Source organism: Oryctolagus cuniculus, chromosome 14 (genome assembly GCF_964237555.1).
Source record: "Oryctolagus cuniculus chromosome 14, mOryCun1.1, whole genome shotgun sequence".
Classification (NCBI taxonomy): domain Eukaryota; kingdom Metazoa; phylum Chordata; class Mammalia; order Lagomorpha; family Leporidae; genus Oryctolagus; species Oryctolagus cuniculus.
The window spans coordinates 9,998,282-10,070,370 of NC_091445.1; the positions used below are offsets into that span (position 1 = coordinate 9,998,282).

The following is a 72,089-nucleotide window of genomic DNA, read 5'->3' on the forward strand; positions in this document are numbered from 1 at the left end:
GAAATTCTACAACAGTATGATATGAACAGATTGTTGTGTTCCGGATTGCCCAGATAGAAAGAACCAGCGAGACTCACTGTAATGCAAAGAACAAAGGGACTTTATTTGTAGGTCCAGCATGCTGGGGCCCCAGCCTCCCATGCAACGCAATGCGGAGAGACCAAGACCCCCTTCTCTTTGTTCTCGGGGTTTTTATAGTTCCCAGGCAAACAAGTATTACCTCTGCATTCTTTCCTTCCCCTGGCCCTGCAGGACCAAGGACGGCCCACCTTATTGGTTGCCTCCACCTGGTCCTACGAACAGGACCAAGGACTACCTGATGTCAGGTTTCATCTTCTCATACCAGGCGCATCCTTAGTCTAGTCAGTTTTTTTTTGTCTTGTGAGAAGCCTGTCATGGCGTGGCTCTGGCCTCTCACAGGATCACCATGATTCCGGGGGGGTGTGTCAGGTGGCAGAAGTATATGAGGAAGGGCCTGGCACCCTGGCTCACTTGGTTAATCCTCTGCCTGCGGCGCCATCATCCCATATGGGCACCGGGTTCTAGTCCCGGCTGCTCCTCTTCCAGTCCAGCTCTCTGCTGTGGCCCCGGAAGTCAGTGGAGAATGGTCCAGGTGCTTGGGCCCCTGCATCTGCATGGGAGAACAGGAGGAAGCACCTGGCTCCTGGCTTCGGATCAGCACAGAGCCGGCCGTAGGAGCCATTTGGGGAGTGAACCAACGGAAAGAAGACCTCTCTCTTCCGTCTCTCTCTCTCTCACTATCTATAACTCTGTCAAATAAAAAAAAAAGTATATGAGGAAAAGGAGAGAAGGGAAGGGAGGCTTTGCTGGGTACACCTGCTTGTGTGTTTGTTTTCATTTTTGAAATGTTGCTGTGTTGCCTATCCAATGGATTGAATTTGCAAGTCCATTTATTTTAAATAACTAAAATCAGCAGTATTAATTTTTGTTTAAAAGGCAGAAGCGAAACAATAATGACAATCCCTTCAGTTCTGTTTCCCCCTGTTTGAGCATTTGCAAACCACTTTAGTGACTCAGTGGAGACGTCACACCCTTGGTTAAAGTTCTAGCAGGCTGCTGTTTTTAAGTGCAAGAACCAAGGAGGTTTTCGAAGATGTTTTAGGACTGGAATTATGCATTGAAAAATATTTTTCCTAAAGGAGATTGTGAAGGGCTGAAACAGTGTTTGGTTAACTGAAATGGTAAAGATAGTCCATGCAATATGAAAATGTCAGCTTCAGAATTAATCTGAAGATCATATACAAAGGGGAAGAACCGAGTTTACCATTAAATGATCAACCGACAACTTGAAGCAGAATATACTGAAATGCATAACATTTTATTATCACGTCTATTTTTTATAGTGCAGAAAAACCATAAAGCAGGCCTCCTAAATCTGTAATTTAATACATAGCATCATAACACATTTCTAAAGTAAGTTTCAAAATGAGCCAGCCTCGTAAGACTGAGTGACATTTTGTCACTGATTTAAAGGAAAATGCTATCTCGGTTAAGAAGTTATAATGTATATATATAATAAAGAAACACACAGTACAAGGTTAGACAAATTTGAGAGTTTTTGTTATCACCTTAACATCAGGGTGTTAATGCATTTGTAACCACAAATATTTGAACTATTCCTTTCATTAGATCAGATGACAAGAGAGGTGCCTGAAAATTGTCTTATTTGTTCAGGTAAATTAAATAATGTCAGATCAATGAGTGATGCGCTTATCATTATAGAATCTGGATATTCAGAGTACCATGGGCTACGCGACATTTGTGATGGTGTGAAAATGAATACTTCAACAGTAAAAGGATTTATTTCCCTGAAAGGATTGATTTTTATAGTTAATGCTTTTCCTATTAGACTAGCTAGCTCAGGGTCTCCTTTATGGAAAAAAGAACCTGAAAAGTAAGTGTCCCTTTAATTAAGTAGAGCCAAGGTCGAGAAAGGGAGACTGAGACGGGTTAGATGGGTGGGAATGGTGTCACAGGGAGTCCGTCTCAAGTGCATTATTCACCTGTGTTTTTAAGGCTTAGGCCTTGATCTGCTCCATAAAATTCCTGGATTGGAAGGTTCTCCAGCTCCATTCAGGGCTGGGAGGATAGATGCCAACATGGACAGAATGAAGGAAACAGGACCAGGAGTGGGGAAGGGGTGTGGTGACTCGCCATGCTGCTGTGGGACCACATTCTTCTTATTTGTCAAGAGAAGCCAAAACTGTATAGGACGCTAATTTGCTTTAAATATGACTAACAACAACCCTGACCCCAACTCGCCATGTATCAGAGGTTTTTCCAAGTAGACAACCTAAATAACCTCACTCATTCTCCTAGTAACCATTGGAGGGGAGACTGACTTTATCTGCAATGTGAAGATGAGTAACCCAAGGCACAGGAGGATGCATGGCTTGCTCAAGGTCACACAGCTGACAGAGGCAGGAGTAGGAATCGAACCTAGGAAATCTGCTCTAGAGTTTACCTCCTCAAAGACCAAGGTATAAGAAAATTCCCCTTATACAAATTTTAATTAATTTCTAACTTAATGGATTAATTTGGCTCATACATATTTTATTGTAGAACCAAATTATAGGCCCGCGCCATGGCTCAATAGGCTAATCCTCCTCCTGTGGCACTGGCACACTGGGTTCTAGTCCCAGTCGGGACGCTGGATTCTGTCCCACTTGCCCCTCTTCCAGGCCAGCTCTCTGCTGTGGCCTGGGAGTGCAGTGGAAGATGGCCCAAGTCTTTGGGCCCTGCACCGCATGGGAGACCAGGAGAAACACCTGGCTCCTGGCTTCGGATCAGCGCGATGCGCCGGCCACAGCGCGCTGGCCACGGCAGCCATTGGAGGGTGAACCAATGGAAAAAAGGAAGACCTTTCTGTCTCTCTCTCTCTCTTACTGTCCACTCTGCCTGTCAGAAAATGTAAAAAAAAAAAAAAAAAAAAAAAAAAAAAAAAAAAACTAAATTATTCACTATGACTACTAATATATTCCCTTATATACATTTTTCTAAAGCTTTTTTTAATTTTTGAATAATTCATGAGCCACCACTATTTCTAAAGGGCTCAGTTTGAAAGAGAGCCTATTGCAGAAAACTTAAGGCAGATTCCTTATTGGATATTATCTAAGAAAAAAACGTTTTTGAAAAATGTCTCGGGCTGGTGTTGTAGCGTAGTGGATAAAAACCACCACTTGCAACGTTGGCAATCCCATATGGGTGCTGGTTTCAATCCTGGCTGCTCCACATACAATCCAGCTCCTTGCTATTGTGACTAGGAAAGCAATGGAAGATGTCCCAAGTACTTGGGCCCCTGCACTCACATGGGAAACCCAGAAGAAGCTCCTGGCTCCTGGCATCTATCTGGCCCAGCCCTGGCCATTAAGCCATTTAGGGAGTGATCCAGCAGATGGAAGACCTCTCTCTTTCTCTCTCCACTCCCTGCCTCTGTCTCCCCTCCTCTCTCCCCCTCTCCCTCCCTCCATCTCTCCCTCTCTCTGTAACTGCCTTTAAAATACATTAAATAAATCTTTTTTAAAAAAGGAAAGAAAAATGTTTCATAAAACCAACAATACTTTGATACCAAAACCAAAGAAACAACGCAGAAAGGAAACTACTGACCCGTATCCTTAATGTCAGAGATGCAAAGATTCTCAACAAAATACTAGCAAATTGAATCTAAAACCACATCAAAAAGATCATACATCATGATCAACTGGGAGTTATGCCAGAAATGCCAAGGTGGTTCAGTATTCTCAAATTAATAAATGTCAGAAGTCACATCAATACAATGAAGAACAGAAACTACATGGTCATCTCAGTAGATGCAGAGAAAGCATTTGGTAAGATTTAATATCCCTTCATGATACAAACCCTCCACAATTAGGTATGGAAAGAAGACTCTTCAAAATTCTAAAGGCTATGTGTGACAAACCAACAGCCAGTATCATACTGAATGGGGGAAAACTGAAAGCATTTCCCCTCAGATCTGAAACAAGACAAGTATGTCCATTTTCACCACTGTTACTCAATATAGTACTGGAAGTTTTAGCAAGAGCAGTTAAGGAGGCAAAAGAAATAGAGTATCAATATTGGAAAAATGGAAGTCAAAGTTTCCATGTTTGCAGATGACATGATGTTGTACATCAAAAAAGCCTAAACAGTCCACCAAAAAGCTGTTAGAATTGATTAACCAATTCAGTAAATAAACATACAAAATAAACGTACAAAAAGCAGTTGCTAATGCTAATGATGAATTCACAGAAACAGAAATCAAGAAATCCCATTCACACTAGCCATAAATATAAAATATTTAGAAATAAATTTAACCAATGAAGTGAAAGATCTCTGCAATGAAAATTTTTAAACATTCATGAAAGAAATCATCAAGGACACAAAAACAGGAAAGACATTCCTTGCTCATGGATCAGAAGAGTCAGTATCATTAAAATATGTATACTACCTAAAGCAATAGACAGATCAGTGAAATCCCTTTTAAAATGCCAATGGCATTCTTACCGAGTTAGAAAAAACAATACTAAAAATCATGTGGAAATGCAAAAGACCCCGAATAGCCAAAGGAACCCGAACAAGAAAAACCAAGCTGGAGCCATCACAATACCTGATTTCAAAGCATACCACAAACCTATATAATATATAATACATTTAACCTATAGTTATAATACACAAGCCTATATAGTAAATATTTAATCTATAGCTATAATATACAATATAGCATATATTATATATACTAATATATAATATATTTAACCTATAGTTATAATACACAAACCTATATAATATATATTTAACCTATAGTTAAAAAAATAAATCAGTGAAACAGAATAGAGTCCAAGAAGTAATCCATGTATAGAACTGATTTTTGACACCAGTGTTCAGAGCAAACAGGTAAGATAATCTTGCCAATAAATAGTGCTGGCAAAACTGGATATATATATGTAGAAGAATGAAATGAGATTCATGCCTGTCACCCAGATGGACTCAGACAAATACTGCATGTTCTCCCTTATATGAACCAACAAATCAGCCTTGAATCATCCTAAGAATTTTACTGTTGGGGTAGCCATTCAGACTACCGATTAAGCCAACAATTAGGACACTCGTGTCCCACTACTGAGTACCTGGGTTCAAGTCTGACTCTGGTTATCAGTTCCAGCTTGCACACCTGGGGTGGGGGGGCGGGGGTGGTAGCAGGTAATGGCTCAAGTAGTTGGGTCTCTGCCACCCAAGTGGCAGACCTAGACTGGATTCCTCCTTCCCAGCTCCTGTCTCCCGGCTTCAGCCTGGCCCAGCCCAGTCCTGGCCATGACAGGTACTTGGGGAGTCAGTCAACAAATGAGAGCTCTACCTTTTTGTCAGTCTTTGTCTCTCTATCTTTTTCTCAATCTTCCTACCCCTCAAATTAAAAAAAAAAAAAAAGAATATACTATAAACATCTCTATTTCTGGAAATTTTCCCCTTCATCCCCAAATTGTTAAAATATAGAGATTATCTGAAAAGTATGTATTATAAAGCTTAGATAATGTAATAAAATACTATTTAATAATATATTGCCATAATCTAAGGCATTTTAATTAAGGAATAACCTGGGTATGTTAATTTTAGTGTGTAGTGGCCGTGATTCATCAAATAATAATAATTTCAGTTATTCAGATGACCTTATAGGGATCTCTAAGTGAATTCTGTCAGTCTTTATATTATACAGGTTGGTCTGTATATTTTACATTTTGTGTGCATTTGTGTAGGGTGATGCAGTATATGTAATATACTCCACCTTCTCTATCTCCATATATATAAGTACATCAAGACACATACATCATAGAAAAATGACCATGTTATAATGTTATGTGTGTCAAAGTAAGCTTATACTGAACATTTTTCCCATCATTTGTTTTCCAACCTATATTGCTTAAAATAGCCAAAAAGAAATATTAAGCCATCATCAGTGTGGTTGTTCCTTCAGTAGGTAAACATCTATACCTGTCTTAAAAGATGAAGATTCTTTTTATGTGAAATGGGTGAATTATTATACTAAAGGCAGCAACATTTCTTACCAGAAAAGCTTGATCACACAGTTAAATATATCATTAGCATTCATGGAAGATGAGCGTAAGCTCTCTACAGCGCCAAAAAAATACTCAGTCTTAAGTTGTCTTCCACAGAATAAATTCATGTTTTAGAAAGCCCCATTCCAGAGCCTCAATTTATGTCTGTGTTTGTGATGATCTTGGAAATTAGGCTACGCCCATCAGCAAAGGTGCGGGAAAGTGATTTTTCGTCCAGTTATGTTAGGAAAGCCATGCCCTGCCCAAAGATTAAGACTCACTTCACATTATATTTCCAGCGTTCTGGAAGGCATCACCAATGGCTGCAGCAGCAGTAATAGTTGCGGTGATCAGTTATTGCGCTTTCACCATGTGCTGCAAATATTATAGGCAATATGATTTAATGGGAGTGAGGCAGCATTTGTATAATGGGAGATAAGCACTGACTTTGTCACAGAGGTCTCTGTCACTTGCATTTCTAGGATGAAAGTGAGTCACTTCAGTCGTGTATGTTAGATGAGTGGAAAACACTGAAATTGTTGCAAAGATCAATGAATTAATTAACTGACCTCAACTCCCCCCCAGCCCCCGCCACCACCAGTTTAACCTCTGTGTCATTACAAAATATAGCTAAGGAATGATAGGTTACTACTAGGTACAGCACAGAATTTCTGGACTCAAGTCACCAGTAGAAAACCTGAGAGCAATCCACCTAAAGCTTACATTCAGTACACAAAAGCCGTGTGGTAACAGAGCACAAGACACCAGGCACACGTGTGGTTTCTTTCTTACCCTTGGGTGGTGTGCACAGTTTTCACAGCGTCAGCTATTCACCTAACATATGTAATCCTGTACCATCATAATTACTGGCATTATCCACGGCTCTTGAACTCATATCCCTACCTTTCAGAGATGTAAGGAAGAAACCTGACAAATCCCCCCCTGATAGAAAGGGCCAACCCTGTCAAAAGAAGCCTCTTATGGAATCCAGGCGTGGGTGGAAAGGAAGCAATTATATTGTGTACACAGAAGTATGATCTTCCATACTTCCTCCAGGAAGTGTACTCTTTCAGTGGTAAAGCGCCATCTGTTTCTGATACTGACTGCGGGCTCACCGCCACCATCTCCAAACACAGACTTCTCACTCGCTGCAGCTCCAGAATTCTGCTTAGAATACGCAGGAGTGATTCCCTGACGCACCACCTTGAAAGGATGTCAAGCCTTAGTGCTCAACACTTACCTAACCTTCCTGGGAGCGTTATCAAACCCTGCCCATGCAACAACTGGGCATTTTTAGTGTGAAAAATGCTGAAGATTGGAGTCCCCCCGACTGCCTTCTGCTAATGGCCTTGCTGATGCCAGCACTGAAGGGTGAGGACTCCGCTGAAGTCATTTGGCCCTCACAAGACGCCCAGAGCTCAGCTGATTTTCTTCTGGTTGAGCTGGGTCCATGGAGCCACAGTGCACTGCTCTGGACAGGAAACCAGGCTCAGCTAGGTAGCAGAGAGGCCCAGATAAAGCAAACAAACCAGGGCTTTGCGAGGTGACAAAAAGGAAATGAGCCAAGTCACACCCGAAGCCCATCCTCCAGGCCGTCCAGCGGGCAGGAAACGAAACCACAGATCAGTGGTCCCGGTGGTGAGAATATACCACACAGGTGGCCAGAGGAAGCTGAACTCGGGGTCTGGCCTTTTAACCCACTTTCGTGCATTCTAATCGCCTAGAGTTTTGCCCCCAAGAAAGCTAAGGAAGGATTGTCTTACGTTCAGGCTTATCATGAACGCAGCACATGCCTTTCAGACGCTGTTTTTAAAAATAACACAGATCTGGTGTAACAAAGTGTTTTCTTGTATGAACAAAGAAATCTGTAGGTTTATTTAGGGAACTGTAAAAATGAAAGATAGTCTTTTTTTATTTATTTATTTTTTTTTTTGACAGGCAGAGTGGACAGTGAGAGAGAGAGACAGAGAGAAAGGTCTTCCTTTGCCATTGGTTCACCCTCCAATGGCCGCCGCGCTGCAGCCGGCGCACCATGCTGATCCAAAGGCAGGAGCCTGGTGCTTCTCCTGGTCTCCCATGCGGGTGCAGGGCCCAAGCACTTGGGCCATCCTCCACTGCACTCCCGGGCCATAGCAGAGAGCTGGCCTGGAAGAGGGGCAACCGGGACAGAATCCGGCACCCCGACCGGGACTAGAACCCGGTATGCCAGCACCGCTAGGCGGAGAATTAGCCTAGTGAGCCGCAGCGCCAGCCAAAAGATAGTCTTAAGGATTTAAAATTCTACTCAGAATCTCTTTCTCCCTTGGCAAGGATAAATCCAAGCCTTCAGATGTTGAATATTTTTGCCTTACTCTGAAAATGCAGAGAGGCCCTGATTGGGCAATGGGGACCATGATGACATTTTGACCTGGAATACTTCCCACACACCCAGTAATGTCAAAACAGTCTGGAAATGATAACAAAACATCAAGGATGTTATAATCCAAGTGGTGAGGAAAGCAACCACAATTTAAAAAAAATACAAATTACAAAGAAGTTGGGATGTGGAATAAATATTTTTGCAGTGGGCATTTGGAAAAATAGTATGTATAGATACATTTGAAAAAGTTACTGGAAAATGCATATTGTTTAAAAACTTGGCTTGGATTTCAAAATTATTTTGCACCCAAATAATTTATTTATTTATTTATTTGAAAGTCAGAGTTACACAGAGAGGAGAGGAAGAGAGAGGGAGAGGGAGAGAGAGAGAGAGAGAGAGAGAGGTCTTCCATTGGATGGTTCACTCTCCATTGGCCACAATGGCCAGAGCTGCACCAATCCGAAGCCAGGAGCCAGGAGCTTCTTCCAGGTCTCTCACGCAGGTGCAGGGGCCCAAGGACTTGGGTCATCTTCTACTGCTTTCCCAGGCCATAGCAGAGAGCTGGATCGGAAGCGGAGCAGCCAGGTCTCCAACCGGCACCCATATGGGATGCCGGCACTTCAGGCCAGGGTGCTAACCCACTGCGCCACAGTGCCGGCCCACCCAAATAATCTTTTAACTCAATTTTTCCACAAACAGTTTGGAGTACCCTCATATATATGTCCACAGATATATATGTGAAGTATTGTCTGCATAATGTTTCAGAATACCACTGAAGCGTGAGGACAGGATGGTAGCAGATCTCCACAAACCCCAGAAACAATGCAGCCCAAGGAAGAGAAATGGGAACAGTTAACGTGGAGAGACAATGAACAAAATCGGTCTAGGCACAGTTGGCTGAGGACATTAGGAAGCAATATAAAATCAATCCCATATAGGGCAGCAGTCCCAGGCTTGTAAACCTGGCCAAAGGACTTGAAAATGACGGGTCAAGAGAATATTATGGCAATGTCAAAAAAATGAGTGACACAAACTATACAGGTCGGGTTTGGGGCAGGATGACCTAATTTATGCATAAGAGCCAAAAGGCCAAGTCCATGATTCAGAGTCATTGTCAGAAGGATCAGACCAGCAGTGGGACACTTGCAAGGATGAATTTGTGAAACACTGAAAAGGAGGAAATCCACGTCTGACAGAACAGATAGGGAAGAATAAGACAATTTATCAGCTATGCCTCCAGTTACTCTTTACAAATCAGGAGGCCTGCAGAATGCAGCTAGATAACCGCTCAAAGGAATGTAGAAGAAGAGAAATGGGTTCGTGGGTAGGGGTGCGGTGGGGCACTGGGCTTTATTTTTTGTATTTTCCGTATTCAAGGCAGTGACCGCTGTCACTCAACACTGCCCCTAACTGCCATCAGAATGAGAAAAGCTATGCTAGTTCTGAGGAGCTTTCAGTGTAATTTGTGAAAATTGCAATGAAGACTCTGATATGAAAGAAATGTAAATAAATTCAATGTGAAACTTAGCAGAGAATTCAGTGATACTGCCATCACTAATAGAACTGAAAATAGAGGCATACCACAGGAAGTGGGGGCAGCGGGTGAGGCGTAGGTAGAAGCAGGAGGCTGAATCTTGACTTACAGGCTGTGAGTTGAGAGACAGAGAAAGAGGAACCAGGGGGAGTCTGGCACAGTAGCTATGTGCTGAGCTGTCACAGTGGACAGGGGAGTGGCACAAGCGGAAGCCTGACTCGGTGACAAGCACTAGCAGTTGGGAAAACCTGCCTTACGGGAGGGTGTGCAGCGCACGAGCCTGGAATCACTCACTAGAGAGGGGAAGAGAGGCAGCCAGGCCGTACTGTGTCTCCTGCTTTCTAGTATGTACCCTGTCCTACATCAACAGCACACTTGCTCCAGGGCTCTTCTCTGCAGGGACAGAGACCTTGTCAGAACCTTCCTGTTTTTAAAAACAACAAGTATGATAAGCACTTCCAGAAAAAAATAGTTTAAAAAATGTTACTCGTCTGAGTTGCTATAGAAAGTTTCACACTTGGAAAACCTCTTAAATGTACCGTCAGCAGGTAAGATTCTGCTTTGTAATCCACACAGTTGTCTAAAGGGGGAGGGTAAAGTTGGTGGAGAACAAAGTAATGAAAACGAAAACTTAACCCTCTGTACAGACCAGTGCAGGAATCCCCTAGAAAGTAGAGGAAGTGAGTACAGGGTCCATCAATGAAGACAGAAGGTGCTGGCAAGCGTGGAGTAAAAATTCAGCACTCGTTACTTAAGTTGGACAAGAGCTAGTGACCACCTGCTCTCTGCCAGAGCGTGTGAGTTAACTTAGTACTGCAGAATGTGTCATATTCTTTAGGATAGAAAGTGCCGTGGTCCAAATCCTGGCTTCTTCACTCCTGACTTCAAAGACAAGAGAGTATTTAATTGTTTTATGTTCTCATTGGCTCATTTGTGAAATGGAGGGAATTCTAGTAACTACCTTGGCTCATTGTTGTTAGTATTGATTGAGATACTATTTGTGAATCGCCTAGCACATAGACAGGCCCATAGCTAGGACTTGGTGAGTGTGATAAAGTGATTGGGAGGACTTCCCACCTGCTTACATAAGGACTTGAAATGTACCCTTCCTCTCAATTAATATTTTTGAGACGTAGACAGTACGTGTGGCAAAGAGCCCATTGATGACCTTTGATGTTTTCACGTTCTTTTCAATTTTCTCTTTCATTCTCTTGGAAAGACATTTTAGACCTTAGAGACATTCAATATTTCCTTGAAACTCTGAGTTGTTTGACTATTAACGATTCCACTTAACCCAACACCTGCCCTGTTCCAAGAACTGAAGCAGTGTACTTATTCTTATATGATGGGATTCTGGTACAAGGTGGCAAACCAGTTCACTCCTTTGGAAAGAAATAAATTCAATTCTTTATTTGTTTTCTTATTTGAGAGGCAGAGAAACAGACAGAAAGAGAACTACCTTATGTGTCTTCACTTTCCAAATTATCCAGAATTCTGGGGCTGGGCAAGATTAAAGCCAGCACTTGGGAACCCTATACAGGTCTCCCATGTGGGTGGCAGGAACCTATTCACGTGAGTCATCACTGCTGTCTCCAAAGCTTTGCATTAGCAGGACTCCAATCCAGGTATTCCAATGTGGGACACAGATATTGTTTTAGGCAGTGTCTTAATCGCTAGGCCAAACACCAGTCTCCAAAAAGTCAACTTATGATGATGAAAACTATGAAAAAAAGAAACAAACCCTGCAGTACTATTAGTATGAAACTTTATATTATGTTAACTAGTATGTCTTCCATTATTTAAATACCAATTTGTCTATTTAGGTTTTTTAAATATAAGATATATGGATATTGAGTTGTAACATTATGGCACCAAAAATAGGTCACTCAGTTCATATCTGTCCAAAACAAGCAGTAATATTGTTTTGTGTTGAGGAATTTTGCTTGTGCAGAAACACGAACCCATGGCGCCATAATTTATGAAAGACTAAGTCATCAGGGTCTCCTTTCACCATTGCAACACCGTACTCTTGTGGACATGGAAAATTTCCACCCACTGACAATTGGAAAAGCCCTTCCAGTTGTTTCAAACAAAGAATCCAGTTACAGTAATAATGAAATGCAAAGAATGCCCAGTCCTTATTGCTTAGTAAGTTGTAGAAATGAGAAAACGTGGACATATGTGCTCCGTGCTGTATTTCCTTATTAATTCCTGTCACTCACATTCCCCGAGAATTTTCTCAAACTTAATCACAAAACATACCCTGACCTTTAACAGCTTGCGGGGCTGCTATGTTAACCTTCAACATTTTGCAAGATTCTTCTTTAAACACTTCCTCTGGAAAGCACACGGCTCAATGTGCTAAAATTGTCTCCTATAATAACCACAACAGGATCGTAACAAACCCGCATGTAAAAACCAAATAAAGCCTTCCGTGGGGGTGGTTCACCACTTCCCCTTTTTTTAACATGCAGGAACTAATTTAGCTGAGAAGATAAAAGCATGAACAGCCTACAGATGTACAAGGAAACTTGATCCTAGGACCTGAAATTCTTCAGTGGCAGGGTGGTCTGGACAATTTTGTGTGAAAAGAGCTTTCTCTGACTTGGGAGGTCACAGATAGAAAGCAAAGAGTCTGACACTTGTACAGGAGGTCTTCAAAACATTTGTAGAAAATGGAATTAGAAGTTAAGTTTATCCTGGTGCCAAAATATTTTATCATCCACTCATACAAAGTGTCTTCAAAAAGTTCCAGGAAAATGCATGTTATAAAAAAAAACTACATATTAATTTCAAAAATTTTTTACACCAAAATAAACTCTTCATTTCCTCTCTCCACAGAATTGTTTCAAGTATGCTCATGTCTTAGGGCCTATGGTTACTGTGAAATGACTCATCTCCTCCTTTCTTTAATAGAAAAAGTTCATGGAATAGCATCCCCTATAGATCCTCCCCTCTATCAGAAGGAGGGCCACTTGATCCCATCCCACGTGGTCCAGCCACGCTCGTGGGAAGTGGCCTCCTCACCAGACATTCTGCGGAGAGCACACTTCTTTTGTGCCTCACTGCTAACTTCCAGACTTCATTTCGTGTTGGTTCACTCTTGCTGTTTGCATGGCTGTCCATTGGTGGTTCACCGTGTGGGCTCTGGTTATACCCTGCAGCAGTGCCAGGCACAAGCCTCATGAACTTGTCTGTTTTATATGTTTTCCAGCGATGGCTTCACTTCATGAATGTTCTGTAGTTTGCAACATGACGACGAGTGGAGGGCGATGAAAACAGATAAACAGCAGTATCTCTGCCTGGGGAGTTTTATGAGCTATCTGTCAACAGAGTTTGTTTCATCAGTCTCTCTACAGACTTTTCCCTTTTTTCCTAGAATATTTGAGAGTCAAAAGCAGTAAATCCTAATCTCTAAAGAAAACACATGTTTTAAAAATGTGTCATTTCATTAGTGAAGCTTACATGTTTGAATGCAATTTGGCAGCATGTTTTATTCTTCTATTATTGCCACAAATTATCTGTGAAAGGTGAAATTTAAATACCAAATAAGAGAAAATACACATACAGTATTGGGTTCTCTGAGAGCACACAGGCACTAGGCAGAAAAATGAGGTAAATAATGTACATTGTTGGGGTTTTCCCCTTTCTTAAAACTCTTTCTTCAGACGCAGCTCCTGGGACTTCTTAGGACACCTTGATACAATATATTGTTTTATCTTCCTCCAGCTCCTTCATAAAGAATTTTCTCTACTAGATTTCATTTCATTAAAGTTTTTTTTTTTAACCAGTACATTTAATTTCTTTAATCTTCCTCTCTCTCGAAATAACATTTATCTTTTAATAGGTGTTGTAGGCATTTTTTGGGGGGTGGAGAGAATAATTTTTTTAAATGGGTGTTTTAATAGATAACTTTTGAACCCAAAGGGTTTCAGAATTGTTCAAACTGTGCCAACTTTCTGTGTTTCCAAAGTATCTGTTTGGCTCTAGATGTCAGTCTATGGCTTGATTAAATATTTTTAAGTACTATGTGGAAATGAAGGGAAAAAACCATGCTCATTGGTTGTTGTATGCATCTCAACAGTAACTTCAGCTGCCCCACACTGGTGGAGAGCCCTGCAGTTAATTTAAAGCATGACAAAAATCAGGCTGTTTTTTTTCTTTCCTTCACATTTTTACTCTCTTGGCCCCAGCGACATCAATGGCAACAAGAAAATTTGGTTAACTCGTCTCTTTCCTGCAACCTCATGCCTTTCCCACTGCTGGAGAGAGACTTGTGGAGAAGTAAAGAGCTGTCCACTTGGGCTCCCTCTGGGGCCAGAGAAGGGCCAAGTGGAGTCATCTGTGTGGAATGTGATCCCTTTCTTATTCTGAAAAGCTCTAAGCAGGGGCCAGCGCCGCAGCTCACTAGGCTAATCCTCCGCCTAGCGGCGCCAGCACACCGGGTTCTAGTCCCGGTCAGTCGGGGCGCCGGATTCTGTCCCAGTTGCCCCTCTTCCAGGCCAGCTCTCTGCTGTGGCCTGGGAGTGCAGTGGAGGATGGCCCAGGTGCTTGGACCCTGCACCCCATGGGAGACCAGGAAAAAGCACCTGGCTCCTGGCTCCTGGCTCCTGCCATCGGATCAGCGCGGTGCGCCGGCCGCAGCACGCCGGCCGCGGCGGCCATTGGAGGGTGAACCAACGGCAAAAGGAAGACCTTTCTCTCTGTCTCTCTCTCTCTCTCACTGTCCACTCTGCCTGTCAAAAAAAAAAAAAAAAAAAAGCTCTAAGCAGGAAAAAACAGTTTCCACTCTGCACAAAAATAGGTTTCACTGTTTTTTTTTTTAAATGAGTACACTTTCCTCCTCCTCCCCACACCATTGATAGTTGCATCACATAACTTTGTAGGTCCTCCCATCTGTGTGGAACCTAACATTTCACCCCTTGAATCCAGGTTGGTCAGAGGACTTGACTTATGTCATGTACCTTAGCAAGTGTGGCGCAACGAGAGCATTGACATGCTTGGCTCTGTGGCACTTGGTTCCCTGTTGCTCTGGGAACCACTCAGCTGGCCCCTGAATAAGCCCTGCTGAGTAAATGGGCTGGATGCTGTGGGCGGGACTTCGGGATGAAGAGAGACAGGTAGTCCAGAACGTCCTGTCACTACAGCCAGCCACCTGATACGTGAGTCAGGCTGGCATGACCTGTGCCCCAGGTGAACTACAACAGAAAGCTGACACAGGGGTGACACTCAATAAACTGCCATTGGGAGCAAAATGATTGGAAACTCCCAGCCCAGATCACCAACATGTAGACGCATGAGCTAAGAATCAATTATGTAAAGCCACTAAGTTTGCTATGATTTATAGCTACATGAAAGCCTACAGATACACTGACTCCTTGGGAAGACAAATGAGACTTTAACTAAAGAAACATTTCATTTTTTAAATTTAAGTCTGGACTTTGCTATTTCTGAAAATTTAGATTTGTTTTGAAGAGAGGGGTATATGTTTTCCCTTTGAGTATTGTAGCTCAATAAATGCGGCTGCAACTCACATTAGCTCACTTGTCCAAAAGGAAATTCAGTGTGACAAACACATCTGCCTTGGACCAAAGCATAAGAAAACTAGACAACAGCTGTGTCTCTGACCATCCAGAGGAATCCAGAGCCCTTCTGCAAATGGATGCCTCAGGCTGGACACAGAGAAGGAGCACCCATGCTACTGGGGTGGCAACTCATGAGATGATCACAGAGAGAACTCAAGAAGAAGATGCTAGAGAAAGAAGCTTCAAGGAAGGAGAATCAGCTAACACTTGGGAAAAGCTCAGATGGTCAACTTGTGAAAAGCCTAAATTCCTTAGGTACCTTCTCTCTGGTGCTCTGGAAAAAGTCCTATTTATCAAATGTTTAAATATGTCCTTGTCAACCTTATATTTTCTTTTGGAAACTGTGACAAATGTACAATAAAACAAATGGTATAGATTGCCCCAGCCTGGTGCCGAAACTTTGGGAAAACTGCTAAGAAGGCTGGAGAAGACCAAGAGAGGACAAGGACAAGTGGACTGACGGTTCTTCCTCTCCACCCCTCTTCTTCCATGTGATAGAGGACGCTGACCTCTGAGAAAGGTGGTGGGATGTCTGAGCTTCCATACCTAGAAACAGACGAAGAAGTCTGAGGTTAAGAATTACTCAGAGGGCCAGTATTGTGTGGCACAGTGGGTTGTGCTGCCACCCGTGATGCCACATCCCATATGAGCACCAGTTGGAGTCCTAGCTGTTCCTCTTCGGATCCAGCTCCCTGTTGATGTGCCTGGGAAAGCAGCAGAAGGTGGCCCAAGTGCTTGGGCTCCTGCCATCCATGTAGGAGAATCAGATAGAACTCTAATCTCCTGTCTTCAGCCTGACTCAGTGCAGGCCATTTTGGCCATTTGGGGAGTGAACCAGTGGGTTGAAGATTTTTCTGGCTCTCTCTTTGTCTCTCCCTCTGTATCTGTAATTCTGCCTTTCAAATAAATCAATATTTTTAAAAAATTATTCAGAAGATACTTGATAAATGGGTTCTGGTTGTACATCTTTTTCTCCTGAAATAATCTGCTTAAAATGATTCTTGTTTACAAGGTGAAGAGGTTAACTGAACCAAAATACTAAGCCAGTATGTAAATATTTTTATCTTATTTTTGAACTACCTTAAATAATGGTCCTATTTTATCCTGGAGGGCTGTTTCTTTCTATCATTGTAATTATTTCTGAACTCATGTTACATCATCTGGTAGACTACAAAAAAAAATTCAAAGGAAAGATTGTACTAGCCGTTAATGAACACCCCAAGCACCCAGAACTATATATTGCTTTGAGCACTTGTTCAACACTCTTTTGATTTATTTTAATGAAGTGATGATTAAATAAATTCCTGGATGTTTATATAATCAACAAATACCTAAATGAGATGAATTAAATTAATAAGATGATTTTACTTCATGAGTGAAGAGAACTCTCAAGAGGTTTTTTATATATAGTGGATAAAACCTATGGGGAAAATGAGGTTAAGGAGTGGCTTGTTAAAATAAGTTTCAAACAATACCTTCAGTTAAGGTTCCATTCATTCAGGAAAGAATCACACGGACAATCAGACTTGTAGCTTACAGGCTCATGAACTTTGCTCACTTTAGTGGGAAAAAAGGTCTCCCTTTAAAATGGTAACTCGGGTGGGCATTGTGGCATAGTGAGCTAAGCTATCACTTGAGACACTCGCATTCCACACTGGAGTGCCGGTTTGAGTCCTCATTGCTCTGTTCCATTCTAGTTTTTGCTAATTCACATCCTTGAAGATAGTAGAAGTTGGCCCAAGTACTTGGGTCCCCTGCCACCTGTGTGGGAAAGTCAAATGGGGTTCCTGGCCCCCGATTTCAGTCTGGCCCTGCCCCTGCTGTTGAGAACACTTGAAGAGTGAACCAGAAGATGAAAGGTTCTTTCTCACTCACTCTCCCTCTCTCTCTCTCTCTTTCTCACTTCCCTTTCTTGTCACTCCCCCTCCCTCTCTTTCTCTCTGTTACTCTACCTTTCAACTAAGCAAACAATTAAAAAATTAAGTAAATTTAATCTTAAAACTTATCTCTGATGGTAAAGGCATTTATATACATTTAATTTCTGTACTCAGTATAATCTTTCCAAGACAAAGCAGAAGCAGGAGTCATGAGTTATAAAACTGATGCAGTTCTAGACTGTATTTAAAGAATAGGAAAATTATAGCTGCCACATAGATGCCAATGTAGCTCACTTGATCCAAACGTGGTATTGAATTCTCACCATTCTCATCCTTGGACATTCTTGCTCCATCCATCTTGTGTTTGGGGAAGAATTGAAACGGATCACAAGATTATTAGGAAGGGTTATGAAAATCCATCCCTCTGAATGAGAGAGGGAGAGAATCAGTATTAATTACAATCTTCTTTCTGAAACAGTGAAGTCATTTAAAAATACACACATGGCAGTCAGTATCAATAGCAAGAACAGCTAGGTTATCTGTTTCACACAAGTCACAAGCAACAGAAAGAAATTGGTTGATGCTTTTCCCTCTCTCTGAAGTTACAACCTCCAAACTTTCTGATTTTGTTCCAGTAGGATAAATCCAAAGATTTAGTCTCTTGCCTTTGGTATTAATTTGGGGGATGATTCAGACATCTCCTCAAATATATATACCACTCTAAAATGGCACAAAACAGATTTAAATGGGTACAATTTCAAAGCTTAGCCAAAAAGATTAAATGTTCAAACTACAGATTGAACATCTGAAGAGAGTTTAGGGTAAGTTCCCTTTGAAAATTTCTGTCCCTGAGAGATAGTTCCTTTTTCATAACACATTTAGATTTTTCATTTCATTTTTTGCTTCTTTCCACTTCTGGCTGCACTTTAACACCAGATCTAACAGCAGAAATCACTTTTTCCCCTTATCTTAACCATAAGTGCAATCGGAATGCATTAATTGTATTTCTTTCCTGTTGTGGAAGTTTGGTCCAAATGTCTACAAACAGATTTTCCAGTTATCTCTCCTATATTTAGATTTGAAGAGTTCATCTGTCACAAACACAGGTTTAAAAATTATGTCCACAAATCCTTTAAATCCTGTCTATTACATTTCATTTTGAATGACTGTAATATATTGGAACAGCATGCAATAAAACTGTGCATATTTGCATATACACTGAAGATTTTATTTTACCAGCAATTTAGTAACACATTATACCACATCACTAATACAACAACTACAAATATGTAGCCTTTAATAAAATGCTGATCTTTTTTGAAATAATGTTTTTAGATAATAGCTTAGAAGTTTTGAGTAAGACCAGCCATAGTAGAGCCCTTTATTATAGCAGTAAAGACCACAATTTCTCCCAAAAAATGGCTTTAATGAAGTGAGTTGAAGCTGCAGTTTGACAGGGAAGAGAAGAAAGTAAGGAAAGGAGCAAAGGAATAGAGAGAGGAATAAAGAATCCTTTCCTGACTAAATGATGCAAGAACAAAAATTCTGCCTGAATTTCTAAGTGACTCTTCCTTGGAGTTTATATAGAACAATGATTCAAAAATATGTTATGTGCAAACATTTTTTCTGTAGATGCTATGAGATGACAAGAAGTGGCCAGATCACAGAAACTGTGCACAGCGTGTTTTGCCTCTATGAGAAAACACTGAGCATACCATAAACTTGGAACTGTCTTTTTGTTTTGTTTTTTCCCAAATAGACCATTTATTTTGTGAGTACAAATCTCATAACTACAGCTTTAGGAATATAGTGATTCTTCCAATCATACCCGCCCCCCACCCCACTCCTACCTCCTCCTCCCCCTCCCATTCCCAGTCCCATTCTCCTTTAAGAAAGAAAAAAAAAAAACTGTTCCTCGACAGTCAACACGAGGGCTGTTCAAGTCATTGCTTCCCAAAGTGTCAATTTCACTTGTAAAGATTTCCTCTTAGGTACTCTATTAGTTATCACAGATCAGGGAGAACATATGGTATTTGTCCCTTTGGGACTGGCTTATTTCACGAAGTATGATGTTTTCCAGATTCCTCCATTTTGCTGCAAATGACTGAATTTCATTTTTTAACCACTGTGTAGTATTCCATAGAGTATTTATCCCATAATTTCTTTATCTAGTCTACTGTTGATGGGCATTTAGGTGGATTCCATGTCTTAGCTATTGTGAATTGAGCTGCAATAAACATGGAGGTGCAGATCACTCTTTTACTTACTGATATCATTTCCCTTGGGTAAATTCCCAATAGTGGGATAGCTGAGTCATATGGTAGGTCTATATTCAGACTTCTGAGGTATCTCCTAACTGATTTCCATAGTGGTTTTACCAGTTTACATTTCCACCAACAGTGGATTAGGGTACCTTTTTTCCCCACATCCTTGCTAGCATTTGTTGTTTGTTGATTTCTGTAAGAAAACCATTCTAAGTGGGGTGAGATGAAACCTCACCATGGTTTTGATTTACATTTCCCTGACAGCTAGTGATCCTGAGCATTTTTTGATGTGTCTATTGTCCATTTGGATTTCCTCTTTTGAAAAATGTGTTTCCTCTTTTGAAAAAAGTCCTTGGCCCATTTCTTAACTGGGTTGTTTGTTTTATTCTTGTTGAGCTTCTTGATCTCTTTGTATATTCTGATGATTAATCCTTTATCAGTTGCATTGTCTGCAAATAATTTCTCCCATTCTGTCCGTTGCCTCTTCACTTTCCTGACTGTTTCTTTTGCAATACAGAAGCTTCTCAATTTGATGTAATCACATCTGTTAATTTTGGCTTTGATTGCCTGTGCCTCTGGGGTTTTTTCCAAGGACTCTTTGCCTGTGCCAGTGTCTTACAGGGTTTTCCCAATGTTCTCTAGTAATTTGATGATATCAGGTCATAGATTTAGGTCCTTAATCAATTTTTGAATGAATTTTCCTGTAAAGTGTAAGATAGGGGTCCTGCTTGATTCATACTCCTGCATGTGGAAATTCAGTTTTCCCAGCACCATTTGTTGAAGAGACTATCCTTGCTGCAAGGATTGGTATAAGCTCCTTGATCAAATATAAGTTGGTTGTAAATGCTTGGATTAATTTCTGGCATTTCTGTTATGTTCCACTGGTCTATCCATCTGTTTTTGTACCAGTACTAGGCTGTTTTGATTATAACTGCCTTGTAGTATGTCTTGAAATCTGGTATTGTGTTGCTTACAGCTTTGTTCTGTTGTATAAGATGGCTTTAGCTATCCAAGGTCTCCTGTGCCTCCATATGAATTTCAGCATCATTTTTTCTAGATCTGAGAAGAATGTCTCCGGTATTTTGATTGGTATCACATTGAATCTATAGATTGCTTTTGAAAGAATGGACATTTTGATGATATTGACTCCTCCAATTCATGAGCATGAAATATTTTTCCTTTTTTGTATCTTATTTTATTTATTTCTTTAATCTTTTTTAATTCAAATTGTAGAGATCTTTGACATCCTTGGTCAAATTTATTTCAAGATATTTGATATTGTTTGTAGCTACTATAAACGGGATTGATCTTAGAAGTTCTTAGCCATGGCATTGTTTGTGTGTACAAAGGCTGTTGATTTTTGTGCATTGATTTTAGATCTTGCTACTTTATCAAACTCTTCTATGAATTCCAATAGTCTCCTGGCAGAGTCTTTCGGATCCCCTCTATATAGAATCATGTCATCTGCAAATAGGGATAGTTTGACTTCTTCCTTCCCAGTTTGTATCCCTTTGATTTCTTTTTCTTGCCTAATGGCTCTGGCTAAAACTTCCAAGACTATATTGAATAGTGGGTATCCTTGTCTGTTTCTGGATCTCAGTGGGAAGGCTTCCAACTTTTCCCTATCCAATAGGTTGCTGGACATGGGTTTGTCATAAATTGCCTTGATTGTGTTGAGGAATGTTTCTTCTATACCCAATTTGCTTAGAGTTTTCATCATGAAAGGTGTTTTATGTTATCAAATGCTTTCTCTGCATCTATTGAGATAATCATATGGTTTTCGTTTTTCAGTTTGTTAATATGTATCACATTGATTTGTGAATGTTGAACCAGCCTTGCATACCAGGGGTAAATCCCACTTGGTCCGCATGAATGATCTTTCTGATGCGTAGCTGGATTCAATTAACTAGAATTTTTGATGATTTTTGCGTCTATGTTCATCATGGTAATTGGTCTGTAGTTCTTCTTCTCTGTTGTATCTTTTTCAAGTTTAGGAATTAAGGTCATGCTGGCTTCACAGAATTTGGGAGGATTCCTTCCCTTTCAATGGTTTTGAATAACTTGAGAAGAAGTGGAGTTAGTTCTTTTTTAAATGTCTGGTAGAATTCAGCAGTGAATCCATTTGGCCCTGGGCTTGTCTTTGTTGGGAGGTCCTTTTTACTGATTCAATTTCTGTCTTGGTAATGAGTCTGCTTATATTTTCTATGTCTTTATGGTTCAATTTAGGAAGTTGTATGTGTCCAGGAATCCATTTCTTCTAGATTTTCCAGTTTGTTGGCATACAGCTCTTTGTAGTAATTTCTGATTTCTTTTATTTCTATGGTATCTGTTTTTACATTTCCTTTTTCATCTCTAATTTTGTTGATTTGGGTCTTCTCTCCACTTTTTTTAGTTAGTTGGGCCAATAGTGTGTCAATTTTGTTTATTTTTCAAAAAACCAGCTCTCTTTTTGCTGATATTTTGTGGTTTTTTTGTTTCAATTTTGTTGATTTCTTCTCTAATATTAATTATTTCTTTTCTCTTACTAGTTTTGGGTTGGGTTTGCTGTTGATTTTCTAGATCTTTGAGATGCATTCATGGGCCGGCGCCGCGGTTCACTAGGCTAATCCTCTGCCTTGCAGCGCCGGCACACCAGGTTCTATTCCCGGTCAGGGTGCCAGATTCTGTCCCGGTTGCCCCTCTTCCAGGCCAGCTCTCTGCTGTGGCCAGGGAGTGCAGTGGAGGATGGTTCAAGTGCTTGGGCCCTGCACCCCATGGGAGACCAGGATAAGCACCTGGCTCTTGCCATCGGATCAGCGCGGTGCGCCGGTCGCAGCGCGCCAGCCACAGCGGCTATTGGAGGGTGAACCAACGGCAAAGGAAGACCTTTTTCTCTGTCTCTCTCTCTCACTGTCCACTCTGCCTGTCAAAAAAAAAAGAGAGAGAGAGAGAGAGATGCATTCATGGCTCATTTTTTTGGTTCCTTTCCAATTTCTTGGTGTAGACACCAATTGCTATAAACTTTCCTCTTAACACACTGCTTTTTCTATATCCCGTAGCTTTGTTATGTTGTGTTATCATCTTCATTTGTTTCCAGAATTTTTTTAAATTTCTCTTTTGATTTCTTCTATGACTCACCGTTCATTCAGGAGCATGTTGTTCAGTCTCCAAGTATTTGCATATGTTCTAGAGATTCCTGAGTTCCTGACTTCCAGATTCATTGCATTGTGGTCCAAGAAGATGCATGGTATGATTTTTATTTTTTTGAATTTGCTGAGACTTGTTTTATGGCCTAGAATATGGTCAATCCTAAAGAAGGTTCCATGCACTGGTGAGAATACATATTCTTAACTGTAGGATGAAAAGTTCTGTAGATATCTGTTAGGTCCAGTTGGTCTATAGTGTTGATTAACTCTGCAGTTTCCTTGCTAATTTTCTGTCTGGTTGATCTGTCCATTGCTAAAGTGGGGTATTTAAATCCCCTATTACTATTGTGTTTTGAGTCTACATCTCTTTTTTAAGGTTTATTTGTTTATTTGAAAGTCAGCATTGCACAGAGAGAGAAGGAGAGGCACAGAGAGAGAGAGAGGTCTTCCATCTGCTGGTTCACTCCCCAAATGGCCACAAAGGCAGGAGCTACACTGATCTGAAGCCAGGAGCTTCTTTTGGGTCTCCCACATGGATGCAGGAACCCAAGGACTTCAGTCATCTACTACTGCTTTCCCAGGCCATAGCAGAGAACTGGATCAGAATTGGAGCAGCCAGGACTTGAACTGGCACCTCTATAGGATGCTGGAACTGCAGGTGGCAGCTTTACCTGCTATGCCACAGCACCAGCCCCCTCCTTTTAAATCTCTTAACATTTCTTTTAAAAGCCACCTGCCCTATAATGAGGTGCCTGTACATTTATAATAGTCACATCTTCTTGTTGAATTGATCCCTTAATCATTACCTAGTGTACTTCTTTGTCTCTTTTAACAGTTTTTATTTTAAAGTCTTTTTTGTCTGATATTGGGATGGCTACACCAGCTCTTTTTGTTTGTTTGTTTGTTTCTTTTAGCACAAAGTATCTTTTTACATCCTTTCACTTTTAGTCTGTGTGCATCTTTGTTGGCGAAATTTGTTTCTTATATGCAGCAAATAGATGGGTTTTGTTTTTTAATCAATTCAGCCAGTCTGTGTCTTTTAACTGGAGAGTTAAGGCTATTTACATTCAAGGTGACTATTGATAAGTAACAATTTTGTCCTGCCATTTTTCCAGAAATATTTCTATTTTTTACTTTGGATATCCTTTGTTATTTTACTAGGAGCTTTCCTTCTTTTACCTTCTTCCATAGTGATAACTATGTTTTCTGTGTACATCCTTATGTATCTTCTGCAGGGCTAGATGTGTGGTGACAAATTCTTTCAGTTTCTGTTTGTCATGGAAGGTCTTTATTTCACCTTCATTCATATATTAGAGCTTTGCAGAGTATAGTATTCTTGGTTGACAGTTTTTTCTCTTAAGACTTATACTATATCTCCCCATTCTCTCCTAGCCTATAAGGTTTCTGATGAGATGTCAGCTTGGAGTCTAATTGGAGATCCTCTGAAAGTAATCTGGTATTTCTCTCATGCACATTTTATAATCTTTTCTTTATGTTTTACTGTGAAGAGTTTGATTACAATGTGTTGTGGTGAAGATCTTTTCTTTCTTCTGCTTCACTGATTTTGTTGTTAAGACTCTCCACTGTATTTTTAATTTGTTCTATCGAATTCTTCATTTCCAAGATTCCATTTTGATTTCTCTTTAAGATCTCTCTTTTTTTTTTCTCTTTAAGATCTCTTAAGATCTCGAATTTGTGGGAGCAATTTTCTTTCATGTCATGTATGGATTTCATTAGTTCGTGCATTTGCTTCTGATTGCTTCTAAGTAATCCTATGATCAATTTTTTAATTTCATTTCTGGCATTTTTTCAGTCTCATCATCTTCACAATCGAGTATTGAGGTGTTGTGTTCTTTTCGGGGTATCATGTTGTCTTCCTTATTCTTGTTTCTTGCATTGGTGCATTTGACATTCAGCATTTGTGGAAATACTCGTTGGTTTCTTCTTTGTTTTTTCTCTGTGGTGGCTTTTATCTTCAGACTACATCTGATTGGATTAATGGAGTGTCTGCTTTCAGGGAATTCCTAGAGGCATGTGGTGGGAGTGACCAGGGAGCTCTGTTCAGTGCTCCAGCATAAAGGGCATCCAGGTTTGGCATGGCAAATCTGCTCTTTTGCTTTTTTTTAATCAAAGGGGAGTTTTATTCTTGTCTGTTGGCAAAGACTCAGCTGAGTTCCTCTCCTCGAAGGAGACCAGTGCCTGGGTGTAGCCCCAGTGAGTATATTATTCATCTGCTCTGCCACAAGGACCACAAAGGATCTGTGCAGTCCTCAGTGTAAGCTCAGATTCCCCAGCAATGTCCCTCACCAGGTAACCAGGGAGCCCTGAGCATGTGGAGTGTCCCACAGTGACTGCCCAGAGTCACAGCCACAGCCCGAGTCCTTCCACATAGCCTCAGCATTTTCACAGTCCCGGCACTCAAGCCTTACACAGCCACAAGCTCCTAGCCCCCTGTCTGTTCTCCCCACCAGACTCAGGATTCTCGCTTGACTGATTGCTGGGCATGGACATGAGCTGGTGCAGCTGTTACGTATGTCCAAAATGGCGCCTGCTCTCTGTCAGCTTGTTACAGGATGCCTTTGCAACACGATCAGGGAGAGAGAAATGTGCCCCCCTTGTTTTTCCTCCTCTAGTTTGGCAGGTATACTCTCCCCCTTGGGGCTCCAAGCCAGATTCCCTCTAGATTCTTTCTGCAGCTTTTTGGCCAGTGGCTTGGGCTACTGCAGGGTGGTCACACCTTGCTTTCCAACGCTGGTGCAGAGGCTCGCGGCTGATGGAGTACTAAGTTGTGTGCAACTTCACCCTCCACGTAGGTCCCCTGTGTTTTTTCCCTTGGAATTATCTAAAGAGATGCCTGGGAAGGAGAGCAGCATATCAGGATGATTTGCAATAAACAAATTCCAGTGAGCTAATATGTATTATTTTGCATCAGAAAATCAAATAGAGAAGCTGTGGCATTAAGAATCAGCAATGTCCTGTACAAAAAAAGTCACTCAGATAAGATTTTAAGATTTATGCTCTTGTGGTCTGTGAGGTGGGAAAGAAAAGGACTTAAATTTTCTGTAAGAAATATTTTTTATTGATAGCATTTATAGTAGCTTGAAACATGGCCGAAAGAACTAGCATTTGTGTTGAGCTCCCTGAAGGGTGTTTAGTTCACTGACTCCTCTTCATACAAGACCTTCAAACCCATTTTTAGCCATGGAACCAGTTGTTCAAAACGAAATAGAGATGAGCTCTGATCCTTAGAGCTGCCCTAGTATTAGATAGCTTCCCAGTTTCAGACTTTGTGCAACCTTAAAACAAAATCCCTCATTAAATACTCACCAGAAGAGTGGAAGAGGAGGAGGACTCCAGGGAAGGGACTGGGATGTTCTGGGCGTCTTGCTGTTGTCTTGCCGATGATATTTACCGCAGGTGATCCTCAGTGTCTCTGAGGAAAATCCCTCCCACCCCTATCCACCTGTTTCTACCCAGCTTTTGTTACTTCCTGGAATAGCAAAATCTTGGAACTTGTTGTCTCTGTGGTCTTCTGCCTCTGGCCATAGCATTCTTTCCTGATGGTTCAGTCATTCCCCTCACTCTGGTGGCCCTGCCTGATGGATTCAGGGACTTCCTCTTGTCTCTGCTTCGTTAAGGCATCACCGTGATCCCTAACCTGCACAGATATCATAAATCTCTTACAGCTGCTTCCCGACCACTGTCATCACAAAAAAAGACACTTTTGATGTTGTAATTGATTTCAACGTTGTATTTTAGTATGTTTAAAGGCTCAAAGCAGGAACCTGATTGCTCTGGCTTCTCTGGCCATGCTCAGAGCATCAGCCACGTGTTTTTTTTTAAGATTTATTTGTTTATTTATCCAAGAGGCAGAGTGACAAGGAAAAACAGAAAGAGAAAGAACTTCCATGTGCTGGTTCACTCCCCAGCTGGCTGCAACAACCATGGCAGGGCTGGGTCAATACTGGGAGCTTAGAACTCCTTCCAGGTTTCCCTGGGTTGCAGGGGCCCAAGCTCTTGGGCCCTGTTTCTCTGCTTTCCCAGTGCATTAGCAGGGAGCTGGATCAGAAGCAGAGTAGCTGGGACTTGAGCTGGCACAACAGCTTAACCTATTGCACCATAACTGCAGGCCCCTGGCCAAGTTTTGAGGAGCAAAAAAAGTCTCAGAGGCTCTGGCTTAAGCCATTGTTTGTTAAGATGCTCAAATCACCAGCATCCTATTCTCCCAGGAAACCTCCCCCCAAAGCTCTAGAGCAACAAACTGAACTATGGACTTCATCCACTTTGAACCTGGGTTCTTAAGCACTTTGGGAGAAAAATCACATGGTAAGCAGGACTAGTACCAAACGTCGAATCTGTTTTTCTTTTTTTCATTATTTATTTGAGAGGCAGAGACATACAGAGAGCAAGAGAGGGCTCCCATTTGCTGGTTCACTTCCCAAGCACCTGCAATAGCCAGGACTGGGACAGGCTGTAGACAAGTGGTGGGAACTCAATCCAGGTCTCCCGTGTGGGTTGCAGGGACTCAACCACTTGAGCCATCAGCTGCTCCCTCCCAGGAAACATTAGCAGAAAGCTGGAGTCAGGAGCTGCAGCTGGGATTTGGACCCAGGCACTCTGCCATCAGGTGCAGGGCATCTTCCCCTGCATCTCTGCCCCTAGGCCTACCCCCTGCCCCTCGGTGGGATCTCGGCGTCACCTTGAGGTCCTCCCTGGCCTCCCAGGCAACTCTGCAGTTCCTCCAACAACACTTCAAGCTTTCACTTTTCTCTTGAAAATCTCAGTCCTAATCCTTAAGCCACTGGGCCCTCTTCTCTGAGAATCAGAAGCTGTTCCATGGGAGCTCCCTCAGCTCCTCGCTCTCTCACAGACGTACTGGCACCCAAGTCCAGGAACGCCATCCTCTCGGGGTCCAGGGGAGCAGACCCCCAGCTGCAGCCCAGCGCCTCCCTCCCTCTGGATCCCCTGTCAGTTACACACATCCTCCCTATCGGCTCTTGCCTTACCCGGTGTTGATTAAAACACCTTTCTTCAGTCCATGTACATCCATTTTTCTCCTTCTCGCCATAGCCAGGTTTCATAAAAGTAACAGGCACTTTCATTATTTCTTCTTCATTTCCCATTTACTCCTCAACAGGAGACATTTCTGCCTCTCATCAGTGCCTAGAATCTGCCCCAGAGAGACAAAGAATAATCTCCTAGTTCCATAACCCAGAAGGGACCTGTCTGTCCTGAGCCTCTTGGCTCACTTCATAGTGCTCCCACCTGGTGTTTCTGGGACACCGTCTTCTCTGATTTCCTGTCTGTTTTCTCAGGAGCTGCTTTTCAAGCTCTGTCCTGAGTCTCTCTGAAAGTTAGCCCGAGAGGAAGACTGTATGCCTGGTCTCCTCGCATTCCATGCTTCCTGTACAGCTGTCATCTATACATGCCACCTACATGCATGCGAAACCTTTGCTCGTCTGGCCAGTGTTGTGGCACAGCGGGTTAAGCTGCCGCCTGCAACGCTTGCATCCCCTAAGAGCACAGGCTGGAGTCCCTGCTGCTCCCCTTCCCATCCAGCTCCCTGCTCCTGCACCAGGGAGGGCAGAGAAGATGACCCAAGTACCTGGACCCCTGCCACCCACGTGGGAGACCTGGATAAAGTGCCAGGCTCCTGGCTCAGCACTAGCCATTGCAGCCAGTGAAAGAAAACCTCTCTTCCCCTTGCCCCGCCCCTGTAATTCTGCCTTTTAAATCAATCATTCTTAAGAAAAAGAGCAAACCTTTGCATCTCTGCCCATCACTCAAATACAAACATATTGAAGGTAGGAATTTGTTTTCTTATTCCTCATTGTGTTTCCAGGAAGAACCTAGCACATGGTATATAATAAATAAATATCCTGGGATGAGTAAAAGGGATTGCACACCTGTATTCTCACCTCAGCCCTTACTTTTAAGCACCAGCATGGTCTCTATTACTCTCCCCCACTCTCCACTGTCATTCAGAGGGTGCAGATGCCTGAAGCACCGTTGTGCCCTGACTTCACCACACTAGGACTTGTTCTCTGGTGTTCAGATGACACTCACTTGGCTGGAGAGCGAGTCACAGTGGCCACAGAGCATCCACATTCTGCATAGCTTTGTGGTTATAGGCTCTAAGAGTTAGGAGTTTCAAACGCAAGTTACATGCAAGAATGATATTTCAGAATGTAGTGATTCATACAAATGTAAGCCTTAAAGATATTGCCAGGGTTTATTGAGCTTGTACCTTGAATATAGCATAAATTTACACCATCCTGTAGTTGGACATCTTCTTTTATGTATGAGTGTATATATTTGAGAGGCAGAGCTACAGAGAAAGGGAGAGAGAGACAGACAGAGCTCTCATTTTTTGGTTCACTCCCCAAATGCCTACAACAACTGGGGCTGGAACAAGCCTGAAGAAAATAATCATGAATCCATCCAGTCTCCCACATGGGTGGCAGGAACCCAATTACTTGAGCCATCACCATTGCCTCAAGAGTCTCAATGGCAGGGATCTGGAGTCAGGAACCAGGACTGGGAACCCAACCCAAGCACCCCCACTTGGGACATGAGCATCTTAGTGGTGAGGCTAAGTGCCTACACCACAAACATCAGCTTTTTAACCTGTTTGGAGCCACTGTCATGTCATCCTTCTTGGCTTTTGTCCTCCGCTGCCCAGACTGGAGGGGTCCACATGCTACCTGCCCAAAGGCTCCAAGGCTTGCCTTGCTCATCGAGTGTTTCCCCTACTGTTAGAATTATCTGTTGATTTTCTCCACCATGCAATAAGCTACCAGGGCACAAAAAGGTCATCCTGCTCTCGTGTTGTCTCTTCTGTCCACATAGACAAGCACGTTGCCTGGTATACAGGAAGAACTTAATCTATAAACACGTGTTAATAATACTGGTGGGGCCGGTGTTGTGGCATAGTGGGTAAAGCTGCCATCTGCAGTGCCGGCATCCCATATGGGTGCTGGTTTGTGTCCCAGCTGCTCCACTTCCAATCCAGCTCTCTGCTATGGCCTGGGAAAGCAGTAGAAGATGGCCCAAGTCCTTGGGCATCTGTACCCATGTGGGAGACCCAGAAGAAGCTCCTGGCTTTTGGCTTCTACCAGGCCCAGCTCTGGCCAGCATCCCATATCAGAGTGCCTCTTCAAGTCCTGGCTACTCCACTTCCAATCCAGCTCCCTGCTAATGTACCTGGGAAGGCAGGAGAAGATGGTGCAAACATTTGGGCCCTGGCCACCCTTGTGGCAAGCCAGGATGGAGTTCCTGGCTCCTGACTGGCCCCAGACCTGGCTGTCACAACCATCTGGGGCGTGAATCAGCAGATGGAAGCTCTCCCTCTCTGTGTCACCCTCTCTGTGTCACTCAGCCTTTCAAATAAATAAATCGGTTTTTAATTATAAAAAAAGGCAGCGGTGGGGGGAGCCCAAAGGGATGACAGAGTCTTCTGCATTGCATTTTTAAACCACAGAACCGGCAACTACTTATGTGTATATCTCTCAATACAAGACAAAAAGAAGCGCTCATGTGTTTAAATGACTTGACTAATAATCAGGCTACGTACACTAGTCACTACGTACACTATTCCTAACTGATGGAATAGCCAACTTCGTGACATTATTCAGAAAGCCTTGAGACATCTCTGTTGTCTACATTCCTACCTCCTTTAACATCTCCTTAACACACACACACACACACACACACACCCTATTCATGAATTGGCCAGAGCCTGAAATTCCACTATTTGATACTCATTTCCTTAATGTAACCCTCTCTTTCAAAATACGGATGATCCTCAAAGTAGTAGCACTCAAACTTCAGACATCCATCCCTTCAACAACCTGTTTTAGCTTGTTTATCTTGCTGACTGGCACTCTGCTAAGTCATCTTTAGGTAAATAGGACACAGTCACTGTCTGAAGGAACTATACTCCAATAATGTAGTCATTCTCAAAAACTAACTTTAAAATAGGGGCTAGATGCTTGGAAAGAAGTATGGGATTTTGTTACCGAAGCAGAAGGAACATAAACCAGGTTCTTTTAGGGGGGTAAGAAAGGTTTTCCCAGAACAGTGCCTGCTCCAGTTAAATAACCAGAGGGGTTTTTATAGGTGTCAGGTAGGGGCTGCAGGGAGGGATGGATAAGAGGGAAGAAATCAGCAGGGGGCAAATTCGAGGCCCTTAGAGTCTGGAAAACAAAAAATAGTTCAGCTGCATCTACCCATAGGGTATTGTAGGAAAGAAAATGAGGGGTCTTGCATACAAATTTTTGACTTTGGTCATTATACTGAAAGTTAAAGAAAGCCATTGAAGAATTTGCATGCGTGTTATAATTTGATTAGACTTGTCTTTTTGAGCGATTGTATTTTTCAGTAATGCCTAGAAAGAAGTACAGGGAAATAAGGCAGAAAGCAAGGAGCCCAAAGGAGGTTGTCTCAGAAATCCTAATAAAATGTGATCAAGGCTGAGGGTGGGAGGAAGACTACGGTAGTAGGGAGGAGGTGATTATTGGGATCCACTTATGCGATGGGAAAGGCAGGGCTCTGTAACCACTCAGATCTCAAAGGTGTATGGCAGAGGAATTGGGAATGCTGCCTACACTCCTCACTTGAGCAATCATCATGTTTATAACTGGCCATAGTAAAGTTCTACTAGATGCCAAACAAGTAGAAAAGTCAAAATGTGAAGGGGCTGGCACTGTGGTGCAGCAGGTTCAAGTGCCGCTTACAATGCCAGCATCCCACATAGGAGCCCAGCTGCTCTGCTTCCAGTCCAGCTCCCTGCTTGTGCTCCTAGGAAAGTAGCAGAAGTTGGCTCAAACACTTCAGCCCCTGACACCCATGTGGGAGACCCAGATGGAGTTCCAGGCTCCTGGCTTTGGCTTGGACCAGCCCTGGTCATTGTGGCCATTTGGGGAGTGAACTAAACTAGCAGATGGAAGATTCCTTTTTCTTTCTGTCTCAGTCACTCTCTCACTCTCTTTCTCTCTTTCACCTTGTCTTTCAAATAAATATTTCTTTTAAAAAATGATTTGAACCTAAGCCTCTCTGACCTCAAAGCCTGATAAACTAGAACTACCTCCCAACACCAGGCCACAGCACTGTCATTCCCCAAAATTAGGAGAAAACATTTTAGTAGTGGATAACAGAATAGATTCACTGTGATTTTTTTTTTCATCTTTGCGTATTCGGTGTAAGATAGATCTTAATACAACTTAACACTGCTTTTCCAGGATCTTGAATGAAAATACTTCCTGATGGAGATATTACAAATAGGATAGAGGCCAGATCAATGGTATGTATGGAATCCTGTCACAGGGAATCAGATGTGTCTGAATGGGATTAAATACAAGTGAGGGCTTCAAGAGGCCCCTCTGGAAAACACAGATAGGCTGGTGCCGGAGCCTGTTCCCTGTGTTCGCCCTCTCCCACCCCTCCCCTCAGTGAGTCTGGATTCCCAGTCATTAGTCACCAGGGAAGGTGGGACTCCCTCAAATAAACTCTCAGCCTGACGCCATCACAGTGTCACTTTTCCACCGCTGAGAAAATCGGAGGCCCACGTAGCAGCCAGCAGGCGAGACGTGCAAACAGTCTGCCAGGCTCCGTGATTAGGGTTGTTTGTCTGAAACGTCCTGAGGTCAGCTGGCAGGATGCTATGCCTCTGACCTCTTCCCATTCTGGTTTTTGCTTTTTGCTGTTGGCTGACTTCTCACAGGATGTGAATTTGACTGCCATGTCATAGAACCATGAAGAACTTGGGAGAATTAGTCAAGGCCAAACAGCACGGCCCGCATGTGTCACTCATCCTTAGTTCTCGAAAGAAGGATGTTGTGCTGTTACCAAAGATCCCTATGTTTATTGTGGATTCCTTATTCCTCCAAAGATGACTTCTGGTCACAGAAACATGTCTGGATCCTTTTTTTTCTGGGGTTTTCCTCACAGTTGCCCTTCTCATAAGAACAAAGCAGGTGGTCCAGGCCAAGAAGAGTAGAGAGAATCTGTGACTGTCTATATTGGCTCACCTCAAACATCAGATGCTAGAAATGTCCGGTTGATCAGCCATCCGTCACCCCCACGCAGACTGAAACCACCGACACTGGGCTCTGTGAGCCTGCACTACTTTCTAATGCAGACTTTGTTCACCAGGCTGATAATGAGTTCTTTCTAAAGGTATCACTGATTCAGCCCCAAGTCGCTGGCTGTCAAAAACATGCCACATTACTCTTCTGATCAAGTGACATGGTATGAAATACATCTCTGAACATAGGCTGCTATTTAAATTGTAGTGCTCACACCTAAGGAAGCAATATCATTAATTGGAAAATGTCTGAAGAAAGATCACAATATGTGGCAATGATACGGTATCCAGCCATGTTTTTTGGACGAAAGGAATAAAAGACAACAATGTTAATTTTCTATTCAGTTCCAAGAAAGCATTAACAATTTTTTCAATATTCTGATTTTTTTTTCCTCATTAGGATAGAGCAGACATGCTGCCACTCTGACACTTTCTCCTAACAGGTTTTTAAATAAAGTTCTCTTGTTTGGGTACTAACATGCTATTGTAATCCTGTATTCAATGACTTCAAGAAAATGGTCATCTTGCTCCCAAAATTGCCTCAAGGTCAGCACTATTTGGAAGGAGGATGGGGTTTGATTTCCGGTGGGCAGGAGAGGGTGGCTTTCCCCGTGGCTGGACACACCAGCCTGCAGTTCCTCTGAGGCTCTGGCTGTGAGTCTGCACCCGGGCTCTTCCACCATGTTTCTTGCTTAGGTTTTTCGTCAGTCCCAGGAGAAGAGCACTGGTATCTTATCCTCAAAGTCAGGTATCAGAGAAGCAAAGAGAAGGGAGGAGGGAGATAGCCCCTACCTCTGCGGCCAGACCCGCCGGGTGCATCCTGTGAACAGTGAAAGGCTGGTGTTGTACACAGTAGTGACTTACATGTCTCCCTGTGTCATCATTCCCGCATGCAAGGCTTTGGGACTTACCAGTTCATTTGAAAGCAACCTTATCTTCCTGCCAAAGAAAGCCGGACATGTAGATGTATCTAACTGGAGAACTATTTTGGGTGAGGATTGCTAAATAGCACATAGTTTGTATATTTATCGTAGTGGCAATGTTGCTAAAGATCCACACACATAAATTGAAATATAAGCATTTTCAGGTTAAAAAAAAAAGAACCACAGATATTAAATGTGTCCTAATTAGAACAGTTTCTAGGCTTTGGCATTGTTACCTGACCCTTCCAGAATCCTTGCATCCTTGCTAAAGACAAAAGGCCCTCAGGGAATGCCTTTCCAATGCTTCCCTAGGGAATGAAATTGAACCTGAGCAGAACTACATTCCCATCTCCTGAGTGGCACCTTGTGGTGAAACCTGGCCAACAGCAAGCCTTCTTTCTCTGCTCGCTCCCCTTCCAGTGCCTGCTGCCCACGCAGGGACTCAGTTCAAGGTGTCCAAGTTCAGAGAAAGGGGAGCTTAGAAAATACATTCAGAACCAACAGTGATATATCACGCTATGTGCTTGCTAATGGAGCCAATCCTTCCAGTGCATGTTGATGAGCCCAACAGGAAGGTCCAGTGTCAGATCCTGGAGGCTGAGAGGTGGTAATCATGAATATGCATATCCATGAATATGCATGTAGGCATTGGGTTTAGCAGGGAGATACCCAAGTATGCCAATAGCTGCAATAAGAAGATTATCAATGTTAACTTTTTCAGAAAAGCCCATTCTTCGCTACATCTAAATAGGCCTCCATTGTTAGCCATTCTCTCAACGTAAGAGGGGACTTCAAAATGTTTCTGGAAAAATGAAATTTAGAAGTAAGCTTATTTTGGTGCAGAAACATGTTGAAATCCAAGTAAACTTTTTTATAAGACACGCTTTCCAGGAACTTTTTGAAGACTACGCTTTTGCATGGATTTAGAAACTTTTTTGCAACAGAATAGGCTTTTTTAAATTCCATTTTTCATGAAGTTTTCAAAGCTTAGGTGTACTTCTGTCTTCCTTCATGACACTTGCTATGATACTCAATTATGTATTTGTTTCCCACGGATTCCCTTCCTCCATCTCCTACACTTTTACATATTCTAAGAAGGCAGGAAAAATTTTCCCCTTTCTCCCATTGTTATTCAGAACTTCACTGTGAAAAGAAAAAAAGAAAGAATGTAAGGAAAATGCAATTGATTGATTGGGGAGGCTTGGGAAGGTTTCACAGAGGCAGGGAAATAGACATAATTAGGATTCCAGTATTTGAAATGAGGGGAAAAGAAAGCATCCCCACTCACAGAAGAAAATCCTGAGCAAGACAGAGAAAGGCACAAATGCAAAGCATATTTCAAGAGTAGTGGGGGGGCGGGGCCAGCGCCGTGGCTCACTTGGTTAATCCTCTTCCTGTGGCACCAACATCCCATATGGGCGCCGGTTCTAGTCCGGGTTGCTCCTCTTCCAGTCCAGCTCTCTGCTGTGGCCTGGGAAGGCAGTGGATGATGGCCCAAGTGCTTGGGCCCCTGCACCCACATGGGAGACCAGGAAGAGGCACCTGGCTCCTGGTTTTGGATCGGCGCAGCACCGGCCGTGGCAGCCATTTGGGGAGTGAACCAACGGAAAGGAAGACCTTTCTCTGTGTGTGTGTGTCTCTCACTGTCTATAACTCTACCTGTCAAAAAAAAAAAAAAAAAAGATACAGTTCACTAATAAGGAAGTGAAAAATAAGAAGAGAGGAGAGAAACCGTGGTGGCTGTGGCTGACATACTAAGAATTCTGGCACTTGGTTTTATAATGTTTAGTCATAAAGTTTTTTGATGCTATCTATATGCAGCTCTATTTCCTCATAATAAAAATAGAAACAGCAACACAAAAAAAATCAAATTTAACAAGCTGAATTGAGGAATTATATAAATGAAGACTTTCTTCTATTTAAAGTGCAGTCACAATTCTTGGTGTTGTGCACAAGCTCAAACCTGTGTGTAAAGTTAAAAGGATGAAGGGCGGGACTCAGTGCGAGGTTTGTGCTCTTCCTTCCTTGTCACCTTGCCTTCACCTGATGGTTTATGGACTCTGGACGGTGATGTAGCGTTGTACACCGAGAGCTGAACCGCTCTGCCCCCGGCCCCCGTGCTCGAGTTTAACTATTACCTGTACTCTAATCAGCATCTGAGACGTCGTTGTTTCCTTTGGTGAGAATTGGTCCCACAGGGGCAGGATCTGCCCTCCTTTGCTCTTTAATTAGCATTGCACAGCCCAAGAGGCCTAAAGCTGAGACAAGCTCCTGTGCCAGGAAGAAGCAGATGAAAAATCTCTCCTTTCAACATCATGGCGACCAAGCTTTTCTCATTCCCAGTAATTAGATTGTGTCACCCTGCGCGTCTGCCTCTGCTGCTGTCTTTGCCTAATGCTTTCCAATCTTGACTTTGAATTTGCTCTTTATAACATTACTTTTTTGTTCCTGACCTTCAAATTCAGCATATGCTTGGAACTGTTGCTTTATTAACTATGTCTTTGACCTGATAATAACCATAATTGCATAAGGGTCTCTTGTCACTGAACACTTGTTATCTGCCAACTGCTGTGTCCACATCGATGCATTCTTGAAATAATCCTTCTAGGTGTGTACCGCTATTCCTGTTTCATTGACAAGAAACTGGAGTCTCCAAACTGAAAGATAACTTGTCGAGGTCACATAATTGATGGAGATCAGAGACAGAATTTGTGCCATTTTCTTTCCTACACTGGTACACTGATCACGAAAACTCCTGCTTGTTAACTTTGGGGTAACTTAGCTCTTCATTTGCTGACTTGCAGGCCACACATACATTCTGCCTTTACCCAATCTTCGCTGATTCATGGAACTGGGGAAGTCAAATCAAGCTGTACTTTTAACTTGTTTATTGGAACAACACCAACTCTGGGGTCAGGGACGTTGATCTCAGTTCAGGTTCTGGCATTTTATATGCACTGCAAACCTTTGGGACAGCTACTAAGCCATTCTGAACCAGATGCTTCCCCTATTATTTTGCTAGCTGATCCGCAGCTGTCACGTCAGGCCTGTCCTCACCCCCATCCATGTTAGGACAATGCCAGGCTCTGTCCACCCAATTCTCCTACCCCATTGTGCTCGTACTTGGAATCAAACCCACATTTCCCCCATGCTTTCTTAACCAGGCAAGGTCTGTCATTCCTCTTTATAGAAACAAATAGCACCCCTTAGGGAGAACGCACTGGAAAAGGCCTAGCTTCTCTTGAGTCACTTTTCATGCAATCCCTAAAGACATCAGGTGCTTTCTGTGTCTTGGTTGCCAGAAAGCTCGCAACCAACCACTGGCACTCCTCTGGGAACTATTCAGAATCTTGCAGCCTTCTTCTTGTGTATTGAATGCATATCCAACTTCCCTTATTGCGAGTTAATTTGTATCTGTCCTAATTGTCACAAGTATTCATTCTCTTCATCCCATGTATGATATATACTGCTCTAAGCACCTAACACTATTTTTTAATTGGAGTATGGGCAGAAATTTTACTAATGAACATATGCTTATGACTAGGTAGATGAATGGGTGGATAGAGTCATAAATAAACATTATATGCCAGGAGTTACTTTTCTACAATTGCTTAGCAAATAGTAGTGTTTAATCTTAATATACTTAGGCTTTGATTTTTCCACAAAAACTATGCAAAAGTGTAAAAGCAGCATTGCCTTAAGAAAAGAGAGCACTTCTTCAATAGTCTAATCATTAAAAAATGATGCCATGCCTCAGAATCAGCCCTAAAGTCATTCGGATCCGGCTGAAAAGCCCATGAGAGTATTTCAGGCATGGAAAGCCAAGACACTCTGGCAGAAAAAAAAAAAAAAAAAAAAAAAAAAAAAAAAAAAAAAAAAAAAAAAAACACCTAAATGAAAGATCTCTATGAGTGAGATCCCATTGGAAAGAACAGGTCTTCAAAGAAGGAGGTACCTTTCTCTGAAGGGAGGAGAGAACTTCCACTTTGACTATGACCTTGTCTAAATAAGATAAGAGTCGGAGAACTCAAAAGGCTTCCATACCCTTGGCAACTCATGACTGGAGCATAGGGAGATTACTGATGCCATACACAGGAGTGTCAATTTGTAAAGTCAACAACAGGAGTCACTGTGCACTTACTCCTCATGTAGGATCTCTGTCCTTAATGTGCTGTACATTGAGATTTAATGCTATAACGAGTACTCAAACAGTATTTTTCACTTTGTGTTTCTATGTGGGTGCAAACTGTTGAAATCTTTACTTAATGTATACTAAACTGATCTTCTGTATATACAGAAAATTGAAAATGAATCTTGATATGAATGGAAGGGGAGAGAGAGCGGGAAAGGGGAGGGTTGTGGGTGGGAGGGAAGTCTTGCGGGGGGGGGAGCCAATGTAGTCCATAAGCTGTACTTTGGAAATCTATATTCATTAAATAAAAGTTTAAAAAAAAGAATGAGAAAAAAAATAAAGAAATGCTACGTGTTTGCAAAAATAAAAAAAATGATGCCATGAACAGAAAAAAATTGGGGTGATATTCACTAGGACATCATAGGTAGAAAGTTCTCTGTGTTTTTGTTGACACCAGCCAAATTTAAGGAAATAACAACATTGTCAAATTAATCTAACATTTGTGCCTTATTAGGATTATGAGTCAAAAGTGCATGCATGCTAATGAATCAAAGAGTGTTTTGTTAAGAATGGGGACACCAGAGCCTTATAGGAATAATTCAACTGGATTTCTAAAACTCTTGATCTGGCTTAGAACTCTGAATCTCGGTATCAAGCATCTTAGATGCTTTTTCTCACCCTCCTCTAAAACAAATTAAAACAGCCTATTTGGATTAGGAAAAAAACAAAAATAATGGCCTTTTCACTAGGCTCAGTGTTAAGGGAACTAATTAGTATGAGAACACTCTTGTGTGTGCCAGTACTGGTGTTGTGTTTGCAACCTACAGAAGTCCACGCAGGCTTTCCCAGAAAATATTTGCTGAGAAAGTGCTATGTACCAGATGTGACATATGGAGCGATTCTGGGGATAGAGTGGTGAAGAAGGCACGGTGTCTGTGCTGTTGGAGTGTCCATTCTACAAAGGTAAACCAGAGGCAGTACGGTGCGGTACACATAACCACAAGAAAAACTCCAGATACCTGTAAGAATCCCAAAGAGAATAAAGCAGAGGAATAAGATGACTTCATACAGGTTCAATCAAGGAAATCCTGTAAGTATTTCAAACAATGATGGTGAATTAGTGGCCAGGGCAGAGTCAGATAGGACATGAGATTTCCAGAGATCAGCAGGAGTGGGATGCCGTTACCACCCCCAGGTTGAAGGGACAGAGGAAGGAGCTCCTGCTTCCTAGGACTGGGGTCTTCTGGAAGAAGCCAGACCCTAGTGCACCTGAGAGAGGGAGCTAGAACCAGAGAGAAAGCACAGGCACTCCTGGAGACAGCACTCCAGAGAAGTGGGGCGGGAACCTTAAGGTCCCTGCATCAGTGCCACTATTGGCCCCAAGTAGCAGGAAGCCCGCTGGCACACAGCCCAGCGGAGACGGGCAAGGATGAGAGCAAAAATGTATTTAAATCTATTAATAATTACAGGTAGCATTTTTTCTTTTTCTTTTTTTTTTTTTTTTATTTGACAGGTAGAGTTATAGACAGAGAGACAGAGAGAAAGGTCTTCCTTCTGTTGGTTCACTCCTCAAATGGCCGCCACGGCTGGCGCTGTGCTGATCCGAAGCCAGGAGCCAGGTGCTTCTTCCTGGTCTCCCATGTGGGTGCAGGGGCCCAAGCACTTGGGCCATCATCCACTGCCTTCCCAGGCCACAGAAGAGAGCTGGACTGGAAGAGAAGCAACCCGGACTAGAACCGGTGCCCATATGGGATGCTGGAGCCGCAGGCGGAGGATTAACCAAGTGAGCCATGGTGCCGGCCGCTCATTTTTTCTTTAAACTTATGGAGGGGGAAGCTACTTGACTTAATGACGAAGACAACACTTGGGACACCAGCATCCCCTATCAGAGTCCTCGGGTTTGAGTCCTGGCTCTGCTTCCAATTCCAGCTTCCTGCTAATGTGCACACTAGGAGTTACCAGGTGATGGCTCAGGTCATTGGGCTCCTGCCACACATGTGACAGACCACAATGGAGTTCCTGGCTCCTGGCTTTGGCCTGGCCCAGCCCTGGCTATTGTGGACATTTGAGGAGTGAACCAGTTGATGGAAGATCTCTCGCTCTCTGTCTCTCTGTATATATCTTATCTGTGTCTCTCTGCCTTTCAGATAAATAAATTTTTTTAAAAAAATTATGGAAAAAGCAATACAGATGACAAAAAACTGTTTAATCAAACTTGTTAACAGGCCACTAATTGATCATTTACTGAGGCAGTCCAGATGGTTATGAGCTCAGTCGTGGTACATGCCTGCCACATGCCAAGCATGGTGGCAAGTACTAAGGGTCAACTGGGACGTGTCACCCTCCTGGACATGAGCGAGCTATGACCACATCTTTGTCATCCCTGCAGCAGCTGCAACAGGGCCAAATAACCGTCCCATGAACACACAAGGGATTCCATTTCATATATTAACTTCACCAAAATGAATCCATTTCTTCAACAGTTAACTTCCAGTAGCCAGAAGAGTACACACTGAAATACCAAGCAAGTGAGTTTAAACAGAAAGCCAACTTGATTCAGTTAAAGTCCAGCTGCTAAAGGGACTGAAATGGAATGTGGAAAAATGTGCATCATTGAGAAAAAGGCAGAGAAACAGCCTGACCTGACTTCCCACTTAACGTGAAGGTTGATCAGTCCCTGAGGGAAACAGGACAACAGATAATCCAATAATCCGGAGTTTGTTAAAGCCTCTATTTAAATAGTGTCCTTTTAAACTGTGTGATTTAGTGTGGAAGCAAATTAGCAAGCATAGTCCATTAATTAGAAAGAATAATGTCAGTTCTTCCCAATATTTCTCTCAAAAAGTAGACCCAAAGTTCACTTGAGAATACGTAAAATTTGTAAATTTATGAAGACTCAATGTTTTTTGCAGAATAATACAATTTTTCTCAGCCCACTATCGTGGCTTTCCATACATGTAAATATTGTCAAGCTCCAGTTATTGATGGGCAGAGACCAAGCGAAAATCTCTCATTGTCTATTGTCTGATCAATAAAGTAACTAACCTAACAGGAGTGCCTACCATAGTAAAGCTCAATGTCTTGAAACCTGAAATCCCCTGAATATTTGGTGACTAAAATATTAAAACATTGTGCCTTCTGAAGAACCAAGCCAGGATCAATGAAAGAATAACTTAATGTTTGGGTCTATAATCCAGCCTTGTGCCAGATATGGGAGAATATTATAAATAATAACTAAAGAGAAAATGATGAATAATTCAGTTTCTGTCATTTCACTTTGCTAAAATACAAGCTGAAATCATTTTTTTAACTCACTGGAAGAAATATTCTGCCAAATATGCCCAAAGATCTGTTTATTTAAGGGAATAAAAGGAGTTCATTGTATCCAGATTTGGGATAAATCTGTTACTACAAGCAGAGGCATCTGTTCTTACTGACTGTGAGTGTGTGAGTGTGTGTGAGTGAATATGAATTTTACTGTCATAGGCAGCTTTTTCATCTGTTTTCCAAATTCAAAAGTTCTGGTGAGATTCAAGGGGAAATAGACCTCAAACTCTATACAGACTGTAGGATTTATCTGGACTGGGTCGGAGCGTGAAGGCTGAGACGTGCTTGCGTGCGTGTTCAATCCAGTACATGTGGGAACTAAGAAGACAGCACAGTAGTCTGGCGTGTGTGAGAAAGTGAAGCCCACAACCGTCCTTTGAGGGCAGGAATGCAGCGAGGAATGGGGGAGCATTTGCAGGACTAGCAGGATGGGCCAGCATCAGGAGTTGGAATAACCCCAAATGAGGTGAGCAGAAACCCAGAGGGCGTGGCTGTTGCGAGGATGGTGATCCCCCTGGGCAAGCAAATCACCTCTGCAACCTCTGTCCGCTGGACTGGCCTCGCTCCATCTCTGGGAAAGACCTCTCTGATGAATAAACCCAGGAAGGATGCTGTTCCCACTCAGCTCCAAGGAGCAAGCCTGTCTCAGAAACCACAGAGAACAGGCACTGCCCTGCCCTGCCCTGTGTGAGCCATTCCTAGAGGTCAGGATGACTTGCACAGCCATATCTTCTAACCTTGCCTCTATGTTTTTTAAATATGTATTTATTTGAGAGGCAGAATTAAAGACAGAGAGAGGGAGAGACAGAGAGCGAGGGATCTTCCCTCCGCTGGTTCACCCTCCAGTTGGCCACAATAGCCAGAGCTGGGCTGATCCAAAGCCAGGAGCTGGGAGCTTCTTCTGGGTCTCCCACGTGGGTGCAGGGGCCCAAGTACTTGAACCATCTTCCACTGCTCTCCCAGCCATTGCAGAGAGCTGGATCAGAAGAGGAGCTGCTGGGCTACATGGGTTGCCAGCGCTGCAGGCAGAGGCTTAACCTGCTACACCACAAGCCCCTAACCTGGCCTCTATTTTTTTTTTTTTTTTGACAGGCAGAGTGGACAGTGAGAGAGACAGAGAGAAAGGTCTTCCTTTTTCCATTGGTTCACCACCCAGTGGCCGCTGTGGCTGGCGCACCACGCTGATCCGAAGCCAGGAGCCAGGTGCTTTTCCTGGTCTCCCATGCGGGTGCAGGGCCCAGGGACTTGGGCCATCCTCTGCTGCACTCCTGTGGCCTCTATTAATAACCAGATGATACCCCTCTGTTTCTCTTTGTTTAATGCATTCCAGAGGCAGCCATTGTTGCCAGTTGAGGAGTGAACCATTGGATGGAAGACTCTCTCTCTCTCTCTCTCTCTCTCTCTCTCTGTGTGTAATTCTGACTTTCAAATAAATAAATAAAAATTTTAAAAAACAGCATCTTTAACAACATAAGAAGTTAGAATCATTTAAAGAAATTAACAAATGATTTCCTTTTGAAATTTTGGGATGCTTTATTACATTGTCTTCTTGTCATGCATCTGTGTTTCTAAAGATTCCGCTCCCTGTTAGACCAAACTTAGATTGTTTGTTTTTATTTTATTTTTTTAAAGATTTGTGTATTTTCTTGAGAGGCAGAATTACAGAGAGAGAGAAGAGAAGACAGAGAGTGCGATCTTTCATCCACTGGTTCACTCCTCCAATGGCCGCAACGACTGGCTGAGCCAGGCAGAAGCCAGGAGCCAAGAGCTTCATTTGGGTCTCTTACGTGGGTACAGGGGCCCAAGGACTTGGGCCTTCCTCTGCTGCTTTCCAAGCATACCAGCAGGGAACTGGATTGGAAGTGGAGCAGTCAGGACTTGAACCGGCACCCTTATGGGATGTCAGTGCTGCTGGCCATGGCTTTACCCCTCTGAGACATCGCGCCAGTCCTAAGATTACTTTTATATAAAAAGTATATTAATGTAACTTATTTTCTACAAGCCTGTTCCTTGTTTTTTAAATTAGCCAGTAGCTATATGTAAAATGGGATCATGTATTTTATCTTCCTAACACCAATAAAGGTGACTAGATTGGTTTTATAGCTATTACTTCTGAGTCTAACATTAGACCCCCAAAATCAATTGCCACAAATGAGGACAGGTTTGTATGATGTTCATTGTAGGTCAGTAAGAGCCTTGTAGGAGTTTTGATTAAATCATAAAACTGAAAATTTTCCGTTGCATTATTTGTTTCAAACAATTCCTTCTATATTATCAAAATTCTAATTTGTATTCACTTTTCCCCCTTCTTGCAATGTTTTCTGCGTATTTGACCATTTGAATTCTAATTTATAAAAGTCCATCAGTAATGACTCATTGGTATAATTTTACATTCATCTGTGGATTCAACTGTCTGGCAGTTGGCAATGTCAACCCACTTGATATAGTTCCCATAATATCACAAAAATAATTACCTTTAAATAACTCTCTTCCATCTGTCTTAGACAACAATGGTGAAGAGACTTCAAATTAATTGTGATAGTTGCAGTTAAGAATGTTAACGAACTTGTTTATATCATATTTGTCTCCAAAACATGAATGTAGAAACAGTATAATTATTCTTGAGAATCTACCCCATGCCTCATATAATTTTTGCACCTGTCCTAGATCTTTCTTTGGAAATTTATCATCAGCTAGCAACATGAGACAGCTACCTCTGTTGGCATCAGAGTACCAATGGGCCATTCCATGGTTCCTGTGGTTTGCACACAATTCTTTCTTCTTGAAAGTACTAAAACAAGCAAGCAAATCAGATAAAATGTATCATTTGCATACAATTCCCATTGACTTATATAACAGCCATTCACTGTCTACAAAGTCGGTAATGAAATAGGTGCTGGGGATTATGAATGAGAAGTTCTCTCCAGACCTCAAACAGCTTACAGTACAAAATTTAGAAAACATATGTCACAACACAATCCATTTCTTTGCACACCAATTTTAAGCAAGACCTTACACAGGAAATGAATGAAATGAACGTGAAAACTGCCTTCGAGGAATCCATGGTGAAATAGGAGAGAAGAAAGAAGGAAAATAAAGCTGAACATGACAAGTAGCACTAAGGGTTGAGAGGAGGAAATCCGAGCCCAATGTCACTTTAATAAATAATCACTGTAGAATGTTATCAGGGAATTTTATGAGGCTTCGTGTAGAAAGAAAATACCCTAAGAAGTATAATAAGACCATTTTCCAATGTGTATCGAGTAACAGAATTCAGTGTGTTTGATGCTTTGTGCTAAATAGAAACACATTTGCATGGCATCTGATCTGCAGCTTTTTACACTGCTTTTGTTGGAAGTTGACGGGAACCTTCCAGGTGTCAGGTTTTCCCTGGAAAGACATTCTCAATTCCCATATCTCCACACATGGCAAGCATGGCATTAGATGCTAAAAGGCCACTGTCACAGTTGAGTTTAAAAGGGATCTGCATGAATCTGCCAAATGCTTTTTTTAAACTCAAGATATAACTCCCATCACCAAATGTAACACAAGCAATAAAAGCAACTGGTTTCTAGGGCCCGTGTGTTGAAATTTTGCAAAAATTGATTTTTCTGACGGTAAAACCTGGACATGGCACTCTGAAATATTCAGTGTGCTGCCTCTCTAAAGGACAGGATTCGGGTAATGATCCAATCACCATGTGAACAGGGGGGTGGTAAAACTCAGTGCTCAAATGCAACTCATGTTTCACATCTAGCAGGTTTTGGCCTCCTATACGCAGATAGATTTTATTTTGGCAGTGTTTGCTTTACTTTATCCAGTAAGTCTTCAAACCCCCAGAAGGCTGGTACTGAATTCTTGTAGACCTCTCTCCTGAAAGAACATCTTCCTTCCCACGCTTTTAACCCATCTAGTCTGCGTAGGACTGACCCAAAATGAATCTCAAGGGAATATGGGGTTAATGCTAAATGTTTTATGGGCAAAAGATAGGCACAGGCTATGACCAGACTTAGGGGTAAATCTTACAAATTGCTAATCATTCTGAGGATGCAGAAAGCCTGTCAACAAAAACATTCAAAAGCTGTCGGCCTGGGAGGTATCCAAAGCCAGAAGCAGGACACATAGGTATCTAGAGACAGGAACCCAGGTTCAGACTAGGGCAGCTCGCCACTTTCTGCCAACCGCTTCCTCCTGTCCCAGCTCTGCTCTCTGTGGGTCACTAGCAAGCCTTGCTCCTCTCAGCCCATGGCGTGACAGTGGTGTCATTCGGTCTTGCACACAGCTCATCCTGCAGGTCTTGTTCAGAACCCCCCTGCACCTTTATCCCATTCCTTACCTTGAACTCCTAATGGCTTTTCTCCCCTGACTTCTCAGACCATTTTCAGCTCTGCCCCACATGGCTGAAATGAAAGCATGACCACTTGTGCTGTTAGATAAGCTTAAACAGGTCGCAAGGAAAAGGTAAGAGCCGGGCTCAGAACACCTTGAAGTAAGGCCGGGGCAGAAAACAAAGGTGAGGTACTTGGCTGGATCATGCCCAGGGAAGATTCATAAGCAGGTGATCAAAAGGTAGGCCTGGAACTAGTAAGACATTCCTCAAAGGCTACGAGTAAGTCTCCCACATGCTAAGGTCAAAACATAGTTCAGAACCATGCACTTAAACAAGGCCAAGAGGGCAGGAAAATACTGAATATTAGAGCAGCAGCAGACCTGGGAATTCAGAGATGGGACAAGAAGCCAATGTTCAGATTTGTCGGGAAGGATCAGTGACACTGTACAGCTAAAGTAGTTCTCCTGTTCCTAACCCCCAGCAACCCCTGTCATTCCTGCCTCTCCCAAGAGTCTTGGCACATCATCTTGAAAGGAATCCTCTTTAGCTGAGTCCTATTTAAAAGCCAGTCCTGGGGCCGGCATGGTAGAATAGCAGATAAAGCCGCCGTCTGCAGTGCTGGCATCTCATATGGGCACCAGTTCGTGTCCCGGCTGCTCTCCTTCCAATCCAGCTCTCTGCTATGACCTGGGAAAGCAGTGGAGGATGGCCCAAGTCCTTGGGCCCCTGCACCTGTGTGGGAGACCCAGAAGAAGCTCCTGGCTCCTGGCTTTGGATCAGCACAGCTCTGGCCACTGTGGCCATCTGGGGAGTGAACCAGCAGATGGAAGGCCTCTCTCTCTTTCTGTCTCTCTTCCTCCCTTCCTTCCTCCCTCCCTCTCTGTAACTCTGCCTTTCAAATAAATAAATACATCTTTAAAAGAAAAAAAGCCAGTCCTGTTTGATGATAGGGCATGGACACCTATGGCCTTGCCATATCCCCAGTGTGACAACAAGTCCCTGAAGGTTGGGATCATAGCCGAATATTGTGACTCTTCTGCTCCTTGTTCACAAACCTGATCTATAAAAAAAAAAAAAAAGGCGTAGAAAATCCTGGAGTTTTTGCTGTTTAAAGTCAGGTTGTTTGTATGTTCGAGTAGGGCATTATTTGACACACTGTTCATGAAAGGGTGAGGATCTCTCGGCATTTCGGTCCCAGCTCATATGTCCGTCCTCTGCTTCGGTTTTTCTGATTGCTATTACTGGGCACAGTAGACACCTGCCCTGCGTGACCCTCTGCACATCTGTGACACAGCTAGTTTTGAAGGTGAAGCAAATCATAAAAGTTTGTCCCACATATTCCACAGTCATGACCCACCTGTAGCCACTAGCTGGCATTTCTCTCTACTTTGAAATAGCAGATTCTGGGGCCGGCGGGGGCTGGCGCTGTGGCATAGTGATCTACGCTTCCACCTGTGATGCCAGCATCCCATATGGGCACTGGTTTGTATCCTGGCTGCTCCTCTTCCAATCTGGCTCTCTGCTAATGGCCTGGGAAAGCAGTGGAAGGTGGCCCAAGTGCTTGGGCCCCTGCACCTATGTGGGAGACCAGGAGGAAGCTCCTCATTCCTGGCTTCGGATCGGCCAGAACCATTGCTGCCATTTGGGGAGAGAACAAGCAGATGGAAGACCTTTTTTTTTCTGTCTCTCCCTCTGTTTGTAACTCTATTTCTCAAATAAATAAATAAAAAATCTTAAAAAAAAAAACAACAAAAGAAAGAAATAGCAGTTTCTGATCCATGGAGGCTTATCAGGGTGAAACACACATTCCTTGCTAGTGTATCCTAAGGGCCAGATCAGCAGTTCCTTGCTTTGTCATTTTTTTTGAAGTCTATAAAACCTCTATAAAATCCAATAAAATTATTAACAGTCCTATAAAACAAAAACAAGATCTAATTTGGATTTTTTATTATATTGTAGTGAATTAGAAATACCAAATATTCAAAAACTTTAACACAGATAACAAAGAAATGAAATTTTAACATATAAGCAAATAAATGAATAAAACCCAAAATTCGGTGAATACTAGAGAAATAGTAATGGAGCACCAGCGGCATTCCTGGGAACCGGAGTCATGAAAGAACCGAGAGAACTTACTCCGTCTCTCCAGTCTCGTAGCTGTTAGCTTCTGCTTTTTTCTGCATTTTTTTTTCCTTCCTTCTTGCAGACCATCTTCCTGGCAAGGAGGTCACCAGTGACTTGGGGTCTCCCTTGGCCAGTGCCACACAGGGAGCAGGGTCTCAAAAAGGGCGCAATGGCTTGTTCTTACCAGGGCTCTCTCCTGATGCCTTTCCTGGACTTGTAGAAAATCCAGGCCTGCTAGGGATAGGGCTCTTGGTTCCCTGCCTGCCTGCTTCTGTGAAACCCCCAAGCACTGAAACTCTGTTCCCAGGCCCTGAGCGAACTGGAGAGCGATCCCCACAGTCTCTGCCCCCCTCTGTCATTCTACCCTGGGTCTTCCCCTCCTCCTGGGCTCCTCCTCATTTTCTCACCCAGTGGATGTTTTGGTTCCAGGTGTTCTCTGCACCTGAAACCACTGCCCACAGAGGACAGAGGAGGTGGCCAAAGAACTGTTTATGCACTCACTGTGGCCTCAAAAGTTACCTCCCACGTTAGCTTATACCACAATCTCTGCTATACACTTAAGATTTTGTTCCTTGTAAAACTTTAATAGTACATTCCTAGAACCCCTAGTGCATCACAAATTGCTTTTTAAACAACACTCAGTGTAATCTTACTAACAGCACAATTATATGGATTTGTAGTTTATATACTAAACTAGTATTTTTATGCACCCTAACATTTTAAACCGTTAAAATTTTCATTAACTTCTAATAGTTGTACATTTTTATGGTGTACAATACAATATTTCAACACGTATATATATAGCATGAACTGATCAAATCAGGCAATTAGCATTTCAGTTTCCTTATCTTTATATTTGGATACTATTAGTTCCTCTCCTCCAGGTCTTCAAAAAGTATGTAATAGACTGTCAGGAACTGTAGTCACCTCTCTGTGCTATGGAATTCTAGAATGTGTTACTTCTACTATCTGTGTTTTGTTGCCCATTATTCAAACCTCTCTCTCCTTTCTGGAATCTGGTAATCACTGTTCTAAGTTCAGACTGAATGTTCCTTTTTCTCTACATCCTCACCAGAATTTGTTGTTTTTTGCTTTTTCAATGATAGCCATTCTAACTGAAGTGAGCGTTTACCTCATTGTGGTTTTTGATTTGCCTTTCCCTGCTGGGTAGTGATATTGAATATTTTTTTCATGTGTTTTGGCCATTTGTACTTCTTCTTTTCAGAAATGCCTATTTGGGCTTTTTGTTCATTTCTTAACTGAATTGTTTGGTTTTGTTTTGCTGAGATTTTTTCCAGCTCTTTATATGTTCTGGGTATTAATCCTTTGTCAGTGAGTAGTTTGTAAATATTTTCTCCCATTCTGTTGGTTGTCTCTTCCCCCTGATGATACATCCCTTGACGCACAGGGGCTTCTTTGTTTGATATAATCCCTTTGTCTGGTTTTGCTTTGGTTGCCCATGATTTTGGAGTCTTATCCAAAAAGTTGTTGCCTCTGCTGATATCTTGAAGTGTTTTCTGTATTTTCTTCTGGTAGTTTCATAGCTTCAACTCTTATATTTAGATCTTTGACCAATATTGAGTTGATTTTTGCATAGGGTAAATAATAGAGGTGTAGTCTTGTTTGTTTTATATATAGATCTCCAGTTTTCTGGAATTTCTATTTTATTATATTGGTCTGCTCATCTGTTGTTATGTCATTATCATGCTGTTTTAGTTACTAAGTTTCTGTAGTAGATGAATAGTTAATAAGCCAGTTTTTGTGATGCCTTCAACTTTATTCTTTTTCTTCAGGATTGTTTTAGCTATTTGGGATTTTCTGTGATTTTTTTTTCTAGTTCTATGAAAAATGTCATTGGTGTTTTGATGGGGGTTGCAATGACTCTGTAAATCAGCTTGGGCAATATGGACATTTTAATAACACTAATTCTTCAATTCTATGAACTGGGGAAGTTGTTCCATTTTTTGTTTCTTCAATTGTTTTCATTATTATTTTGTAATTTTCATTGTAGAAGTTAAAATGATTATTTCTTTTGTGACAATGTTCAAACCTGATTTGAGCTTATTTAAAAATATGTATGGGAAGGAAAAAAGATAGGGAAGGGAAGAGGGGGAAAAGGGGAAGGAGGGAGGATGGGAGAGGAGGATGGAAGAAAGTAATAGGGGAGGAAGAGAAAAGGAAGGAGCGAGAGGTAGGGGAGGGAAGGGAAGGGAGAGGAAGAGGAAGAAAGATCCAGATTTTGCTCAATTTCTGAAAGGCCTGATCAGCTTCCACTCTCAGCTGCCCATTTGGATTTTATCCCCCATACATTCCTGTATGTCCTACTGAAGTTTGTGGATGCAGAGAAATGGGGAAGAAATAGCCAGTAAAGGGATCACACTGGAAAGATGCAGAGGAGGGAGATTCCTTTCAACGAGGAAGGCAGGATTAGTCTTGCAGAGGATCCAGTATTTAAGTTGGCTTCATGATCTGTTTTCTACAAGGAGAGTGATATGGATATGAGAAAGGAGAAAATGTTAGGAGAGAAATGGAAAAGCATGCGAAGGTAGAGGAAGGGAAGAAAAAAGTCATCTCACAGCTATGTTCAATCAACAAACATGACACAGTAAACGCAGACACAGCGGCTTCTCCCCCGCCCTCTGCTCTCTTGAGTGTTCCACAAGTCACAACGTTCTATTTCTAGAAGCTCATGTATGGAGAACGAATCAAAGCTCTCTATAGGGTTAGGCCTTAGGAACTCTGCCAGCGGTTCTCTGTGAGTGAGGAGGGCTGGAGGGAGCTGTGGAGGCTCTGCTGGGGAAGATGTCTTTGACGGGGCTAGGCGGAGCCTGAGGTGGGTGGCATGGAGTGAAGAAGATGATGGAACTACCTGGATATTCTTGTTTTTGTTTGTTGGATTTGTTTTTTATTGTCGTTTGTTTCTTTTTTTCTATGACTATTTTGCCTAGAGCCATCTTGGAAAGAAAGAAAAAATGAGAAAGGGAATTGAGGTTACGGAGGCCCTAATGTATGGTCCATGAAAGCAGGAACTTTGGTTTCTCCTTAGAACAGTGCCTGCCACTCACATAAGTTTTAGATGTGAACAAGTGCCTACCCTGTGCCAGCCCTGTGCTTAGTGCTTTACCTGCGCCCACTCATAAGCCTCACACAGGAAGAAACTGAGGTACTGCAAGAGTAGGTGTCTTGCCCCAGGTCATCTCGCCAATGAATGGCACTGCCAGAATTCAAATCCTAATCGACTACAGCCAAGTGCTATTAACCACCGTGAAATAATTCCTCACCAGACAGGAAACCAGACTATGACTATAGTGTGGAGTAATCTCAGCTTGGCACCACTCACTCTGATGATAGCATCATTCAGATGCAAACTGGAAGAACGAGTTTTAAGGATGGCTCAGGGGGTGTGGAACATTCGGGGAAGCAGAGCACATCTATCTCGTGGTCTCAAATTTGGATGCCTGAATTTTAATTACAACCGGAATTAGTTGGAAGCACAAATGAGAAGTTATTTTCATCTCTGCTTCTCTCTTGGGTTCAGAATTCTACAAAAGAAAAACAGGAAATGTTCCTATGTTAAGAAAGCTGTGTAAAAATCTGTCGTGCCAGTATTGAAAAGCACCAAGTAATTTTTTAAACCTGGAAACTCCAGTTTGCTCCTGATGAAATTCCAAGAAGGCTGCACTAAGCAGTTACTGAGAAATATTTTGGTATTTCTTTGGCAGACTTAAGTGGAATTATTTCTGTATCTAACCATTTCTATTAATCATCACAAATTCAAACCCATTTATTTTATTCTGGTGCTTAATAAAATACAAAATGATAGACGAGGAAAAGAGTAGGCTGAATAAGTGGGAGGAAGTGTGTATTCAGTCGTTCCATTCATTCTCCATGCCTTGCTTTTGTAGTCAAGGACTTTGGCAGGTGACAGTGTATATTCGGGCTGCTAAGCCTTTTTTCTGAATGTTTCTACTGAATGCCAGAGAAGAATGAGGCAACAGAGAGCAAACTGACCGCCAGCCTGGAACAGCTAGCCGAGAACGGAAATGAGTCATCCGCTTCTCACCCACACTGCTGAAACTAAACCTGAAAGAGAAGAAAGTTGACTACATCACAGAACTCCATCTTGTTGATTGCCCTGTCCACATCTGTGAGAAGAGGGCCTAGGACGAATGTCTACAGCACGTATGTTACGTTAATTGTTTTAATGAATAATGAATGGGTTTTCTTCTGTTTCTCTCTCGGCCTACAACAAGAGAATAATGTTCATTGCCTACAGGGCTCTTGTGTTTTCTGAGATGGTGTAGTCAACATCCACTTATCATCTAATTGGCATCGTAAACTTGGTATGCCCAAAATTGAACTCCCAGTTTCTTCTCCTGTAGATTGGTCTCTCCTAGTCGTCTCTTAGTAAATGTGCTTCCATCTCACCAGCTGCTCAAGACAAAATCCTAGGACTGACACCAGATTTCTCTCTTCCCTCATTCCCTATAACCAGACCCTCAGTAAGTAGACTGTGCTCCCAAAATATATCCTGAATCTAATCACCCTGTCCCACCTCCAGTACCACCACCCTAATGCCACCACCACTGCCAAACATATGCACAACTACAAAAATCTCCAGCTGATCTTCCTGCTTCCATGTCTGCCCATCTCCATTTTATCTCCAGTGCATAGAAAATATCATCTTTAGGGCCGGCATGGTGGCACAGTGAGTAAAGCACTATGGCACAGCAGGTTAAGCCATGACCTGCAGCACCAGCGCCCCATAAGGACGCCAGCTCCAGTTCCAGCTGCTCCACTTCTGATCCTGCTCTGTGCTAATGCACCTGGGAAAGTAGCAGACAATGGCCAAGTCCTTGGATCCCTGCCACCCATGTGAGAGATCCACAAGAAGCTACTGGTTCCTGGCCTCAGACCGGCCTACCTCCAGCCATTGTAGCCTTTGGGGAGTGAACCAGCAGATGGAGGATTCTCTCTCTCTCTCTCTCTCTCTCTCTCTCATTCTGCCTTTCAAATAAATAAATAAATCTTTTGACAAGGAGAAAACATCTTCATTGTGGGTCATAAATATTATTTCTTTTTTTTTTTTTTTTTGACAGGCAGAGTGGATAGTGAGAGAGAGAGACAGAGAGAAAGGTCTTCCTTTTTGCCGTTGGTTCACCCTCCAATGGGTGCCACGGCCAGCACACTGCGGCCGGCGCACCACGCTAATCCGAAGGCAGGAGCCAGGTACTTCTCCTGGTCTCCCATGGGGTGCAGGGCCCAAACACTTGGGCCATCCTCCACTGCCTTCCCGGGCCACAGCAGAGAGCTGGACTGGAAGAGGGGCAACCGGGAAAGAATCCGGCGCCCTGACCGGGACTAGAACCCGGTTTGCTGGCGCCACTAGGTGGAGGATTAGCCTATGGAGCCACAGCGCCAGCCCATAAATATTATTTCATTCCTCTGCTTATAATGCTCCAGTGGTGTCACAGTGCACTTAGAAGGAAAGTTCAATCTACTGCCACTTCAAGGCCACCTTGTCTTCCAGCACACTACCCCTTCTGTCCTCACCAAGCTGTCTTGCTTTCCTCTGTCTGAACCTACCATGCCCTTTCCTATCTTAGGAGTTTTGCACCTGCTGTTTCTCTGTATAAAACACCCTTCCAGCAAATCGCAAATCTTCATACAGCTGATTCCTTCTTATCACTCAGGTTTTAGATAACTCCTTACCTAGCATGCTTTCCCTAAGTACTGCTGACCCTCCCAAACACACACACACACCAGGCATATTTTATTATGTCACCTTATTTTCTCTTCTCTATGGAATGTAACGTTATCTGAAATAACATCATAGATGTATATGCTTGGGAGAAGGAAAAAGGGTGGGAGGGAGAAGGGGGAGAAAGGAATGAAGGGAGAAAGGGAATATCATTTTGTTCTTAGAATTGTATCTACAAATCACACTGAATCTGTTAAAAGCTAATTAAAAATTTTTAAAAACTAAGAATAAAAAGAAAAAGTGGCATGCACACACAATGGAATACTACTCAGCCGTAAATAAAGAATGAAATCCTGTCTTTTGCAACAAAATGAATGCAACTGGAAACCGTTATACTTAGTAAAATAAGCCAGTCTTAAAAAGACAAATACCATGTTTTCCCTGATTAGTAGTAATTAACAAAAAAAATGAAATGTACGGCGCCGTGGCTCACTAGGCTAATCCTCCACCTTGCGGTGCCGGCACACCAAGTTCTAGTCCCGGTCAGGGGACCGGATTCTGTCCCGGTTGCCCCTCTTCCAGTCCAGCTCTCTGCTGTGGCCAGGGAAGGCAGTGGAGGATGGCCCAAGTACTTGGGCCCTGCACCCCATGGGAGACCAGGAGAAGCACCTGGCTCCTGCCTTTGGATCAGCGCAGTGCGCCGACCGCAGCACGCTGGCCATGGCGGCCATTGGAGGGTGAACCAATGGCAAAGGAAGACCTTTCTCCCTGTCTCTCTCTCTCTCACTGTCCACTCTGCCTGTCAAAAAAAAAATGTATGTGAGTAAAATTAACATTTTGAGATGTTATTATTGTATACAGCCCTTGTCTATATTCTTGAGGAACAGTGGCCTTTTCTATTTACTATTTGTTGAATTATTTATTTGGTAGAGGGTTAAGCTTGTGATTATAACACAAACTGAAAGTATGTCACTGTAAAAATTCAAAGGAAAAATAAGAAAGGAAAGAGGAGGGAGGGTGGGAGCATGGATGGTAGAGAGACAGGGTGGGAAGTGTCACTATGCCCTTAAATCTGTATATATGAAATACAGGAAATTTGTTCACCTTACATAATAAAAAATTTAATTAATAAAATAAAGTAGAACTAAAATGCTGGGCAGTTAAAAGCATGAATGATGGAAAGGATAATGATAATGAAAGCATTTTAATGTCTATTTAATATCCAGGGAAAAATATAAATATATGTTTATGGGTTAGCCTATATCACCCAGCTGAGATGGACTTTTGATAAAAGTCTAAATCTTACTAGTTTATTCTTCATCATAAAGCTGGACTTCAGTGTTTCTAGAATGAATATTTTCTGTACTTCGCTGAGCAGTGTTCATGGCTGTTTTTGGTGCTTTTGTCGAGTGTTAATTGGTTATCAGATTGCAGGGAGAAACTGTAATTGAGACTGAGCCACTCCACATTGGTTGTAGAGAAGAGTCTGACAGCCCTCTCTTCAGGAGGCACTTTTTAAACTGCCAGTGCATCACAGAGCCAATTCTGACACATCTACATCAAAAACTAATTTCCTCAATTCTGTGTGTTTAGCATGCAAATCGTTTTCTAAAAATTACCCACATCTAGCACGACCATTATACCTAAATGCTTCTCAGCCATGCTTTCCCCACAGGCATCACCCCCTCATTTTTACTTATATTGATACTTTCCTAAATGTAAATGGTTGAATTGCAAATGCTAGCGAGAAAACTGAAATTACTCTTCGCAGAGGAAGAAAGCTCTGTTGTTTCTGAGCCAAGTGCTTCTCTGTAGCTGCATTTTCATTAAAAAGCCAACTTTGTAGAGTGGCCCAGAGGTGTCCCCTGGAATTCATGATTCCAGTTTATGGAGCCAGTGTCTTCCTGTAACACCCAAGGCTGCTTGGCCAGAAGTGTCACAAAATGGCACTCTGTCCTCATCACCACTATTAACCCTAAGTCAGATCCTCAAAATCTAAGACTCTAGGAGGAGATTTTCCCTAAAGTACTTTAAGTGGGTTTTAGTTTATTGCAATAATTTTGCCCCCATATTTAATTAGTTGCATTAGAGAGCTATTTGTGATTGGAAACAAAGCTGAATTTGTAGTTTTAGGTTTCTTTTACCATACCCAGCATTTGTTCATCTGTCCTTCTACTTGTTCTCATATAAAAGATATTGCAGATTTCTTTAAAAATTTCTGTGTTGGAGAGAAGGGTAGTGATTCAGCCTGAAAAGGCAAATGTATTAACCCTTTCCTGTGCACCTTCACGGGCGACTTTCCCTGCCTTTTACCTGTAAAGTATATTCTCCACTCGATATCAGGGAAGACGATAAGTACCATGTTCATCAGTGCGGCTTGATGGTTACTTAGGCCTTGGCACTTCACTGTTGGACATCTGAGGACCAGAATGACCCCTAGATGCCAAGGCAGGCAGCTGTTACTGCCCCCTCACTCACTGTGAAAGGCACTGCTCAGAGCCCACAGCACCTGCTGGGCTTACTCAGCCCCCAGCTTCTTGCTGCAGTTACCTTGTAGCATCTGCCTGAGGGCTGCCTCAGACACAGGCCTGCTGGGGAGAGCTGGAGTCCTCACCCAGTAAGACACAGGTCTTGCAGAGTGTCTTTCACAGGAGCCAGCAGATGCAAGCCCTCCTTGCTGACAGTGGTAAACTGCTCACCAGGTGCCCATATCTGGATTCCTTTCTCTCTTTTGTCTCTCTTCTCCACCCTGCTAGTGGGGCCTCCCAAATAAACAGCTTGTAAGGGAATCTGTGTTAGTGTCTGCTCCTTGGGGATCCTAACCTAAGGCACTCCTTCATTCATTACTAGAGAACACATATTGCATTTATTCTAAGGACAAAGAAACGAGATAGGCAATGGGAATGGAACACAAATCCTGAGGATAAGCAAGCGAATGTTTTCAAGCAGGGAGCCGCATTCCTTATGCCGTTACACTCCAGCACCCACAAGACCACCATCTCTGTCAACTACTACAGTGCCTTTCATTATCACTCACCCTACCCTGGAGTCAAGGTGAGTTCCACACCCATGACTGCTCAGTGTTACAGGAAATATTCTCTTATCAAATCACACTTGCTGCTTTCGTCTTGCTCAGCACTTTTAACTGCAGCCCACTCATTCACTTTGACCTCATCAGTCTTACTTCCTCTTCCAGCCCTGCGAGATTCTTTGGGCTGTTCTTCATGGCAAAGCATTGTATTACATCACAATAGCAAATATGTCTCTGTCAAATACAGAAACATTTTCATTCATCTGGGTGCTTTCCCCAATGAAGTAAAAGACAGTTTCCCAATATTCAGTCACCTTGCAATGTTTCTTCCCAGTTCCAGCATGTTGTGATGCTATGCAATCCACAAGCAGCCCCCAAATAAAGAATATTATTCCTTTTTTTAAATTTTATTTGACAGATAAAGTTAGACAGTGAGAGGGAGAGAAAAGTCTTCCTTCTGTTGGTTCATCCCCCAAATATTATTCCTTTAGGCAAGCATCTAGTGGATAAGACACTGATTAGGACAGTCATGTCTCCTATCAGAATGTGTGGATTCAAGCACCACTCCAATTGTGACTCCAGCTTCCTGTTAGTATGCACCCTGAGAGGCAGTGGGTGAGGAACTGAGGTGGCTGGGTCTCTCCCACCCACATTGGAAACCTGGATTGAATTTCCAGCGGCTGGCCTTGTCCTGGCCCAGTTCTACTCCTTGGAGCATTTGCGGAGTGAACCTACAGTTGCAAGTACTCTGTCTCTCTGTCTGTCTGCCTGTGTGTGTGTCTGTATTATAAGCCCCTTAACTAAAAACAAAATATAAAAATAAAAAGTAGAACATTGTTTCTTGTTTCATAGATTAAAAGATTGTGGCTGTTGGCCTGTGAAGTTAGGACATTCCCACGTATTCTACTACATTCAGAGAGCTTGGATGCATGTTTTTCTCACGCTCTTCTCATTTGTAAGAATCTGTACAACAGCCAATATCCAAACACTTTTCCTGGTATTTGAATAATCATCTGCTATGTTTGTCTCTCACTGACCAGTTGCTAAGGATATTTTTGTATGATATTATTACTGATGAGTTATATTTCTTATGAGTCAGACTTTTGGAAAAGTTCTGCCTGTAAGTTCGGGAACTATTCTTGCAGAAAATCCTTCTCTTTAAACAAAATCCCTTTTTCAGTGCAATCATTTGGCAAAGAAGTTCATCTACACTTGGAGTCCCACATCTCGTAATAGAGAGCCTGGTTTGAGTCCTGGCTTGCTCCTGACTCCAGCTTCCTGCTAATGCAGACCTGGGGAGGCAGCGGTGATGACTCAAGTAGTAATTGAGTTCCTGCTACCCTGTGTGAGACCTGGTTTGAATTCTTAGCCCCTGGCTTTGGCCTGGTCCAACCAGAGCAGGCATTTGGGGAGTGGACCAGTGAATGGGAGCTCTTTCTACTTATATCTCTACTTTTATTATTTTTTACGTTTTATTTATTTATTTATTTGAAAGGCAGAATTACAGACAGAAGGAGAGGTAGAGAGCGAGAGTGAGAGTGAGAGAGTGCGCTCTTCTGTCTGGTGGTTCACACCCAAGTGGCCACAACAGCCAGGGTTGCACCAAGCTGAAACCAGAAGTCAGGAGCTTCATTCAGGTCTCCCACACGGGTGCAGGGGACCAAGTCACTTGGGCCATCTTCCACTGCTTTCCCAGACCATTAGCATGGAGCTAAATCACAGTAGAGCAGCCAGGACTTGAACCAGCACCCATATGGGATGCCGGCTTCACAGGCAACAGCCTAACTTGCTGTACAATATTGGCCCTTCTCTCCTTCTTAAATAAATTAATTTTTAAAAATAATAAAAATAAATGTTCAAAATTATTCAGAAAAGAATATAGTACTTTTTTACTAAATCATTTACTCAAAACAAGTAGAATTCCTAGAAGAAAAAAATAGAATTTATTCTGAGGGTATAGTTAAATATTTAGGGAGAAAATCAGACTATGTCATTTCAGACTAAATGCAAAAGCAAGGAGCTAAAATAAGAACATGTCTGTGCCTTACACATGAAAACCATCCAAAGGGAAACCAGAATTAAAGAATAGTCAATGCAAGAAGTGGGAAAGACTTGGCAGTCAGCAGGTACCTTCGTTGCTCTTCAGCAAAGACTACTATTGCCATGTACATGACCTTTAAATTTTTATTACCAGAGCCAGAAGGGAGCCTGAATGGGAAAACACATCACAGGTCGTCTCCAAATTTCCAGTCTCCAAGTATCATTTTAACCAGCTGCTAAAATGTTTTGCAGTTATATTTCAAACGTTCTCCTTAATGGCTTCGTGTTGCTTAGAATAATGAATTGTCAGTGTGGCTTTCATGAAGCATAGTACCTTCAACCAAACCACGAGCCACATCAGCACAAGCAAAAGCTTATGACTTGACCTACACGGAGGAAATGCTGAGACAGGGAGAGCGCCCCTCAAGAATCACATTGCATCAGCAGCAGTAACTACTTGCTATTCCTCTACAGTGGAAGAAATGCTCAGATCAGTGGGATACTTGTGCAAGTTGATAAATTTCCACTTATAAAGATAGTATGTAGGTGAGGTAGGCGAGGTAAACAAGTGTTTATAAAGTCTCCATTCAGCAAGTCATCAGTAGTACTTAGAAGAAACTTGGACCAGTGTTCTTCAGTGTATTCTGACATCGTAATGGAGACCTTACCATAAGCATAATTTTGTATTCTGCGTTTTCACTACTGTAGCACTGTTTTCGCACATTATTGGAAATTTTTAATAGCAGTAAAATATTCCATTGAGTGGATGAACTGTGGTTTCTTAGCCAACTTTTTTATGATAGTTTTTTTTTGTTGTTTAAATGGTCCTGTGATAAATATTTGTTCACGAAGCTTTTTAAAATGTTTGATTTACTTTTGACATCAGCTCCTGGAATTATAAATACTAAAAACAATTTGAGGAATCTTAAAGCATAAAGCTAAATTGCTTCCAACTTTGTTCTCTAATTTACATCCCCACCAACTGTGTATGCAAATTCATAGATTTTTCAAAGTGATCTAGGTTCACTCCACACCAATTCCAAAATAAATTATTATGAATGTTTTGATAATGCTTGACATTACTACAAGTTTACTTCATGTATAGGGTTATAGAGTTTTTATTTTAAAACATACTGCTAAGCAACTTTAAATCCATTTTAGAAGATTAAGTAAAATTATGTCACCTTATGAATCAACTTTGATGTTTGTTTTTTATTACATTAACTGGTAACTATGTCTAGAACATACATATCCCTCTTGTGTCAGTGTGATTTGAAAGAAATGTCTGAGGGAGGCTGCTTTAGAAGAGGTTGAAGGCCGGCGCCGCGGCTCACTAGGCTAATCCTCCGCCTTGCGGCGCCGGCACACCGGGTTCTAGTCCCGGTCGGGGCGCCGGATTCTGTCCCGGTTGCCCCTCTTCCAGGCCAGCTCTCTGCTGTGGCCAGGGAGTGCAGTGGAGGATGGCCCAGGTGCTTGGGCCCTGCACCCCATGGGAGACCAGGAAAAGCACCTGGCTCCTGGCTCCTGCCATCGGATCAGCGCGGTGCGCGGGCCGCAGCGCGCCAGCCGCGGCGGCCATTGGAGGGTGAACCAACGGCAAAGGAAGACCTTTCTCTCTGTCTCTCTCTCTCACTGTCCACTCTGCCTGTCAAAAAAAAAAAAAAAAGAAGAGGTTGATTGTGGCTCCTGGTTCTGGATGTGCAAGGTCCAGGGGCCTCATCTGGTGATGGCCATCCAACTGGCAGAGTCTTAAGGTGGCACAGAGTCTTAAGGCTCCACCTTAATGACCTTATCTCATCCTAAGCATTTCCCAAAAGCCCTGCCTCTAAATATGTCAATCAGATTATGTTCTACTGTCTTCAAACCTGACAATAGAGATTAAATGTCAACCCATGAAGCTTTGGGAAACATGCAAGCTATATCCAAACTATAGCACCATCTTACAGAACTTAGAGCATAAGGTTATAATTCATTAATTATACCAGTTTATAATGTCAAATCTTTGCTTTTCACATGTGACCAAAACTATGATTATATTATTCCTATGGAGAAAAAAAAATGAGTCCTATTAGCATAATTCTCCTCCATGATCTTTTCTTTAGGACTTTGTAGTCAATGTAGGGCCTTCTTGTCCACTTCTGAGCAATTTCATGAGGTCATAATTCTTTTCATTCTTGTTTTTTTTTTTAAGATTTATTTTATCTATTTGAAAGGCAGAGTTACAGAGAGAGGTAGAGAAGGAGAAAGAGAGAGTTCTTCCATCTTCTGGTTCATTCCCCAAATGGCACAACAACAGGGGCCGGGCCATGCCAAAGACAGGAGCCAGGAGCTTCTCTGGGCCTGCCAGTTGGATGCAGGTGCCCAAGACTTGGGCCATCTGCTGCTGCTTTCTCAGGCATGTTAGCATAAGCTGGATCAGAAATAGAGCAGCCAGGACTTGAACCAGCACCAGTATGGGAGGCCAGTGTCGCAGGTGATGGTTTAACACATCCCACCCCAATTCCAGCCCCCTCTATTTTTTCTTAGTCATTCAACACATAGTTACTAAGCCCCTGTGCTGTGAAGACATGAAACTAGGAACTGAGCAGACAGACACGGAAAGGGGTCCATCTGGTGTGAAGATAGTCAGGGGGCTGTGAACAGGGTGATTGGAGCGGGGACCAGAAAATGCATCTGAACTCACTAGGCAATGAGGTATTGCTTTAGCCAAGATGCAGAATGAAACATTTTTCAGAGAATATTGGAGAAAGCTTTACAAGCACTGAAAACAAGACATTCAAAGACAATACTGGTGTTAGCGAAAAAAAAAAAAAATAATACATTCTAGGAGCTGTAGGTAATGCAATTGGAGTAAGACAAGGATGGAGTTTGGGAATTTGGGAAGACACACAAAGTTAAACAGGAAGTATATCATTAGATAAGTGTTAATGTGGAATGAAAGGAATTTAGATTCTGTCCTGCAGATAATTGGAAACTATTGAAGACATTTGACATTAAAAGACTTTTGTATCATAAATATAGCTCTGGCATCATTCTTATGAATATTTTGGGAGTGAAGAGAATTGAAGGAGAGCACATTTGGGAGATTATTCTGTGAGCCAGAAACAGCACTGTTGTCTGAAATATGACAGTGAAAATTAGGAGAAAAATATGGTAGGAAGATTCTGCGCTTTATAGGAAAGGTAGTAGAAGCAATAAAATTTAGGAATTGATTGAATGTGGAGGGTGTGGTCCTAGAACCAATTTTGTAAAGTTCATCTCAGTGACCGATTAGCAAGAGGCAAGAGCTGACCCCAGCCAGCGCCACGGCTCACTAGGCTAATCCTCTGTCTTGAGGCGCTGGCACATGGCGTTCTAGTCCCGGTCGGGGCACCGGATTCTGTCCCAGTTGCCCCTCTTCCAGGCCAGCTCTCTGCTGTGGCCAGGGATTGCAGTGGAGAATGGCCCAAGTGCTTGGGCCCTGCACCCCATGGGAGACCAGGATAAGCACCTGGCTCCTGGCTTTGGATCAGCGCGGTGCACCAGCCACGGCGGCCATTGGAGGGTAAACCAACGGCAAAGGAAGACCTTTCTCTCTGTCTCTCTCTCTCACTGTCCACTCTGCCTGTCAAAAAAAAAAAAAAAAAAAAGAGCACATTAATTTATTACAGTTGAAAGGAAAAGTTGATGTGATTGGCCCACACTTGAAGTATTGAATACTTGTCACTAAAAGAGACTTTAATTTACTTCTGCAGTTTGCCAACTTTGCCACATTTTGATGGTATGTGGAAAGAATTAGAAGGAATTCTGGTAAAAGGAAGACTCCCATGAGAAACTCTTAGTCTATCAGACAATCCTCCACCTGCGGCGCCAGCATCCCATATGGGCGCCAATTCCAGTCCCGGCTGCTCCTCTTCCAATCCAGCTCTCTGCTGTGGCCCGGCAAAGCAGTAGAAGATGGCCCAAGACCTTAGGCCCCTGCACCCATGACCCATGTGGGGAGATTGGAAGAAGCTCCTGGCTCCTAGCTTTGGATTGGCTCAGCTCTGGCCATTGTGGCCATCTGGGGAGTAAACCAGCAGATGGAAGACCTTTCTGTCTCTCCCTCTCACTGTCTGTAACTCTACCTCTCAAATAAAATATTTTTAAAAAAATTATCACACTGCATGCCGTGTTTGGGCCTCTATTTAGAATTCTTGTTTAAATAAAGGCAAGAACCTGGAAAATTAATTTAAGCCCTAGCCTAGCCCATTTGGAAACAGCCAAACTTTTCCAAAGCAGCTGTACCATTTTGCATTCCTCCCAGCAATGAAAGTGAGTTCCTGTTGTTCCACCTGCTAGTCAGCACTTAGTGTCTTCATCATTCTTTTTTTTTTTTTAAAGATTTATTTTATTTATTTGAAAGACAGAGTTACAGAGAGAAGGAGAGAGAGAGAGAAGTCTTCCACCCACTGGTTCACTCCCTAGATGGCCGCAACAGCTGGAGCTGCGCCAATCTGAAGCCAGGAGCCAGGAGCTTCTTCCAGGTCTCCCACACGGGTGCAGCGGCCCAAGCACTTGGGCCATCTTCTACTGCTTTCCCAGGCCACAGCAGAGAGCTGGATTGGAAGTGGAGCAGCCGGGTCTCGAACCAGCGCCCATATGGGATGCCGGCGCTTCAGGCCAGGGCTTTAACCCACTGAGCCACAGTGCCGGCCCCCTAGTGTCTTCATCATTCTGGAGTTTGGCCATACTGATAGTTGCATAGTGCTCTCTAGAATGTATAACTTTTAATTCTCAAAACTCAGTAATAAGAATCCAATTAGGAACTAGGGAAAGGACGTGAAGAGACACTTCACTGAAAGGAATATATGGGTAGCAAATAAGCATTCAAACACCTTTTCAACTCCAATAGCCATTTAAAAAATGCAAATAGAAATCATAATGAGATATCTCTACACATCTATCAGAATGGTTAAAAAGAGATTTTAGAGGCTGGCACTGTGGCATAGTGGGTAAAGCCGCCCCCTCCAGCATTGGCATCCCATATGGGCACTGGTTCAAGTCCCAGCTGCTCCACTTCTGATCCAGCTCTCTGCTATGGCCTGAGAAAGCAGATGGCCCAAGTACTTGGGCCCTTGCACCTGCATGGGAGAACAGGAAGAAGCTCCAGTCTCTGGGCTTCAGATCAGAGCAGCTCCAGCCATTGTGGCCATTTGGGGAGTGAACCAGAGGATGGAATATTTATCGATTGATCGATCGATCGATCTCTCTGCCTCTATGTAACTCTGCCTTTCAAATAAAATAAATAAAACTTTAAAAAATTATTTTTTTATTTACTGGTTTAAAAGGCAGAGTTACAGAGAGGCAGAGGCAGAGAGAGAGAGAGAGAGAGGTCTTCCATCCTCTGGTTCACTCACCTAATGGCCACAATGACCAGGCTGCACCAGTCTGAAACTGGGAGCCAGGAGCTTCTTCCAGGTCTCCCACTTGGGCCATCTTCTGGTGCTCTCCCAGACCATAGCAGAGAGCTGGGTCAGAAGTGGAGCAGCCGGGTCTCAAACTGGCACCCATATGGGATGCTGGCACTGCAGGTGGCAGCTTTACTGGGTATGTCACAGTGTCAGTCCCTAAAAATGTTTTAAATAACAAAACCAAAAGCTATTGAGCATGTGATGAAACTAGATTTCTCACGCATTGCTGTTGGGAATCTAAAATGACGTAGTCACTCTGGAAAACAATTTTATAGTTGCCTAAAATATTAAACACACAATCCATTATGTCGCTCCCCGTCTTCGTGGAGGAACGACACAGGACCCTGCGCTGTTCTTTTGTCTGCTCGGCCCTCCCCGGGTTTGCTGCTGGTTCTTCCCGGGTTGGCTACCGACTCTTCCACCTCCGTGGAAGGGCGGTTCCCCCTGCCACTTTCCCCACTTCCGCGGGGGAGTGGCACACCGCCGGCCGGCTCTCTCGGGGGCTGCACAGGTGTTCCTTCAGATAGATGTTCCTGGTGCATGTTGTCTCTCTCCTCCTTTATAGTCCTCTTCCACCAATCCCAACTCTGCTACCCACACGCCGAGTACGCTGCTCTCCTCCAATCAGGAGCAGGTCCTGCTGTTACCAAAGTTAAGATACAGCATTAGTTTTGTAGGGCTGCCCTAATAAAGTACCGTGAACTGGGCAGTTTAAACCATACAAATCTATTTTCTTCTAACTCTGTAGAACAGGAGTTCAAGATCAAATGGTCAGCAGGGTCGACTTTCCCTGAGGCCTTTCTCCCAGGCTTGTAGATGCTGTCTGCTCCCTGTGACTTCTGTCTTCCCTGTGGGTTTCTTTTAAGGACACCAGTCATACTGGATTAGGACCCATTCTAATGACCTCATCTTACCTTTGTTTTGTTTTTTAAAAGATTGGTTTATTTATTTGAAAGGCAGATTTACAGAGAGGAGGAAGGAGAGAGAGAGAGAGAGAGAGATTGGGGGGGGGGGCGGACTTCCAACTGCTGGTTCACTCCCCAAATGGCTGCAACAGCCAGAACTGCACCCATCCAAAGCCAGGAACCAGGAGCTTCTTCCAGGTCTCCCACACGGGTGCAGGGGCTCAAGGACTTGGGCCATCTTCTATTGCTTTCCCAAGCCGTAGCAGAGAGCTGGATCAGAAGTGGAGCAGTCAGGACTCAAACCAGCACCCATATGGGACCTTAATCCACTGCACCACATCGCTGGCCCCTACCTTTGTTATTTTTTGAAGATCCTGTTTTTCAAATTCTGATGCACTGAGGGTTAGGATTTCAACATACAAATTTTTAGGGAGACATAATTTAAAGAGACATGAGTCAGCTAAAGTCCCCAGGGATATTTTCATTTCTATACCATTACAGTGAAAAAGTAAGAATGAATGTCACATGATGAAGTTATAAAAGTTAAGAATATTTTTGTGAAATAATATTCTAAAAGCACCTAAACTCAATTTACCATTCCTAATTAATGAATGAGAGAATGTCTTCTCACCACTGACTAATGTGGTTCACTTATTTACAAGAAAGAACTTGTAATAGCAGAACAGAAAGAAATGGTGAAAATATTTCATCACATTTCAAAACACTGGTCAAGTTCATAGTATATTTCACATTTTCTTCCCAGAGAAATTGGATTATTTGTTCAACAATGAGCAGCAGTTGGAGTTTTTGTGATTGCTGTTCAACCATATTCACACTCAGACTAAAGAAACGGAAACTTCCATAAACAAAATGGAGAAATGGGAAGATAGGGGCCAGTGTTGTGTGCAGTTGGTTAAGGCAATGCCTGTGACACCAGCATCCCCACATGAGTGCTGGTTTAAGTCCCAGCTGCTCCACTTCTGGATCAACTCCTGCTAAAGAGCCTGGGAAAGCAGCAGAACTTGGCTCAAGTACTTGGGCCCCTGAAACCCACATCAAGGACCTGGATGGAGTTCCAGGCTCCTGGCTTTGGCCCAGACTGTTGTAGCCATTTGGGGAGTGAGCCAGCAGCTAGCAGATTCTCTCTTTCTCTCTGTTTCTCCCTCTCTCTGTGTAACTCTGCTTTTCAAATCAATAGATAAATCTTTAAAAAAGCAAAAAAAAATTTAAAAATTTTAAAGTCAGAAAGTTGGAAAATGATCACTAGCCCAAGAATGTTCCAGTTTTATGAAAGCAGCCATCACTGATAGCAAATGAAACCTCTCTTTGGAATTTAAGATTGAGCAGGGCTAGTGGCAGGGTTTATGTTTTACTAGAGTTGGAGCCTATTTATTTAACTGTTTGTTGTTGTTTTAGTTTCTAGGTTTAAGCACTACATCCTGTGCTCTATAATGCGGAACAGCTTACAAAGTCTGTGTGCTATTTTTTTTTTTACTTGAAACAAAATGCTAAATCATATCTCTGAACATTTTTGATGAAGTATTGCAAAATGGGTGATAAGATGTTCAGAGCAGAGAACCTAACCTAATAATGCTTATCAGAGTGCTAAGAAAAGCAAGAATTTCAGGCCTGACTCCCACCTCCTTCCTTGCCTCTTGCAGCCACAATGTAACTGCTCTTTGTAACTCTCCCTTTGTAAGGAAGTTAGGCTTAGGAGTAGCTATTTGTTTCACAGCTTGCCAGCACGTGAGTGTGTGGGTGTGGCGTCCAATAAGTATTCTGCAGTTCTTCCGGCACCCCTGCTAAACAGTATTATTGCAGTCATGAAAATCAGCAGCTACCCAGTTGCAAGGCTGCACTATCAATGACAATAACAAAAAACCTAGATGAAGAAGTGAGGACAGAGAGTAATATATATTGTATTTTTACTTTGAGTTAAGCCATACACTGGATATTTATTTATGTGCTATATTTATTTGTAAAGCAGATTAGAAAAATAAGGCTCAGGAAGATGGAATGGTTTTCCCGGCTTCTGATGGCCAGCTATCTGCAGAGGTCCTGTTTGGGAAACAAACCTGACTCTCACATCATGCTCCGGTGCCCACAATGTGTCCTGTTAAGCTGGGGTGGTCAATTCTCTGTGCAAATGAGATCAGAGCCATCAAGAGATCCAATGAAGTCCTATCTGTCAGCTCAACTCTTGACATTATTCTAAAATAGGAAATGGGATTGCAAAGGAAAAAGAAGAGAAAGAAAAGGACACAAAACTGTTTTGGTAAACAGGACAAGTGAGTCATTAAAAGTAAATCTTTCATGATTTGTTCCCACAAGCAAAAAGACAAAATGTTCAATCCTGCTTAACTCAGAATAATCTGAGATATTCTAAGTATTATAACCACCAGTGACAAGCCAGAGATTTTACTGCATCCTTTCACTAGCAAAGACTTCTCAGGAACAGGAAGTTATGTGACAAGAGACCAACATTACCCACATGGGGGTCACATATGCCAAAGAGTGCCATATGTGCATCTCCTGAGTGCAAAAGTTCCACATTGGTGTTCCACAAACCAAACTAGGAAGTCTATCCTCCAAAATGACTGGCAGACCAGGGTATGTTCAGTCCTAGGGGGCACTCAAACACCAGTGGGGTGATAAAGCCGGAGAGGTTGGCACACCCTCTAAACCCAACCCTGTAGATAAGGTTCAGTGTCTTCAGATGCACCAGGGACTGCAGACTCCCAACTTAGAAGACACACAGCCAGCGCCGCGGCTCAACAGGCTAATCCTCCGCCCAGCGGCACAGGCACACCAGGTTCTAGTCCCGGTCGGGGCACCAGATTCTGTCCCAGTTGCCCCTCTTCCAGGCCAGCTCTCTGCTATGGCCCGGGAGTGCAGTGGAGGATGGCCCAAGTGCTTGGGCCCTGCACCCCATGGGAGACCAGGAGAAGCACCTGGCTCCTGCCTTCGGATCAGCGTGGTGCGCCGGCTGCAGCGTGCAGGCTGCGGCGGCCATTGGAGGGTAAACCAACGGCAAAGGAAGACCTTTCTCTCTGTCTCTCTCTCTCTCACTGTCCACTCTGCCTGTCAAAAAAAAGAAAAAAAAAGAAAAGAAAGACACACAGTTTCAGAAGCCCAACTAATACTCCAAAATAAGTTCATCATCTCATTTGCAAAGTAGGGCATCGTTACCTAAGGATAACAGCATCTGCAGACATACTTAGCAACTAAATCACAAGGTCTTTCTCAGAGCTTGCTTTAGGCTTGAAATAGTCTCTGCTTAGCCAACCGGCTTGAAAACACTGCACCAAACATGAAAACCTAAAAGAATTACAAAGCTCTTCCTGTGTCCTCATCTGCTTGGAAAAGTCTCTTCAGCTCTGTTTTTGAGATGGGGTTTTATAAAGCTAGTGGTAGGGCAGAAATGCCTGGATCTTCTTCCTTTATGGAGTGTTTTTACACCTGGAAATATCAACAAATGCACAACTTCTTATCCAACTGTTACCTACATTTTTTTTGCTCTTATGCAGAATTTCCTAATTATAGCCTCCACTTGTTTTGCCCACATGCCAGATCTGAAAATGAGTTTTTAAGTTGGTGACTTTCGAGCTAGCTTCACTGGTACCCAGGGTACAAAATTATTTTCTCCCGTCAGTTGATTGCATTCTGAAAATGAAGCTTGAGGTACAGCCTCACTACAGTGGACAGGCAGAAAATCATGAAAGTGCAGCTTTTCTCCTGACAGCCCTGATGGCTCATCTGGTAACGCTCCAGACACATTACTCCCCACCAAGTTGTTCCTACATCTTATTTGTGACTTCTTTTTTTCCAAAGAAACTTTTTATTTAAGGAATAAAAACTTCATGCATTTCATAAATACAACTTCAGGAATATAGTGATTCTCCCCACCACACCCACCTTCCCACCCACACTCCCACGTCTCTGCCTCTTCCCTCTCCTATTCCTAGTCTTATTTTTCACTAAGATCTATTTTCAATTAAGTTTATACACAGATTAACTCTATACTAAGTAAAGAGTTCAACAAATTGTATGAAAAAAAAAACTGTTCCTCAACAGTTAATACAAGGGATATTAAAAGTCATTGCATCTCAAAGTTGATTTCACTTTTTTTAAGCGTTCTTTTTTCTCTTTTTACTTATTTTTTTAAAGTACAACTTTAAGAATATAGTGATTCTTCCCACCATAGCCACTCTCCCATCCACACTCCCACCCATCTGTCTTCCTCCTCCCTCTCCCCTTGCCATTCCTATTCTCCATTAGGATTCATTTTAAATTAACTTTGTACACAGAAAACCAACTCTACACTAAGTAAAGATTTTAACAATTTTCACATACACACACACACACACACAACCGTTTGAGAACTAGTTTTACAGTTAAGTCTCATAATACAACTCATCAAGGACATAGGTCCTGCATGGGAAGTTAGTGCATGGTGATTCCTGTTGTTAATTTAACAATTAATACTCTTATGTATGATGTCAGTGACCAACCAAGGCTCTTGACATGAGCTACCTAGGCTACGGAAGCCTTTTGAGTCCAAAAACTCCATCACTATCTGGACAAGGCCATAAACAAAGTGGAAGTTCTCTCCTCCCTTCAGAGAAAGGTACTGCTTTCTTTGATGGCCTGTTCTTTCCACTGGGATCCCACTCACAGAGATCCTTCATGTAGAACATTTTTTGCCACAGTTTCTTGGCTTTCCATGCCTGAAATGCTCTAATGGGCTTTTTAGCCAGACTAGGAAGCCTAGGGCTGATTCTGAGGTCAGAGTGTTACTTAAAGTGATTGTCATTCTATGAGTCGGCTGTGTGGACTGCTTCCCATGTTGGAACATTCTCTCATTTTTAATTCTATTATTATTACCAGACACTTGATCCTATTTATATAATCATTTTAACACTAATCCTATCTATATGCTCATTTTAACACTTCATGTAATCACTTTAACACTTAGGATAACATTTTTACCACCTAGCTTAATGGGATTTGGGGTCACATGACAGGTTTTTTAGTGTACCCTTAGAAGTAAGTCCATAGGAATGTATGCAAAACTATACAGCTTTACAGTTGCAAACTTCCTCCTCTCTCTCATATTCCCACTCTTATTTTTTCCTGAGATCTATTTTCAATTGACTTTATACAACATATAATTAACTCTATATTAAGTAAAGAGTACAACAAATACCATGAAGAAAAAAAAAGAAAAAAACAAAAAAAATGAAACTGTTCCTTGATAGTCAAGACAAGGGCCACTCAAGTCATTCCTCCTCAAAATGACAATTTCACTTCTACAGATTTTGTTTTAGGTTTTCTATTAGTTCTCACAATCAGGGAGAACATATGGTATTTGTATCCTTGGGACTGGCTTATTTCACTAAGTTTGATGTTTTCCAGATTCATCCATTTTGTTGCAAATGTCCAGATTTCATTTTTTTTTACTGCTGTGTAGTATTCCATAGTGTACATATCCCATAGTTTCTTTATCCAGTCTTCAGTTGGCAGGCATTTAAGTTTATTCCATGTCTTAGCTATTGTGAATTGAGCTGCAATAAACATAGGGGTACAGATCACTCTTTTATTTACTGATTTCATTTCCCTTGGGTAAATTTCTATGAGTGGGAAGGCTAGGTCATATGATAGATATATATTCAGATTTGTGGGGTGTCTCCTTACTGCCTTCCACAGTGGCTGGACCAGTTTACATTCTCACCAACGGTGGATTAGGGTACCTTTTTCCCCACATCCTCTCCAGTATTTGTTGTTTGTTGATTTCTGTATGAAAGCCATTCTAACCAGGGTGAGGTGAAACCTCATTGTGGTTTTGATTTGCATTTCACTGACAGCTAGTGATCCTGACATTTTTTCATGTGTCTGTCAGATTTCCTCTTTTGAAAAATGTCTGTTTAAGTCCTTGGCCCATTTCTTAACTGGGTTGTTTGTTTGCTTTGTTGTCGTGGAGTTTTTTGATCTCTATGTATATTCTGGCTATTAATATTTTATCAGTTGCATAGTTTGCAAATAATTTCTCCCATTCTGTCAGTTGCCTCTTGCAATTTCCTGATTGTTTCTTTTGCAGTACAGAACTCCTCAGTTTGATGTAATCCCATTTGTTAATTTTGACTTTGATTACCTGTACCTCTGGGGTCTTTTCCAAGAACTCTTTGCCTGTGCCAATGTGTTGTAGGGTTTCCCCAATGTTCTCTAATAATATGATGGATTTTTGTGTAAGGTGTGAGGTAAGGGTCTTGCTTCATACTTCTGCAGATGGAAGTCCAATTTTCCCAGCACCATTTGTTGAAGAAACTGTCCATGCTCCAAGTATTGTTTTTAGCTCCTGGCCAAATATAAGTTGGTTGTAGATGCTTGGATTTATTTCTGGTGTTTCTATTCTGTTCCATTTGTCTATCTATCTGTTTTTGTACCAGTACCAGGCTGTTTTGATTATAAGCACCTTGTAATATGTCTTGAAATCTGGTACTGTGATGCCTCTCTTTGTTTTTGTTGTTTAAGATTGCTTTAGCTATTAGAGACCTCCTGTGTTTCCATATGCATTTCAGCATATTTTTAAAAAAATTATTTATTTATTTGAAAGGCAGAGTTATAGAGAGGCAGAGGCAGAAAGAGAGAGGTCTTCCATCCACTGGCTCACTCCCCAGATGGCCACAACAACTAGAGCTGCCAATCTGAAGCCAGGAGCCAGGAGCTTCTTGCAGGTCTCCCATACAGGTGCAGGGGCCCAAGGTCTTGGGCCATCTTCTGCTGCTTTTCTAGGCCAAAGCAGAGAGCTGGATTGGAAGTGGAGCATCCAGGACTCGAACCAGCGCCCATATGGGTTGCCGGCACTGCAGGCAGTGGCTTTACTGCTATGCCACAGTGCTGGCCCCAACATCATTTTTTCTGTATCTGAGAAGAATGTCTTTGGTATTTTAATTGGTATCGCATTGAATCTGTAAATTGCTTTCAGAAGAATGGACATTTTGATGATCTTGATTCTTCCAATCCATGAACATGGAAGATTTTTCCATTTTTTGTATCTTCTATTTCTTTCTTTCATGTTTTGTGATTCTCATCGTAGAGATGTTTTGCATCCTTGGTTAAATTTATTTCAAGGTATTTGATTGTTTTGGGAGCTACCATGAATGGGATTGATCTTAGGAGCTCAGTCTCAGCCGTGTTATTGCCTGTGTATACAAAGGCTGTTGATTTTTGTGTACTAATTTTATA

The 72,089-nt window shown here is 42.5% G+C and overlaps 1 long non-coding RNA gene across 1 annotated transcript; it reads right to left on the reverse strand.

The window, feature by feature from the left end:
* Positions 1–14,783: 14,783 nt before the first annotated feature.
* Positions 14,784–56,622, reverse strand: LOC138845132 (uncharacterized). Its single transcript, XR_011381861.1, has 3 exons — positions 56,474–56,622; positions 17,750–17,850; positions 14,784–16,095 (listed from the first exon to the last, which is right to left on the reverse strand). It is a non-coding gene; the product is annotated as an uncharacterized lncRNA (long non-coding RNA).
* Positions 56,623–72,089: the final 15,467 nt, after the last annotated feature.